Source organism: Natator depressus, chromosome 23, assembly GCF_965152275.1.
Source record: "Natator depressus isolate rNatDep1 chromosome 23, rNatDep2.hap1, whole genome shotgun sequence".
Taxonomy (NCBI): domain Eukaryota; kingdom Metazoa; phylum Chordata; order Testudines; family Cheloniidae; genus Natator; species Natator depressus.
The window spans coordinates 21308856-21377005 of record NC_134256.1 but is presented as its reverse complement, the minus strand read 5'-3'; the positions used below and the strand labels follow the sequence as shown (position 1 = coordinate 21377005).

At 66.6% G+C, this 68150-nt stretch overlaps 4 protein-coding genes across 4 annotated transcripts in view; 1 reads left to right on the top strand and 3 right to left on the bottom strand.

Moving 5' to 3' along the window:
* Positions 1 to 7400, bottom strand: part of SYT3 (synaptotagmin 3) — a 22858-nt gene extending 15458 nt beyond the window's left edge. Inside the window, 8 exon segments of the mRNA XM_074937850.1 lie at positions 169 to 289; positions 2709 to 2731; positions 2734 to 3217; positions 3219 to 3261; positions 3529 to 3856; positions 3859 to 3909; positions 6387 to 6553; positions 7268 to 7400. Coding sequence (XP_074793951.1) covers positions 169 to 289; positions 2709 to 2731; positions 2734 to 3217; positions 3219 to 3261; positions 3529 to 3856; positions 3859 to 3909; positions 6387 to 6540 — 1204 coding nt within the window. The 5' untranslated portion in view covers positions 6541 to 6553; positions 7268 to 7400.
* Positions 7401 to 19524: 12124 nt separating this feature from the next.
* Positions 19525 to 55139, bottom strand: SHANK1 (SH3 and multiple ankyrin repeat domains 1). Its single transcript, XM_074937445.1, has 24 exons — positions 54943 to 55139; positions 44816 to 45045; positions 43209 to 43412; positions 42761 to 42832; positions 42291 to 42399; positions 42027 to 42178; positions 40292 to 40459; positions 37053 to 37169; positions 36892 to 36969; positions 36599 to 36665; positions 35423 to 35717; positions 34634 to 34800; positions 33686 to 33799; positions 33096 to 33171; positions 27598 to 27680; positions 27238 to 27362; positions 26429 to 26564; positions 26107 to 26190; positions 25423 to 25446; positions 24995 to 25051; positions 24425 to 24546; positions 23919 to 24021; positions 21285 to 23595; positions 19525 to 20122 (listed from the first exon to the last, which is right to left on the bottom strand). Exons 2-24 carry the CDS (start codon positions 45023 to 45025, stop codon positions 19564 to 19566), a joined length of 5433 nt encoding a protein of 1810 aa, XP_074793546.1. The 5' UTR covers positions 45026 to 45045; positions 54943 to 55139; the 3' UTR covers positions 19525 to 19563.
* Positions 55140 to 56805: 1666 nt separating this feature from the next.
* Positions 56806 to 60748, top strand: CLEC11A (C-type lectin domain containing 11A). The gene is made up of 4 exons (XM_074937294.1): positions 56806 to 57004; positions 57938 to 58145; positions 59172 to 59363; positions 60089 to 60748. The coding sequence occupies exons 1-4, from the start codon at positions 56900 to 56902 to the stop codon at positions 60487 to 60489; spliced, it is 906 nt and encodes a 301-aa protein (XP_074793395.1). The 5' UTR covers positions 56806 to 56899; the 3' UTR covers positions 60490 to 60748.
* A 3215-nt stretch (positions 60749 to 63963) lies between these two features.
* Positions 63964 to 68150, bottom strand: part of LOC141976452 (E3 SUMO-protein ligase ZBED1-like) — a 4610-nt gene continuing 423 nt past the window's right edge. Inside the window, exons 2-6 of the mRNA XM_074937443.1 lie at positions 67615 to 67670; positions 67094 to 67356; positions 66855 to 66919; positions 66343 to 66500; positions 63964 to 65897 (exon numbers count right to left, since the gene is read on the bottom strand). Coding sequence (XP_074793544.1) covers positions 63964 to 65897; positions 66343 to 66500; positions 66855 to 66919; positions 67094 to 67356; positions 67615 to 67663 — 2469 coding nt within the window. The 5' untranslated portion in view covers positions 67664 to 67670. The remainder of the gene's footprint in view (positions 65898 to 66342; positions 66501 to 66854; positions 66920 to 67093; positions 67357 to 67614; positions 67671 to 68150) is intronic.

Here is a 68150-nt window from a genome sequence, read left to right as displayed (position 1 = left end):
TGCCTCCCCCAACCCAGCAGCGTCCCCATCTCCCACCCCCTGTAGCACCCACAGCCCCCCATCCCAGCCCCGCCGGTGCCCTCACTCCCGACCTGCAGCCCATCCCAGCCCCTCACCGCCCCGGCATAGCCCTGCCCCCCCCCAGCACAGACCCCCTCGGTCCCTGACCTGAGAAGCCGGTCAGGTCCATGGCTTTGAGGTTGGAGGCCCGGATGATGGTCACAGTCAGGCGGCCGGCAGTGGGCAGGTACCAGAGGGAGAAATTCACCTCCCCAAGGTCGGCCTTCTCCTGCGGGCGGGGGGGGGGGGGTGAGTGACCCCAGGCGCCGGCAGCCTGAATATTTCATGCCCCTTTACCAGGCTGCAGCGATTTCCTGCCCATGAATATTAATGCCCGCCTGGCCCCGGCGCCGGCCCAGCCCGCATGTTACAGCCCCTGGCGCCCGGCCACCACCGGCCCCCGGGAACTGGCCGAGGAGAGCGAGAGGCAGACAAGCGACCGGCCAGATTTCCTGAGTCACTGCTGACCCCAGTGCAGTGCCCCTCACTCCCGACCCACAGCCCCCTGCTCGCCCGGCCCTGGGCCCCCCACAACGCTGCCGGTGCCCCTCACTCCCGACCCACAGCCCCCTGCCAGCCCGGCCCTGGGCCCCCCCCAGCCTTGCCGGTGCCCCTCACTCCCGACCCGCAGCCCCCTGCCGGGAGTGGGGCAGGGACGCAGTAGCGGGCGGTCTCCCCTCACCTTCTGCACTGGCTCTGACCCCCCAGTGCGGCGCTAGGGGGCGCTGTGCTGCAGGGAGTGGGGGGCGCAGTAAGGGGTGCTGCCCCAGTGGGGAGGGGGAGGTTGTGGGGCCGGGGCTGCAGGGAGCAGGACCAGAGACTGTCTGGGGCTGGTTCCCAGCTCCCCCTCTTTGATGCTGGGGCCGGAGCGAGAGCAGTGGGTGGATTTCCTGGTGGGAAGGGCGTGGGGGAGGGGCAGGGCACGCACGCACACAGACCCCCCTCCCCCCCCCCCCCCCGCGCCTGCTCCTACCCTCCCCCGCCCTTTCCCTCACCTGAAAATCAGCTGACTTCCCGCAGCTCAAACCCCAGACGGAGAGCCAGAGCCAGGGACGGGACAGTGATAACGGCAGGGCTGGGGGGGCCAGGGCCGGGCTGGCAGGGGGCTGCGGGTCAGGACTGAGGGGCACCGGCAGGGCTGGGGGGGCCCAGGGCCGGGCTGGCAGGGGGCTGCGGGTCGGGAGCGAGGGGCACTGGCAGGGCTGGGGAGAGACAGGGCTGGGCTAGCAGGGGGCTGCGGGTCGGGAGTGAGGGGCACCGGCAGGGCTGGGGGGGCCAGGGCCGGGCTGGCAGGGGGCTGCGGGTCGGGAGGGAGGGGCACCGGCAGGGCTGGGGGGGGCCCAGGGCTGGGCTGGCAGGGGGCTGCGGGTCGGGAGGGAGGGGCACCGGCAGGGCTGGGGGGGGCCAGGGCCGGGCTGGCAGGGGGCTGCGGGTCGGGAGGGAGGGGCACCGGCAGGGCTGGGGGGGGGCCCAGGGCCGGGCTGGCAGGGGGCTGCGGGTCGGGAGTGAGGGGCACCGGCAGGGCTGGGGGGGGCCAGGGCCGGGCTGGCAGGGGGCTGCGGGTCGGGAGTGAGGGGCACCGGCAGGGCTGGGGGGGGCCAGGGTTGGGCTGGCAGGGGGCTGCGGGTCGGGAGTGAGGGGCACCGGCAGGGCTGGGGGGGGCCAGGGTTGGGCTGGCAGGGGGCTGCGGGTCGGGAGTGAGGGGCACCGGCAGGGCTGGGGGGGGCCAGGGCTGGCTGGCAGGGGGCTGCGGGTCGGGAGGGAGGGGGCACCGGCAGGGCTGGGGGGGGCCAGGGCTGGGCTGGCAGGGGGCTGCGGATCGGGAGTGAGGAGCAGCATCCGGGCCCGGCGGGGGAGGGAGCACACATACCTGGCTGCTCTAATTACCCGTCAGTTTCATAAACAAGAAATTCAGCTAAAATATTCAAAAACAACCCCGGCTGGAAATCCAGGCAGAATTGGGTCGAATGCACCAGGAGCTGGGGGGAGGGGAAGGAGTGGGTGCTGGGGGGGGAAGGGCAGGGTCCAGAGGGAAGCCAGATGGGGGGCCGTTAGATACCACAGCCCTTGCCCTACACTTGAGGCAGCATCCTACCCCTGGGTTGGGATCACCCCACATTATCCCCCTCCCCAGATTGCATCTCCCACTCCCTGGACTGAGACCCATCCCGTCTCCCTGGGGTCTCACCACACTGGCCCCTCAGACAAGCTACCTTCTCCACTCTGGCATCTCCAGCAGGATGGCTGGGTGCGGACACTGGGGGCTGGGCTGGGGAGTGGGCTTGGGTTGAGGGATGGATCGAGTTGGTGGGTCTGGACTGGGGAGATGGATCGAGTTGAGTGGGGTTACGGTGAGTTGTGTTGAGCGTTGAACGTTTGGGTTTGAGTTGAACTGAGTTGACACGGGGTTGGGGTTGAGTTGGGTCAGTCTGGGCTGGACTGAGATGAGTTGGGGTTGAATTTGGATTGGGTTGAGTTAAGGTTGACTTGCATTGAGCCGGGTTGGGTTTGCGTTGGGTTAAATTCGGGTTGGGGTGAAGAGCTGAGCTGAATTGAGACAGACAGGGGCTGAGCTGACGATTGTGTCAGCCTCCCGTCCCGCTCACCCCTCCCACAACCCACACCCCGTCCCCCATGGCCGCACTCACCGAGCTGCCCTCCAGGATATCCTCCAGATGGGCGTCTCCTCATCCCGCTCCGCCATCTCCAGCAAGTTGTCCAGCACCACCTGCCCGATGAGGTCGTGGCGGGAGAAGCGGTCGAAGTCGTAGACGCTGAAATGCAGCTTGCGTCCCGGCAGCTCGGCGAAGGGGACGTTGAAGTTGAAGGTCTCGTTGAAGACGGGGTTGAGCGTCTTGCGGTGCACCTTGGTCTGGAACTTCTTCTTGCGGTCGGGCAGCAGGTACATCTTGACGTAGGGGTCGGAGAAGCCGTTGGCGTCCTTGGCCGGCAGGTCCAGCGCCCGCAGGATCTTCACCACCAGCTGCTCCGAGGCGTAGGCGTAGCGCAGGGCGAAGCTGATGCGTCCGCAGGGAGGACCCTCCACCTTACGGTGCTCCGCCTCGCCCGCCCGCTGCTTGTACAGCTCCGGCTTGATCTGACCGATGCTGGTGGCCTGCTCCGGCTTGTCCTCCCCGCCGTGGCCGACCACCTCCGGGGCTGGACAGCTGCTGGGTCACGGGGCGCGGCAGGGTGTTGTACCTGCGAGGGGGCGGGAGTTGGGAGGGGCGCACTGAGACATGGGGTGCCCCCAACCCACCTGGGGCAGGAGCTATGGGGCTGGGAGCGGGGGGCAGCTCCCCCCTGAATGCACTCCCCCAGGAGCCCCCACACCCCAGGGCTCCCCTTGTGAAACCCCAGCTACTCCCCCTGCCCCCCTGAGACAGATCCCCCCTTTGGTTCCCCCTCCCCATGCCAGGTACGCTCCTGCTGCCCCCTAGGGGAGGCAAGGGCGGCCCCGGGCCTCACCTGGGGGCGGGCGCCAAGGTGGCCACCTGCTGGTGGGAGTGCGCATTGGGCATGCCGCCGCCCTCCTTGGGGCCCACCTGCCCCTCCACCGGCAGGTCGGGCGAGGTCTGGCTCAGCTTGAGGGTGGCCTCGGGGTAGGAGTCCATGTCGAGGTAGGAGCGTTCGGGCATCTCGGGGCCCAGCTCCACGCGCTCCACCAGCAGGTCGCCGAAGGGCGAGTGGTGCAGGTGGCCGTGGAGGCCGTGGTCCTTGCGCGGCGCTGGCGAGGCCCCCTTGTCCCGCCAGGGGACCCAGCAGAGCTTCCAGGAGACGAAGAGCGAGACCCCAGCAGCACGATGCCGCAGAAGGTGACGATGACGGACAGCAGGCTGACGGAGATGTCTGTGCGGGGCAGAGGCTGTGAGCAGCGGGAGGGGACACGGGAGATGCAGGCTGGAGACCCCGTCCTCCCATCGGTACCCCAGCCCCCTGGGCACGAAGACAGGGCCGCGCCCCCACCCCCAGTATCCCACCGCCGCCACCTGGAACGTCGACACGACCACGTCCCCCGCAATACCCCATCACCGCCTGGAACGTCGACACGACCACGTCCCCCCGCAATACCCCATCTCCGCCTGGAACGTCGACACGACCACGTCCCCCCGCAATACCCCATCACCGCCTGGAACGTCGACACGACCACGTCCCCCCGCAATACCCCATCACCGCCTGGAACGTCGACGCGACCACGTCCCCGCAATATCCCCATCACCGCCTGGAACGTCGACACGACCACGTCCCCCGCAATACCCCATCACCGCCTGGAACGTCGACGCGACCACGTCCCCCCGCAATATCCCCATCACCGCCTGGAACGTCGACACGACCACGTCCCCCGCAATACCCCATCTCCGCCTGGAACGTCGACGCGACCACGTCCCCCCGCAATACCCCATCACCGCCTGGAACGTCGACGCGACCACGTCCCCCCGCAATACCCCATCACCGCCTGGAACGTCGACACGACCACGTCCCCCGCAATACCCCATCTCCGCCTGGAACGTCGACACGACCACGTCCCCCCGCAATACCCCATCACCGCCTGGAACGTCGACACGACCACGTCCCCCCGCAATACCCCATCACCGCCTGGAACTCGACACGACCACGTCCCCCCGCAATATCCCCATCACCGCCTGGAACGTCGACACGACCACGTCCCCCCGCAATACCCCATCTCCGCCTGGAACGTCGACACGACCACGTCCCCCCGCAATACCCCCATCACCGCCTGGAACGTCGACACGACCACGTCCCCCCGCAATATCCCCATCACCGCCTGGAACGTCGACACGACCACGTCCCCCCGCAATACCCCATCACCGCCTGGAACGTCGACACGACCACGTCCCCCCGCAATATCCCCATCACCGCCTGGAACGTCGACGCGACCACGTCCCCCCGCAATACCCCATCACCGCCTGGAACGTCGACACGACCACGTCCCCCCGCAATACCCCATCACCGCCTGGAACGTCGACGCGACCACGTCCCCCCGCAATACCCCATCTCCGCCTGGAACGTCGACGCGACCACGTCCCCCCGCAATACCCCCTCTCCGCCTGGAACGTCGACACGACCACGTCCCCCCGCATTACCCCCATCACCGCCTGGAACGTCGACGCGACCACGTCCCCCCGCAATACCCCATCACCGCCTGGAACGTCGACACGACCACGTCCCCCCGCAATACCCCATCTCCGCCTGGAACGTCGACGCGACCACGTCCCCCCGCAATATCCCCATCACCGCCTGGAACGTCGACACGACCACGTCCCCCGCAATATCCCCATCACCGCCTGGAACGTCGACACGACCACGTCCCCCCGCAATACCCCATCTCCGCCTGGAACGTCGACGCGACCACGTCCCCCCGCAATACCCCATCACCGCCTGGAACGTCGACGCGACCACGTCCCCCCGCAATACCCCATCACCGCCTGGAACGTCGACACGACCACGTCCCCCGCAATACCCCATCTCCGCCTGGAACGTCGACACGACCACGTCCCCCGCAATACCCCATCACCGCCTGGAACGTCGACACGACCACGTCCCCCCGCAATACCCCATCACCGCCTGGAACGTCGACACGACCACGTCCCCCCGCAATATCCCCATCACCGCCTGGAACGTCGACACGACCACGTCCCCCCGCAATACCCCATCTCCGCCTGGAACGTCGACACGACCACGTCCCCCCGCAATACCCCCATCACCGCCTGGAACGTCGACACGACCACGTCCCCCCGCAATACCCCCATCACCGCCTGGAACGTCGACACGACCACGTCCCCCGCAATACCCCATCACCGCCTGGAACGTCGACACGACCACGTCCCCCCGCAATATCCCCATCACCGCCTGGAACGTCGACGCGACCACGTCCCCGCAATATCCCCATCACCGCCTGGAACGTCGACGCGACCACGTCCCCCCGCAATACCCCATCACCGCCTGGAACGTCGACACGACCACGTCCCCCCGCAATACCCCATCACCGCCTGGAACGTCGACACGACCACGTCCCCCCGCAATATCCCCATCTCCGCCTGGAACGTCGACACGACCACGTCCCCCCGCAATACCCCATCTCCGCCTGGAACGTCGACACGACCACGTCCCCCCGCAATACCCCATCACCGCCTGGAACGTCGACGCGACCACGTCCCCCCACAATACCCCATCACCGCCTGGAACATCAACGTGAACAGGACCCTCGCATCTTCCCAGCCCCCACCAAATGCACACGTAACCCTGCCCCCCCTGCAGCCTGCCAGCCCCCCGGGACGCGCCCACGGGCAGAGCCGGCCCCTTACCCGAGTCAGTGGGCGGGGGGTGCCCCCGGTTCCGCAGCAGGTCGGTGAACTCCAGGCATTTCTCGTGTTGCTCCAGCGCCCGCAGGGAGAAGCAGAGCTCCTTGAGCAGGGTGAGCGCACCACGGCACACGTCCTCCTCGTAGTCACCTGACATGGCGCCGCACCATCTGCCCACCGCGGGGAGAGAGCCCGTGAGCTGCCCCGGGGCGGCCCAGCCAGCGTCGCCCCCGACAGCCAGCCCAGCCGAGACACAGGGCGAGCCCCGGGGGCACACCCACACCCACAGGGGAACATTTGCACGCCTGTGCCCACACAAACCCAAGTGCATTTGCACACCAGTGCCCACACAACCCCACGTGCATTTGCACGTCCGTGCCCACACAAGCCCACGTGCATTTGCACGCCCATGTGCACACCAACATGTCTGCATTTCCACACCCATGCCCATGAAGACATGCGCACACCCAAACACATGCGCATTCGCACACCCACACTCAGACAAGCGTGTGCATTTGTACGCCCATGCCCGCACAGACACATTTGCACACCCATGCCCACACATTCACATGTGCATTTCCACACCCACCCACACAAACACCTGTTCACAAGTTTCCACCCGCAGGGCCAGCCCGTCACACACACGCCTGCACTTGCATTCCCTCCTACGGTCCGAAGCAGCCACGCCCACGTGCAAAGCCTTGTGCACGGACACACGGCTTGGGCTCCGCCGCTCACTGCCGCACACCGGCCGTGGACCCATCTTCAGGCAGAGCGGGAGGGCACGCGCCCCCGTGCCCACAGACCGGCACATGCCCCCTCGTGCACACCCAGCAGTGCCCCCTTCCCCATGCCCCCCCAGGCCAGCTCCCCTCCTCACTGACCTGCTCAGCAGCCTCCGTCTCCTGCCGGCTCGGGGTGCAGGTGTGGTGGCTGGTCCTGCCGGAACCAGATGCAGGGCGCCGGCCCGGTGCGGGGCTGGGGGGGGGGTCAGTTCCAGTTCTGGGGAGTCTGTGCTGGTCGGGGACAGGCGCCCAGGTCTGCCATGCTGGACGCTGCCAAGGCCATGTGGCGGGGGGGACAGGCCCTCGAGGGTGCCCCCTCCAGGCGGCTCCAGGATCAGCGGTAGAGACCAGCCACCACCATGCTCCACGGGGGGCGGGGGGGGCTCACAGGGCCTGGGGTTCAGGAGTCCAGCTGGGAAATCGGGGGCCGGGCGTTTCCATGTGGGGGTGGGGGATGTGGCTCAGAGATTCTTCTCCTGGGGAGGGGTGTTGGTTGGAGCCTTGGTATGGGGGAGGGTGGCCCCAGATTCACACAAACCTGTTGGGGGGGGGGAGATCATTAGATGGACGCATCTGCACCCCATCCCCCAAGCCCCGTCCCTGCCCACCCCCCTCGCCAGACCCCAACCTTCCCACCTCTTCTTCCAGCCCCATAACTCCATCCCCCCCTCCTTCCCACCCATATCCCCTCTGCCCCAGCCACAGCCCCACCCCCCTCCCACCTACTCAACCCCCCCCTTCATCTCTGCTCGGCCCTGGAGACCCTCCCCTCCCCAGAGCCCAAAGTCACCCAGGGTTGGAGAGAGAGGAGCTGGGAGCCAGGACTCCTGGGTTCTCTCCCCGGCTCTGGGAGGGGAGTGGGGTTTGGTGGGTTAGAGCGGGGGGGGGGCTGGGAGCCAGGACGCCTGGGTTCTCTCCTGACTTGTGCTGTTGGGGGATGGACACTGTCTCTGTCTCCCCCAGGGGGCTGGGGGGGGAAAGGGGGCGTACTCCTGCTCCTGGCCGCAGCAGCCTGGCCCAGACCAGCGCGGTGCCAGCGTAGGGGTCCCTGCTGCCACCGCATTCGGCTCCCCTCAGCCTCTCGCCTGCCCTGAACACCCAAGCTCCAGGCCAGATTCCTCCCCCCACCCGTCGTCGCCCGCTCCCCCCACCTCCCCAGCCAGCCTGCGTGCCCTCCTGGGGCACAGCAGGGCCTTGGCCCAGAGCATGGGGGGCAGAGCAGGGCAGAGCTGGGGAGGCTTCGGTTAAGGGCCAGTCGGGGGGGGTTGGGATCAATGGGGGGGGCCCCTGGCCAGCCCGAGTCCCCGTCTTTCCCCTGAGGCCGGGCCAGGCAGCTGCTCCTTGTCACATCGCGCTGGGGCTGCTCCTGCCTGCCAGCGCACACGGCTTGGCCACGCTCCCACACGCGTGTGCCGAGACCGGCCAGGAAATGTGTAACACCCCCCCACACACACATACACACCCTTCGGGGCACGCACTTGTGCGAACTGGGCCGAGAAGGGGGGGGAGGAGCCCGCGCGTGAACCAAGACCCGGCTCGCGAACACCCCGGGCCCACCCCACGCCCCGGGCTGGGATTTCTCCGCTCCAGCTCCCCCCGTCAGTCCCGTGGTTTCAGCCACTGCTCCCCCGCACGGTGAGTCACCAGTGCCGCACGGGGGGGCACGGCCAGGGAAACCCCCGTAGACAGACGCGGGCGGTCAGAGCAAAGCACAGAGGCACCCCCCCCAACACACAGCCTCCCCCCGCAGGGGTCGGGGTAGAATTAAGGCTGCTGCTGATTGGCCCAGGGGGGAGCGCGGGGGGCACAGAGGGACAGGGGTGTGTGGGGAGCGGGGCGTGAAGGCAGCTCTGTGCTCGGACTCCTGCCCGCAGCCAGGGATAGAACCCAGGAGTCCCAGCTCCCACCCAGCCCCGGCTCCAGTAACCGGAGCTGCCTGCAGGGCACATCCAGCCATGCCCGGTCGAGACGTCGCTTGGTGCTGCCAGAAGCCCCCCCCATATACACACTGCAGGGAGAGCCTCCAGGGGCTCAGCAGTTTGGGGGGGGGGCTGCTTCCCAGGCGCCGGGGGGACAGCGTAGGGGCCAGAACCAATTCCCAGCGTTCGGGCCTGAGAGGTTCGTAGATAAGGAAGGTCAGGGCAGCTGGTGAAAGGCAGCCAAGCCTGGTCGTGGATGGAGTGGCAGAACTCCTGGGTTCTCTCCCCAGCTCCAGGAGGGGAGTGGGGTCTGGTGGGTTGGGGGGGGTATTGGGAGCCAGGACACCTCCCAGTCTCTCCCCCAACCCACTAGACCCCACTCCCCTCCGGAAGCCAGGACACCTGGGTTCTCTCCCTGGCACTGGGAGGGGAGTGGAGGCTAATGGTTAGAGCCGAGGGGGGGTGTACCACTGTCTCTGAACCCCCAGACCCTGCCCTATGCCCCCATCCCACCCCGTACTGAACCGTTCCCTTGGCCTGGCAAGTCCCCAGCCCCAGCTCCGTGAACAGGCCTCGATCCCCCCACAGCAGAGACCTGGCAAGCTGCTGTGGAGTCCAGCACCCTCCTGCCGTGCCCCCCACGACCACGCCCGCCCCCACACACCGGTGTGTCACCCACTATCTCTGCCACACGCCCCAGTCAGCCCCAAGCGGGGTTTCTCTTGCAGGGAACCCCAGAGTGTGAGCAGCTGGGGGCATCGCACACTCACCCCCCCTCACACACTGGCACAGTGTCACGCCTGCCCGGTCTCACTCTCTCTGTCGCACACCCAGTGTGAACCACGCTGGTGTCACACACACACACACACACACAGAGTCTTTGTCTCGCGTGCAGCCAGCCGGAGCAGCGCTGGTGTCGCACACTCCCGCACACTCACCGGGGTGCTCGCACACTCACGTCCGGGGCTGGCTCCAGTTTTGCTCCTAATCACATTAGCGTTGTGTTGGCACAACAGCCGCCAGGAGGCTGCTCCCTTGTCTGAGAAACACCCCCCACCCCGACAGCCGCCTGCCTCCTGATTACTCCCTGCTGAGGGGGGAGGGAAGGGGAACCCCCCTGCACGCAGCTGCGTGGGAGCGGCTCCCGCTGCCCCCACTTTTGTACATCTGCCCCTCCCAGGGGCCAGGAGACCTGAGCCCCCCCTCAGCATTCCCTTCCCCCCAGCTCCCTCCCCCCGTTCCTGGAGACAAGCGGGAGCACACCGGGGACTAGGAGACCCTGCGTCCCCCTCCCACACATTCCCCACGTCCTCCCTGACACCCCCCCCCAGCCTGCAGACCCACCAGCCCCCAGCACCTGCTGCCCCTGGGCTAGAACCTCCAGCCCCCCCCATCACACCACTCCTCACTCCTATCCGCTAGACACCCTGCACCCCCCCAGCCCCCACCTCAATGCACCCCCAAATCCTCCCCTCCCTGCACCCCAGCCCTCCTCAGTGCACCCCCAAATCCTCCCCTCCCTGCACCCCCAGCCCTCCTCAGTGCACCCCCAAATCCTCCCCTCCCTGCACCCCCAGCCCTCCTCAGTGCACCCCCAAATCCTCCCCTCCCTGCACCCCCAGCCCTTCTCAGTGCACCCCCAAATCCTCCCCTCCCTGCACCCCCATCTCTCTCTGCCAACCCAGCTCCCCCCTCAGCCCCCATCCCTGCGCCCCACGCTCCCCCCTCCTCCCTTGCACCCCAAGTCCCCGCGCGTCCCCGGGCTGGATTCCCCACCCCCACCTCCTGGGCTGTGCGGTCCGCTCCGGTCCCTACCTGCCGGGGCCGCCAGCCCCGCCGACCGACCCGAGCCGGCTGCGCGGGGACGATGCGCCTCCGCCCGCCTCCCCCGCGCCTGGGAGCGCAGCAGAACCGAGCAGGTGCCGGGTCCCCCCGCAAGGCCCCGCGCCGGCCGCCAGGGGGAGCCCGCGCCCGGCCGGAGACGCCAAGAAGGGGGCGGGGAGCTGCGGGACCCGCTCACCCCAGCTGGGGGGGGGCAGAGGGGAATAGCTGGGGGGGGAGAGGGTCCCCGTGTACCCCGCCCCCCTGCACCCCCCGCACCCCATCCCTGAGGGGCCACGCCCCAGCACCGGGCGAGGGGTCCCCGTGTACCCAGCCCCCCGCACCCCATCCCTGAGGGGCCACGTCCCAGCGCCGGGCGAGGGGTCCCCATGTATCCAGCCCCCCTGCACCCCATCCCTGAGGGGCCACGCCCCAGCACCGGGCGAGGGGTCCCCGTGTACCCAGCCCCCCGCACCCCATCCCTGAGGGGCCACGCCCCAATGCCGGATGAGGGGTCCCCGTGTTCCCAGCCCCCTGCACCCCATCCCTGAGGGGCCACGTCGCAGCACTGGGCGAGGGGTCCCCATGTATCCAGCCCCCCTGCACCGCATCCCTGAGGGGCCACGTCCCAGCACCGGGCGAGGGGTCCCCATGTACCCAGCCCCCCGCACCCCATCCCTGAGGGGCCACGTCCCAGCGCCGGGCGAGGGGTCCCCATGTATCCAGCCCCCCTGCACCCCATCCCTGAGGGGCCATGCCCCAATGCCAGACGAGAGGTCCCCGTGTTCCAAGCCCCCCTGCACCCCCCGCACCCCATCCCTGAGGGGCCACTTCCCAGCGCCGGGCGAGGGGTCCCCGTGTACCCAGCCCCCCGCACCCCATCCCTGAGGGGCCACGTCCCAGCGCCGGGTGAGGGGTCCCCGTGTTCCAAGCCCCCCTGCACCCCATCCCTGAGGGGCCACGTCCCAGCGCCGGGTGAGGGGTCCCCGTGTTCCAAGCCCCCCTGCACCCCATCCCTGAGGGGCCACGCCCCAATGCCGGATGAGGGGTCCCCGTGTTCCCAGCCCCCTGCACCCCATCCCTGAGGGGCCACGTCGCAGCACTGGGCGAGGGGTCCCCATGTATCCAGCCCCCCCTGCACCGCATCCCTGAGGGGCCACGTCCCAGCACCGGGCGAGGGGTCCCCGTGTTCCCAGCCCCCCTGCACCCCATCCCTGAGGAGCCATGCCCCAGCACCGGGCGAGGGGTCCCCATGTACCCAGCCCCCCGCACCCCACCCCAGAGGTGGCTGCATGCGGGGCAAAGGGTCTGTCTGAGGTTCCACAGCGAGGGCGGGGGGGATCCTGGCAAGGCTTGTGCATCCCTTGCCTCTGGCACACACACCCTGTGGGGGACCCACCCATCGCTCTCTCTGAGCCACCGGGGGGGGTCACAGGACCACGGTGCAAAATCCCTGGCACTCCTCAATGCACCCCACGGGGCCTGGGCAGCTTGAGACACAGGGGTTCATGGCAGCAGGCTGGGGGGTGGGGCCATAGGCCTTGCTCGTGTGACTGAGGGGCTGTGGCTGGGCCCTGAAGCCCGGGAGGGGGGGGCCATTAGGGCTAAAGGCAACCTTGTGCACACACAGTCACACCCATCCTCGCACACTTGTGTGTTGCAGGGCTGAGGATTCAGGACAGCGCGCATGGAGTGTGGGCACCCACGCCCACACTGCTACGCACCCTTGGGTGCAGCTCCAAAAGGCAGGGGGGAGGGAGGGCACTTGGGGGCCACCCTCCAGGCCAAAGCAGGACCTGGGGCAGTCCAGGAAGCTGGATGTGGGGGGAGCCAGACCGGCTGGGTGGTAGGGGATCTGACCTTGGCAGGGGCACAGGGTGGGGGCTTTACAAACAGGCAGGGGGCGGGCGCTAAAGGAATGAGCTGAGAGGAGGGTCCCCTGCAGGGGGGGACGGGATGGGGACTTGGCCACAGGAGCCAGGAGGTGAGCGTGCAAGTGATGGTGAACAACACACGTGTGTGTGAGGCGGCCGTGTGGCTCTGGCAGAGTGGGGGCCCATCTCTGTCTCGGTGCCCGACGCTGATGCCAAGCGAGAGCCAGGCCCGAAGGGCCAGCCGCAATGAGAAAGAGCAATTACCCAGACCTGGGGCTCGGGGGGTGATCGGGGCGGGGCGGCGGGGACTGGCTGAGCGCAAGCTCAGCTCCAACCCAATAGCCAGGACCAGACGGATCAAACCACCCCAAGTCAGACAGAGGAGCCAGGAGTCCTGGCTCCCTGCCCTGCCCCCCTCTAACCCAGTAGACCCTAGTCACCCCTCCCAGAGCCAGGGAGAGAACCCAGGAGTCCTGGCTCATAGCCACACCCCTCTGCTCTAAACCACTAGCCCCCACTCTGCTCCAGCAACCAGGGAGAGAACCCAGGCATCCCGGCTCCCAGCCCCCCCTCCCCACTAGTCCCAGCTTTCCTGCACCCCCTTCCACCCCACTCCCAATTCAGCCCCAGATCCTCCAGGAAGATTGGCAGCAGGGGGTGAGGACCGGCCATCTCCATGGAAACAGTCTCCGTGGCAATGGGCCTATTCAGCATCTTTCACCGTGCTGCGCCAGGCAGCAGGGCCAGCGGATGGTGGGGATGGAGGGGGGGGAGGGCGGGAGCAGGGTCAAGGGTGAGGGGGGCAGGACAGTGGGGGTGGTTGGGCAGGTGTACGGGAGGTCAGGAGAGTTTGAGGGCCCAGGGGTAGGTGGTGGGGGGCAGCAGGAAGCTCTCACCTGGCTGGGGGGAGTTCAATTCTCAATGTGCCCCTCCCCCCCCAGGTTCCTGCCACTCCCACCCCCTCCAGGTCCCTGTCTGGATCACACCCCCACCCCCACTTCCTTGCCCACACCCCACCCCAGATGTGGACGCAGCGTCCTGGCTCCAGTCCCTGAAGATACATTAACGGGGTCCCAGACGCCCCATGTCCCCGGCATCCAGCCAGACGGGCCATTTAATTAAAAGCAGACAGCAGCGCAGAGCCCAGGGCTGCCAGGGAGTGTGTGTGGGGGGGGGGGGGGGGCAGCGCAGGCCCCATGAACCAACCCTGGCCCCTGCACCCCGGGAATCCCGGCCATAAGCAGCCCCCTCTGCACCCCCACAGCATTACTTGAATGGGAGCCCCCAGTCACTAAGGGGCACCAGCTCCCATCCGGCCTCAGGGTGGGGACTGGCTGGCTCAGGGGAGCAGGGAATGGGGCCTGCCCGGGGCCTGTCCCCTCTAGGGGCACCAGCTCCCATCTGGCCCCAGGGTGGGGACTGGCCGGCTCAGGGGGGCAGGGAATGGGGACGGCCTGGGGCCTGTCCCCTCTAGGGGCACCAGCTCCCATCTGGCCCCAGGGTGGGGACTGGCTGGCTCAGGGGAGTAGGGAATGGGGCCTGCCCCCTCTAGGGGCACCAGCTCCCATCTGGCCCCAGGGTGGGGACTGGCTGGCTCAGGGGGGCAGGGAATGGGGCCTGCCCAGGGCCTGTCCCCTCTAGGGGCACCTGCTCCCATCCAGCCCCACGGCAGAGACTGGCTGGCTCAGGAGGGCAGGCAATGGGACATGGGTCCTACCCCCTCCATGGGGCGCTGGCTTTGATCTGGCCCCAGATCCCCCCCACAGCTGGCAGGGCCCCAGCCATTCTGCCGTTCAGTCTCCTGGTTCAGCTTTTAACTTAATTAGCCAAGTCGCCAATTAATCTCCTGAGCTGCAGAGAGAATTAACGCGGGGGAGGGGGCTGGAGCACCTGCCAGTTTGGGAAGGGGTGGGGGGAGCTGGAATACAGAGGCCCTGCCAGCTGGGGGGGTGGGGTGCCAGGGGAGTGGGGGGGACAGTGGTGTTGTGGGGCTGCTGCAGAGAACTCCAGGGGTGCAGGGGGTTAGTGGGGTGCATGGGGGGTACCCAGGGGCACATGGAGATTTGGGAGTCTGTGTATGCCTAGGGACACCCAATCCCATCCCTGCCCCTCTGAGCGTTTAACCCCCTCCCCCACCCACTTTCCACCAGGCGGGCTCATTAATGAGGAGGCGCCAACGCTAATTACCCAGCTGTGAATATGGGTGTGAAGGGGGTGAAGGGGGAGGATTCCAGGAGTTTGAAATGTAGCAATCGCCTGGCTCCATGGAGCCCAGGGTTTGGAGCCAGGACGCCTGGGTTCTCTTCCCGGCTCTGGGAGGGGAGCGGGGTCTGGTGGGTTAGAGCAGGGGGGCCGGGAGCCAGGACTCCTGGGTTCTCTCCCCGGCTCTGGGAGGGGAGCGGGGTCTGGTGGGTTAGAGGAGAGGGGCTGGGAGCCAGGACTCCTGGGTTCTCTCCCCGGCTCTGGGAGGGGAGCGGGGTCTGGTGGGTTAGAGCAGAGGGGCTGGGAGCCAGGACTCCTGGGTTCTCTCCCTGGCTCTGGGAGGGGAGTGGGGTCTGGTGGTTAGAGCGGGATGTCCCGGCTCTCTCTCTTTCCGTGGCTCAGTGCTGAATGATGGGAGGGTCCCAGCTTGGGGTCGGTTTTCTCTCCGGTTTGGGGGGCGGGTCACTGGGGGTGAGGAGCCTGCCCCCACTCTGCCCTACTCCTTATCTTCACAGGACAGGGCTCCTATTAACCAGAACCCCTTGCTGCCCGCTGCCCAGAGGTACCCCCCCATTAGCAGGCACCCTATCAAACAGGGGCCCAGCCTGTGAAGCTCCTCTCCGCCATCACCAGGCCCACGAGGGTCCCTGTCCCCCATCCGTCCATTACCGGGTACCCCCTGGGCACCCCTCCTAAAATTTCAGCCCTGCCTAGGGGTACCTTGCACTCAGAGCTCCTCCTGCCCTGCCTGGGGGGGTGGGGGGGGGCTAAGATTCGGGTGGGTTCTTGTCCTGGGAATTGGGGGTGCTCCGTGAGTGGGCAGGGGGACACCCCCCCAACCCTGGGAGGAGGGACAGAGCCGCCCCCTCCCGGGGCAGTGTGAATTGGGGGACGGGGCTATAGGGAAGTGAAGGGGTGGAGGTGGGCGGGGCTGCGTGTTCTGGACCCACTCCACGACCACGCGTGAGACTCCGCCCACCATCTCGCTCGGGACAGGCTGGGCCAATCACATGGTGCTGACCCCCCTCCCTACGCCCCCCCATGTCCTGATTGGATGGATTAACTTCCCACCAAAACGTTCCTGCTGGTGAGTGGATTATGGGGGGAAGGGGCACCAGGGAGGCCCGGACGCCAGGGTTCCATGAGTGGATTCCCCCCTCCCCCTGATTCCATGGTGGGGGACGACAGGGCCCCAGTTGAGCAACACCCCCCCATCCCCACTGGCCTGTCACAGGCACCAGTATTAGGTTGTTACCCTCTCCTGGAGGGGGAAGATTGGGGCAGCCAGGAAGGAGGAGGATTTCGGGGGGGGGCTTAGCGCAGTCCACGTACCCCCCCCCAACAAGAGGGGGGGAAGGGAGACACAGCACCTTCCTGGTGATGGCGGGGGGACAGATACACTCCTTTCCTCGCCCCCCCCCTCCGGACACACTCTTCCGTGGTGCATAAACCCCACGGGCCCGTGTGTGTGCAAAGCCGCCTTGCACGCGCGCTCACAAACTCACGCTTGCCGTGAACCGTATCCCCATAGAGTTTATATTTGCAAATAAAACCAGTAAAATACATCAGTTCCTCTATACACAGGTCGGAGTCTGAGATGGGGGGGCCACCGGCTGGTGTGGGGGGGGAGGTAACGATATCGCCGGGGGGGGGGGCAGATCAGTGGGGGGGGAGGACAGCGGAAAGGGGGCAGCCAGGTGGGGGGACTGAGGATCAATTGGGGGACAAGGAGGGGGCAGCGAACGCATCGGCGGCAGGGGGGGCAGACAGGGTGATGGGGGGGACAGATGACAGCAGGAGAGTTGGGGGGAGAGGGAGTTTAAGCAGCCCCTCCCATCTGCAAATTGGCACGTTTTATTACATTCAGTCTCAAGAGTCTCTGCTGGGGGGGGGGGGGCTGGAAGCCAGGACTCCTGGGTTCTCTCCCCAGCTCTGGGAGGGGAGTGGGGTCTGGTGGTTAGAGTGCGGGGGGGGGAGCCAGAACTCCTGGGTTCTCTCCCCAGAGGGGAGTGGGTCTAGTGGGTTAGAGCTGGAGGGGGGCAGGGTCTGGGAGCCAGGACTCCTGGGTTCTCTCCCTGCTTCTGGGATGGGGGCGGGGGGGGGCTGGGAGCCAGCACTCCTGGGTTCCCACTGTAGCTCCTTCCCTAGGCAAGGGTCTGAAGTGGGGACAGCGGGGAAGCGTGGCCTGTAGTGGGGGTGCATGTAATTATACCTGGCACCCAGGTACAACAGGGCTGGGCGCTGGGGCGAAAAGAGCATGAGGGTACTTCACAAGGGGGGATCCGCGAGGGAGCAGTCACTGGGAGGTGTCTTCCCCCCCACACCCCACCCAGCCGCCCCTTCCTGCGGAATCAGCCCCCAAACCTAGAGACAGACAGGCTGGAGAATTCAACACCCCAGTCCTCTTCCCCTCCTGCTCCAGGACCACAAGGCGGTACAGCAAGCCCCCCTCCCCTCCCCGAGAACCCAGGAGTCCTGGCTCCCAGCCCCCCCCTGCTCTCACCACTAGGCCCCTCCCCTCCCAGAACCTGGAGAGAACCCAGCAGTCCTGGCTCCCAGCCCCCTCCCCGCTCTCACTACTAGTCCCCCCTCCATATCCCAGGAGCAGGGCTAGAACCCAGGCGTCCGACTGCGCTGTCAGGGAGGCGTTGAGTCCCAGCAGTATGGGGGGAAGTAGGGGCAGCTGGGGGGGCGGGGGGGTCTGGAAGACATTCTAGTGTTTGTCGTTTCGCTCCCTCGTGGGGTTGAGGGGGGGCCGGCGCGGAGAGTCCGACGAGATGAGACGAGACGAAAGCCCTTAGAGACGGCCAGGTGGCCATTGGAGGGGGGGGGAGAGGGACGAGAGGGACAAGGGGCCACGGGGGGGCATGTGGGGGGGGACCCCCCAGCAGGGAAGGACCCAGCTTTGCAATCCCTGAAGTGGTGAGAAGTGTGGGGGGGAGGACCCCCCTGGACGGAGCTTCACGCTGGGGATCACAGCAAAAAAAAAACAGGGCCCCCCCCCGGACACACACCCCCCCAAGCAGTCACAACAGAGGGCCGCCCACGGTCCAGAGCAAAGTCGATCACTGTGGTGCCAACCCAGCTGCAGGGCAGGTGTCCCGGGTCCCCAGCGACTCCCCAATTCTTTGGCAGCTGAGCATCGGCCGGGACGGGGAGCCCAGGGGCCCTAGTGTCCCCCCCAATTCAGGGGGAGCAGAACTTCAGAGACCAATGAGTGGCAGGGAGGGTTAGAAACAGGTGAGGGTCCCCCTGGCCAACAGCCCCCCCCACCCCAGTTGGGATCACCCTCAGGAACCCCCCCATCTTGTGCCTGTCCCCACCACCACCCTAAATCCTGCTGCTCCCCAATTCACCCCTCCTCCTTGGAGCATGAGGGAGGGGTGGCTTGCCCCTAATCCACGGACAGCCCAGCAAGGCACATGCAGCCCCTGACACGTGTGTGAGAAAGTGTGACCCAGCCCGTGTGGCAGGGCAGAGGGAGGGCTGGTGTGCAAGATGGTGGGGGAGGGTACGGTGAAGGTGGACATACAAGCGATGGCAACTGCCCTCATGCAGGCCATGGTGCGAGCCAGTGCTCCAAGTGTACACACGCGAGTGACGGTGCAAGCTGGCACCCAGCCGAGTATGCGTGTGCGGGCAATGGTGCGAGCTGGTGCGCAGTGCAGGCTGCGAGCTAGTGAGCAGCTGAATGTGCCCGTGACTGATGGCACAAGCAGGGTTCAAGCAGCTGAGTACATGGACAATGGTGCAAGCGGTCATGAGGCTGAACGTGCAGACGAGCATTGGTGCAACCCCACGCGCACCTACGTGTCCACATGAGCAACGGTGGGATATGGCAGCAATTGTGCATGCACAAGCGACAATGTACACTGATTCTCAGTGTGCAAATGTGCAAGCTAGCGCACGGCTGAGCGTACATGTGCAACGGATGGTACCTAGAGCGTGACACACTAGTGATGATGCTGGTGGGTGCACAGGTGAGCATCCACGTGAGTAATGGTGCAAGCTGGTGCACGGGTGAACGTGCACACATGAGCAGTGGTGTGAGATGGCAGCAAGCGCGCGTGCATAAGCGACAACGTACGCTCGTTCACAGTGTGTAAATGGACAAGCCGGCGCGTAGCCGAGTGGACACGTTGCCGCGGATGGTACACAGAGTGCACGCACTAGTGATGATGCAAGGGGGTGCGTAGGCGAGCGGGGAAGCGTGAGCAACAGTGCAAGCTGGTGCACGAGCGAACGCGCACAAGCGCGCAATGGTGCAAGCCGGCGCGGTGCCATTACACCAGGTTCCCTCCCTCGCCCCCCAGCACCCTCTGCCCCCCAATGGGATTCAAGGCCCCTTTCTTTCCAAGGTGGGGTCATTGCTGGGGGCCCCTCTCTTTCCAAGGTGGGGTCATTGCTGGGGGCCCCTCTCTCTCGGGGTGGGGGGCATTGCCGCACGGCTTCTCCTTGCTCCCGGCGTCAGATACATTCAGGCCTCTGTGTCCTCAGGGCAGCTGGGGTGGGCTCCCCTCTCTCCTGGGGGGGGGGGGGGGCTGGGGCTCCCCTCTCCTGGGGGCGGGGGATTCTCTCATCACCTCTCCAGGAAGAGCTTGAGGGCGCGGTCAATGTTCATGCGGTGCCCGACGCGGGTGACGCCCAGGTCGATGTAATCCTCCTTGGTGAGCGAGGGCAGGTGGGAGCCGTCGATCTCGTTGTCCAGGAAGCGGTCGCGGTGCTCGCCCAGCTTCAGGTACTCCAGCCAGTCGGCCACGTCGAATTTGGTCCAGAAGGGCAGGGGCTTGGCGCCGAAGGGCTTGTCCGTGGCCGGGGGCAGGAAGTGGGTGGGCGAGAGGGAGCGGCTGCCGGAGGGGAAGTCGGGGAAGGGGCAGGGGCCGGAGGGGGGGGAGCCCCGCAGGTCGTAGATGCCCCCGTAGAGGGGCACGGAGGGCAGGATGGGCAGGGAGGAGGGGCGGGGGGCCGGGCTGATTTTGTGCTCGCTGGGCAGGGTGGCGGGGCTGGGGGCACGGCGCAGCGCTGGGCGGATGTCGAACTCCACGCTCTTCGGGGGCTTGGCGCCCGGCCCCGCTTTGGGCCAGTTGTGGAACAGGTTGCTGGGCAGCTTGGAGGGGCCCGACGTGTCCTCGGGGAGCCTGGGGGGGGGGGGGAAGAGATGGTCACGGGGTGCTCCTCTCCCCCAAACCACGACCCCTCCCCCCTGCATCCCTGCAGCCAGCACCCAGCAGAGGCCAGGGCTGGACCCCCCCCACGCACGCCAGAGAGCGCACAAGCAGCCATGGGGCAAGCGGCACACGATGACGGGGGCTCGCCTGCAGAGCAGAAATTCACCACCTCTTGCACCTGCACCGGGGATCTGCCCTGGCACGGGGATCTGCCACGCCTGCCCCCCATGCCCCGCATCTGCTGGGACTCAGCCCAGGGCCCCTTCCAGCGCAGCTCTGGGAGGACAGTAGGGCTGGGAGCCAGGACCCCTGGGTTCTCTCCCCAGCTCTGGAAGGGGAGCGGGGTCTAGTAGTTGGGGCTGGGTGTCAGGACTCCTGATTTGCCAGTCTTTGCCACGTCTTCTCTCCAAGGTTACTCCTGTGGTGGGGGGGGGAGGGAGGTTGCGCCCCCAATACCCTGCCCCATGGGTGGTGCGGGTCCCCATCTCCCACAGGTGAATTCTCCCAGTGCAGACGAGCCCTCAGATACACGACATAATGGAGCAAATTAAAGACAGCAGCGGGGCACTGGTGGGTCGGGGCAGAAGGGGGCCTCTGTGGGTGCACAGCGGGCAGGGGGAACAGACTCCTTCTGGGGGGGACTCAGTGGATTCCCACAAGGGGGGGAAACCAGCCTTGGAGTTGGGATGGGCTCTGGGACAGAGGGACCCCCCTCTCAAACTGGCTGCGAGCCAGGAATCACTAGGAAACCGGGCATGGGTGCGTGGCAGGATGCGGGAGGGCGCGGGAGGGCACTGGAGGGGGGGGGGGGGTCGGATGTGTGTGCAGGGCCTGACATACTGCCCCAGTGCCCCCCCCATCCCTGACCAGCCTCCAAGAACCCAGCCCTCTGGGTGGGCGACTGCCTGCACAGGAGGGAAGGTGACGGGATGGACGCATGCAGCACCTTGCGCAAAAGGGTCCCGGCCTCCCCCCACACACACACGTGCTGGGCGTGGCGCGGATGAGCGAGAAACCAAAACAAACCCAAAGCACACATGAGTGACGGGCGTGGCGGTGAGAGGCATGCACGGGGCGCCCCTGGCGGGTGCTTCTGGCTTCCTCCATCCATCCGTCCTCCTCCGGACGCTACCTTTGGCGCTGCAGGGAGCTGGGCCGGTCGGCGCCGAAGGGGCCCGCGCCGTCGGGGGGCCGGGCCCACGACACCCCGCTCATCTGCTGCAGCTTGGAGCTCAGCTCGCTGATGATGCTGGCTTTCATGGCCGAGACGGGCGAGGGCTTGGCCACCCCGGCCTCCTCCCAGGGCAGGGTGGGCGAGCGGCGCTGCGGGGCGGGCGGCTCCTGGGCCGGGGCGGGCGTGAGGGCGAAGACGCTCTCGGCGCAGGCCGCCACGGAGATGGTGGAGCTGGTGGGGGTGGCGGGGTCGCGGCGGGCGGGGAAGGGCCGGGAACGCAGCTTGCCAGACTTCTCCGCCGGGCCCCCGAAGGCTTGGCCGTCCAGGTAGGTGACGTAACTGTCCAGCAGCTCCGCGCCCTCGCTGGACAGCCCTGACATGCTGGAGAGGGTGGAGACGGAGCTGATGGTCTCCAGGTGGTGGTCGCTGCTGCTCCGGCTGTCGATCTCCTCGATGCCTGAGTCGGTCACCGCCTCGGGGGGCTCGGGCGCCGGGATCTGGATGGAGGACACCACCGAGGAGAAGTTGACATGGGGGGCCTCCCGGGGCTCGGGCGCCCCGCCCTGGGTCAGGGTGGCCACCTCGCTGTCGTAGGAGGTCAGGCTGGAGGTGGTGGAGTCCAGGGCGGCGGTGGGCGGGGGCGGGGCAGGCGCCGGCTCCGGGGCGGGCGCGGTGGGGGGCTCCCGGCCCGCCTTGGGGGAGTCGGGCTTCTCGAAGCTGTTGGAGAACTCCAGCGGCGGGGGCAGTGGCTCGGTGAAGAGGAACTCGTCGTCCACGTCGATGGAGGGAGCCGGCGGCGGGAGGACCAGCAGGGGCAGCCCGTTCTCCTCCACCCCCCGGGCCGGCGCCGGCTCGCTCTCCTCCCGGGGCCGGCAGTTCTCCACAAAGCGCACGTGCAGCTTCTCGCCCCCGGCCCCCTCCTCCCCCCGCTTCTCCCCCGCCCACGGGGCGCCCTTGGGCTCGGAGGGGGCCCGGCGCCGGGGGCTCTCTGGGCGCGGCTCGCCTGCCGGCGCCCCCCACAGGCGCAGAATGGAGCCGCCTCCTCCGGAGGGTTCCGGCGCCACCTCCCCGAATCGGGGCGAGGACGGGCGGGACCTTCGCTCCTCCGCCTCCGCCCGGCCTTGCTGCAGCTGCTGCGAGTGCGACTCCTGCAGCGCCCGCTCCCGGGCCACCAGCGCCAGACCCAGGGGCGAGCCCGGGTCGAGGACCTTGCCCGTCAGCGGGTGGATGAGGGGCGGGGCGTTCCTGCCACCCGGCCGGGGCTGGAGCTGGGGCAGGAAGCTGGAGCAGACGGTGGTGAAGGCGCTGGTGGTCCCGGCACCCCCGTAGGCCTTGGCGGGGCGCGGCTGGTAATAGGTGCCCGGAGGCAGGGGCTGGGCGTAGCTCAGCTGCAGGTAAGGCTCGGCCGAGAACATGCCCTCGTCGATGCTCTTCGAGTGCCGGAGCCGGGGCGCCGGAGCCGGCTCGGGCACCTCGTCCTCCGGCGCCTCGGTGGAGAGGAAGAGGGCGGAGCGGCGGCGGGCCTCGCTGTGCCACTCCCGGTCCCGCCGCGCCGCCCCGACCAGGGCCGCGCCGAACTGGCTAGTGAAGTCCATGCTGTTCTGGAGGGGCAGGGCGGGCACCGGGGCCGGCTCCGGCTGCCCCTCGGTCTCCACGCTGCTGCCCTGGCTGCTGCGCCCACTGCTGCTGGTGGAGGGGGCCTTGATGACGATGGTGGGGATGGCGATGGAGTTCTTCTCGGGGGCGGGCGTCGCCGGGGTGGGCGGCGTCGGGGGCGGCTGAGTCTGGGGGGCAGCCGCTTGCTGCCTCTGCTCGTCCTCCACCTTGGTCTGCTTCACCAACGGGCCTTTCCGGCGCAGCGGCTTGGCCGGCACGTACATGGCGGCGCTGGCCGCCCGGGCCGGCAGGTTGTAGTAGCGCAGCTCCGGGTGCGGGTGGTGCCCACGCCAGCCCCGGGCGGCCCCGGCCTCTGCCCCGCGCTCCAGCTCCTGGCGGTACATGGCCAGCTTCTCACGCCGGGCCGGGCCCTCGAAGGCGGGCGGCTCCTGGTGCAGCGAGGCCGGGTACAGCTTGGCCTCGGCGGCCGGGTTGAAGGTGGAGCGCACGGCAGGGGTGAGGCGGCCCGTGGCGGAGGGGGGGGCGCTGTAAGGGGGCTCGGGAGGGGAGGTGGTGGGGGGCGGGGGGATATCCTCCGAGCCGGGGACGGACAAGCTGCGGCTGAATTTCATGGCTGGGGGAGCCAGGTAGGGCTTCTCGTCCTCCGCCGAGCCTGCGGATGGACAGATGGACAGCGGTCGGCCAGGGATCCGGAGTCCCAGCTCTCAGCCCCCCTGCTCCAGCCCATAGACCCTGCTCCCCTCCCAGAGCTGGAGAGAGAACCCAGGAGTCCTGGCTCCCAACCCCCCTGCTCTAACCCACTGGACCCCACTCCCCTCCCAAAGCTGGAGAGAGAACCCAGGAGTCCTGGCCCCGAGCCCCCCGCTCTAACTCATTAGACCCCCCTCCCCATGTAACAAACGGAACCCAGGAGTCCGGCAGTGAAAGACGCCCGCTGTCCCAGCCCCGCTCCCCTCCCAGCCCGGCCCACCTCACCGATGGATTTCTGGCGCAGCATGATGCCCTGGGGGGCACCGGGTGGCAGGTACGATGGGCGCTCGTAGCCAGGCTGCCCCATCCGATGCGGCTCAAAGTTAGACTGCAGAGACATTGGAGGGGGGGGGTGTTAGCGGCAGGCAGCGAGCAAGTGAGGGCACCACCCAGGGCAGGAAAGGGTTAACGTGGCACCACGGGGCAGGGTGATGGGGTGGGGGGTTAAAGAGGCCCGGATGGGGATTTGTGAGGGGGGTGATGGGCAGGAGTAGAGAGGGGGGTAGAAAACGATCCACTCCCCTCCGAGAGCCAGGTAGAGAACCCAGGAGTCCTGTCTCCCAGTCCACCCCTGCTCTAACCACTAGTCCCCACTCCCCTCCCAGAGCCAGCGAGAGAACCCAGCAGTCCTGGCTCCCGGCCCCCTAGCTCTAACCCACTAGATCCCCCCTCCCCTGGTGTGCCCCCTCAGCGAGGCCCAGCTGTAGGGCCTGGGGGCCGTGCCCTCCTACCTCGGAGGTGAAGTAGCCCTTGGGCCCACGGGCCTTCCCCAGGGAGGGGAGCCCGCCGGAGCTGGGCCCCTCCCCCACGCTGATCGTCTGCTGAGCTGCAGCCAGGATCTCGTCCAGCTTGTCTGCGAGGGGCAGAGAGACAGAGGGTGAGGGGGGCGGGGGGCAGGGAGGCGCCTCGCCCTGCCCCCACCCCAGGCCCAGATCCAGGACCTGGGGGGTCTCTACACACACACTGCAGGCCAGGCAGCTTGGACTGGAGACAAGAGACCCTATGGATTGTCTGGCCCACTTCTGGCACTGCTGAGGTGGCATAGAACCCAGGAGTCCTGGCTCCCAGCGCCCCCCCCCCCCGCCCCCGCTCTAACCACTAGACCCCACGCCCCTCCCAGAGCTGGGGAGAGAACCCAGGAGTCCTGATTCCCAGTCCCCCCCCCCGCTCTAACCACTAGACCCCACTCCCCTCCCAGAGCTGGGGAGAGAATCCAGGAGTCCTGGCACCCAGCCCCCACCCCACGCTCTGATCCACCGGACCCCACTCCCCCACCCACCGGGCCCCACTCCCCCCCTTACTCAGAGCCATCTGATAGACTGTCCTCTTCTTCTCCGTGGCCAGCGCTGGCTCATAATCTGCAGGGACAGGAGGAGGAGGACGGAGAGTGTGATGTGAGGGGTGGGGTGGGGAGGGGTCACCCCAGGGCGGGGCAGCCCTGCGTAGTGGGTAGGAGCGAGACTGGGGTGGGGGGAGCAGCGGAGCAGGGAGCGTGAGTTGGGGGGGCAGGTGGGACAGGGAGGGGGGGCTGGTGCGTGGAGATTGGGGGGGTGAAGCAGGAGGAGGGGGTGCAGGGCAGCTGGGGGGGAGCAGGCACAGGCACGCATGACGGGATGGGGCCAGTGGGCGTGGGGCACTAGGAGCCCGGGGGGGCGCACAGGCTGCTGTGGGGAAGCAGTGGGAGGCAGCTCATGGCGGGGGGCTGCGCCTGGCCCCAGCTCACACTCACCACTTCTCTTCTTCCAGGGGGAGACTGGGGGAGACACCGAGAGGGGACAGCGTTAGAGATGGGGTGGGGAGGCCTGGGGGCCCTGCCCCCCGAGGTGCTGGTGCCCAGAGCCTGGGAAAGAACTGGGCCCCCCACCCCTGTCGCTCCCACTGGGCCTCCCCACCCCCACCCCTCAGCCGCCACAAGCTGGGGGCTCCCCCTGCCGCCCCCAATTCGCACCAGGGACTCAGACAGGGGCACCCCTGGGCAGAGACTGGGGGGGGAACTGCCCGGGCGGGGGGGGACATACCTTTCTCCACTGCCAGGTGCCAAGGGGGTCCCAGGTCCCAGAGGGTGGGAGAGAGAGAGTATGAGAGTCCTGCCCCAGAAACCATCCCCCACCACAAACCCCCCCCACCCCTGTCCCACCACAGACCTCTCCCCCAGCCCCTCTGGGGACCCTCCCCGGTCGCACCAGACCCCTCCCCTGCCCCCACCACAGACACCCATCCCCACCCCAGCAAAGACCCCTTCCCCACCCCACCAGACCCCGCCCCCACCACAGACCCCTCCTCCTTCACTCTGGGGACCCTCCCCTGCCCCCACCACAGACCCCTCCAGGGACTATCACCCCCCTCCCCCAGCTCCAGCACAGACCCTTCCCCACATACCTCCCAATTCCCCCCCCCCCACACTCCCCCTTACCCATCTCCTCCAGCTCAGAGGTCATGGATTTGGAGCGCAGTGAGATGGCTGGGGGGGGCAGTCGTTTCGTCTGCTGGGGAGCCGCTGTAGGGGGGCAAAGGGGCTCCCAGGTGAGGGGACAGACAGACAGACAGAGAGATCCCCACCCCCAAGCACGGGAGCCCCCTCCCCTTCCAGAGCTGGGAGAGAACCCAGGTGTCCTGGCTCCCAGTGCCCCCGCTCTGATCACCAGACCCCCGCGCCCCTCCCAGGGCCGGGGGCGGAACCCAGGAGTCCTGCCCCCCGTGTGGAGGAGCTGGCGGGGGGAGGGGGGAGGCTGCACCTTTCTTTCTCATGGCCTCTTCCATCTCCGGGTTCCTGGTTACCATGACGACCTTCACCATCAGGTTGTTGCCCCCCTGGCGAATCATGTTCACAACCTGCCGGTGCCCGACCTTCACCACGTTCTGCCCGTTGACCTGGGGGGCAAGGGACAGGGTCAGGGGAGCCTGGGCCCCCCCAGAGCCCCTCACTCCCGCCCCGCCAGCCCAGCCCTGGGCCACCCCCCACTCCCGACCCGCAGCCCCTGGCCAGCCCGGCCCCGGGGCCTCCCCAGCACCCCTCACTCCTGCCCCACAGCCCCCTGCCAGCCCGGCCCTGGACCCCTCCCCAGCCCCGCTGGCGCCCCTCACTCCCGCCCCGCAGCCCCCACCAGCCTGGCCCTAGGCTCCCCCCAGCCCCGCTGGTGCCCCCCCCACTCCCGACCTGCAGCCCCCCACCAGCCCGGCCCTGGGCCCCCCCCAGCGCCCCTCACTCCCGACCCGCAGCCCCCCGCCAGCCTGGCCCCGGACCCCCCCCCCAGCCCCGCCGGCACTCCTCACTCCCGCCCCGCAGCCCCCTGCCAGCCTGGCCCTGGGGCCCCCCCCAGCCCTGCCGGTGCCCCCCCCACTCCCGACCCGCAGCCCCCCGCCAGCCCAGCCCTGGGCCCTCCCCCCAGCCCTGCCGGCACCCCTCACTCCTGACCCACAGCCCCCTGCCAGCCCGGCCCTGGGCTCCCCCTAGCCCTGCCAGTACCCCTCACTCCTGACAGGAGGGGGTGGGGAGTGACTCCCCTGTTGCTCCGAGGTGAGTAACCCCCCCACACACTCTTACCTCGATCAGGAAGTCCCCCATGCGGAGGCCGGCACGCCAGGCCACGCCCCCCTCATCCACAGACTCCAGGTACTGCAGGGCGGGGAAGGCCGGGGTGGGCGTGAACTCCTCGATGGGGGTCTGCGCTGTGGGGAGAGAGCGGGGTCAGCGGTGGGAAGGGGAGGGATGTTTGGGGAACCCCTCTCCCCCGCCTTCCCCCAGGGCGGCTCCTCCCACTGCACCTCCCCAGGGCAGACCCCCCCCCCACAGGCCCCCTCCGAGGCACCCTTCCGGGCTGCTCCAGCCATGGGGGACCCCTCTACAGCCTCTGCTCCCCCTCAGGCCCTTCTCCCCCACCCCCCAGCACAGTGGCCCCCTCACCCTTGGCTCCACGCAGGACGAAACCGAAACCCTCGTTATCCTTCTTCTGGAGCAAAACCGTCTTCTCCTTAATGATGTAGTCACTGCAAGAGATGGGGGGGTACATCGGGGGGCTTGTGAGCACTCGCTGCCCCCGGTCCACACCGCAGCTCTGGACCCCACTGCACACCAGGGATACTGGCTGCAGCCTGGAGCCATGATGCATGCAGTGCACCCGCACTGCGATCGCCCCCCTCCCCTCATGCAGTGCACCTGCCCTGTGATCACCTCCTCCCACGTGCAGTGAACGGACACTGCAACCACCCCCCCCATGAGCAGTGTACTCGCCCTGCGATCACCCCTTCTCCGCGTGCAGTGAACTCACGCTGCAATCACCCCCTCTCCATGTGCAGTGCACTCGTACTACAAAGGCAGGGAGCACGGTTCCCCTGCATTTCACTGCAGGGACAGACGCCACACACCACATGCCGGGAGCTCACACTGTGCTCACAGACACCACATGCTGCATGCAGTGCATTCACAAGACCTCCCAGCTGCGTGTAGCGCCCTCTCACTGCAGTCCCAGATCGGCACAGGGTGCTCACACTGCAATCAGATACCCCCTCGCTGGGTGCAGTGCACTCTAACTACAATCACAGATAACCACTGCATGCCGTGATTTCACACAGCAATCACAATCCCACCATGCTCCAGTGACAGACCCCCAACTCACAGTACAATCACAGCCCCACACATGCTGTGTGCAGGGTACTCTCACTGTGATCACAGCCCCTCTCCTTCACTGCATGCAGTGCCCTCACCCTGAGACTGTAGGGAACATGGTGTCCATGCTGCCCACTGCAGGGCCAGAAGCAGTTGTGTGCAGGGCACTCACACTGCACACGGACACCACGTGCTGCATGCAGTGTGTTCACTGTCATCACAGAACCACACTGCAATCAGACACCCACCCACCCCTGCTCACACTGGAATTACATATCCCCCTCTGTTTGCAGAAAATGCTTCCTGCGATCAGACCTCCCCACCTCACACTGCAATCACAGATGCTAGACACGTTTTGCAGTGCACATTCACTGCAATCCCAGACCCGTCCGCTGTGCGCTCTCACTGCAACCACATATCTGTGGAAGGTGCAGTGAATTCGGCTATCACAAGACCCTCCCCTCCTCACTGCTTGCAGTGTGTTCTCACTGCTTCCAGATCCCACGGCTAGCATGGCTCCCCCAGGCACTGCCAGCCCTCACTGGCATCACTCCCCTTTAACTGCCAGTAGCCTCACCCCTAGCTGTGTCCCTAGGGGACCCCCAATCTGCATTTCCCTCCTGTCCGAACAGGCCCCCAGGCAGCCACCTCCAACACTGGTTGCACATCCTGCTCACCGACCCTTGCACACTTGTGACAGACACCCACCCCTGAGACTTGTGTCTTCTGGTATGTTCACACACACCCGCGTTGGGCACACACACAGGCACTCTCATCCCTCCCTAGAAGCTCTCACACACACACACACACACAGCATCTTTCCACCCAAATCTGAGCACATAACTCAATGAAGCAGCAGCTGCAGAAAGAGAGCTGCTGAAGCAGGGGAGAGAGAGCTGGGCACTCAGGATGCACACATACCAGGAGGGGGTGTGCCCACAAACACACACAAGTTACACACACCAGCATTCACACCCAGGCCCGGGGACACACACACACACACACACACACACACAACAAAGTGCACACGCAGAGGGACACGCGCACACTCGGGGCTGCGCACACTCAGGCCTGTGGAAATTCACACAAAGACAGAACTACACACACAGAACTGGCCACACAAACACACAGGCTACACACAGACACACACGCGGGTACAGACAGACAGCTGGCTACACACACACCGAGCTGGCTACGTGCGCACCCACACACACAGCCCGGGCTGCGCAGAGCCCGGGCCCGCGGGCGAGTGGCTGGGTGCTGGGGGGGGTTGATGGTGCTGGGGCCGCGGGGGGGGAGGCGCGCAGCACTGCGCGGAGCCTGCGCCGAGCCTGCGCGGCGCGTCCCCCCCCGGGCGCGCAGCGGGCGGGCAGCGCGGGGGATGAATGACTGGAGTGAATGGGGCTGGCTGCGAATGGCGGGCGGCGCGGCGCTGCGCGGGGGGAGGGGGCGCTGCGCGGGGGGGCCCCTACCTGTAGATGTACCAGACGCTCCGGCGCCGAGGCCCCAGCGCGGGCCAGCTGGAGGAGAGCGGGGGCTGGGTCCCCGCATCGCGCCCCGCCATCGCCGGGAGCAAAGGGGGGGGGCCCCAGCGGCGCAGGGGGGGGGCCCGGCGGCGCGGGAGGGGGGGCCGCACAATACTCACATCATGGCCCCCACCGGCTGCGAACTGGGGCCGGAGCCGGGCGGGCAGCGCCGGGACTGGGGGGGGAGGGGGGGCTGGGTTGAGGGGGGGGGCAGGACGCGCAAGGCAGAGACGCTGCTGCGCCGCCGCTGCGCTCCGGCTAGCCGGCTCCGTTAACCCCTTCGGCGCCGGCCAGCGGCGGCGGGGACCGACCCGGCCGCGGGGGAGGCTGCGGGGAGACGGAGGCGCAGAGCCGCGGCTGGGGTCCCCGGATATCCAGCCCCCCTCGCCCCCCCCCGAGAGTCAGCCGCGTCCCTGCGCCGGGCGAGGGGTCCCCGGATATCCAGCCCCCCTCGCCCCCCCCCCGAGAGTCAGCCGCGTCCCGGCGCCGGGCGAGGGGTCCCCGGATATCCAGCCCCCCCCCGCACCCCCCGAGAGTCAGCCGCGTCCCGGCGCCGGGCGAGGGGTCCCCGGATATCCAGCCCCCCCCCGCACCCCCCGAGAGTCAGCCGCGTCCCGGCGCCGGGCGAGAGGTCCCCGGATATCCAGCCCCCCCCCCCCCGCACCCCCCGAGAGTCAGCCGCGTCCCGGCGCCGGGCGAGGGGTCCCCGGATATCCAGCCCCCCTCGCCCCCCCCCGAGAGTCAGCCGCGTCCCTGCGCCGGGCGAGGGGTCCCCGGATATCCAGCCCCCCTCGCCCCCCCCCGAGAGTCAGCCGCGTCCCTGCGCCGGGCGAGGGGTCCCCGGATATCCAGCCCCCCCCCGCACCCCCCGAGAGTCAGCCGCGTCCCGGCGCCGGGCGAGGGGTCCCCGGATATCCAGCCCCCCCCCGCACCCCCCGAGAGTCAGCCGCGTCCCGGCGCCGGGCGAGAGGTCCCCGGATATCCAGCCCCCCCCCCCCGCACCCCCCGAGAGTCAGCCGCGTCCCGGCGCCGGGCGAGGGGTCCCCCGATATCCAGCCCCCCCCCGCACCCCCCGAGAGTCAGCCGCGTCCCAGCGCTGGGGAAGGGATCCCCGGATATCCAGCCCCCACCCCCCGAGAGTCAGCTGCGTCCCGGATTCACCCCCCCGCACCCCGCGAGAGTCAGCCGCGTCCCGGCGCCGGGCGAGGGGTCCCGGATACCCAGCCCCCCTCCCCACCCCAGAGAGGTCGCATCTCTGCTCAGCACTGGGGGTGGGGGGCACGCACTGGATTCAGGCGTTCACACACACACCGGCTGTCCCCATCTGACTCCCCCCATCCCATCTCACAAGCTCACGGCGCCCCCCGCCCCCCACTTTCTAGCCCCTGTTCTTTACTCCGGGCTGCCCCCCACTTCCCCAGAACAGAAAGTGCAGGGACCGTCCCCGAGCCCCTCCCCCAACACCCAGCCCTCCCCCCACCGCCACACGTCCCCATCCTGGGTCACAGGGGGGCGGGGGAACTACCAGAGCTCCCTGCCCCCCATCCCCCACTCCTGCCCCACATCCCGCTGTGCCCCCACATGCCCCTTCTGCATCTACCCCCATATGCACACCCTATGCCCCTCCCCATATACACACCCTGTGCCCCTCACCCAGACGCCCCCCCACGCCGACCTACAACCCTGCACCGCCCCCCAGCTAGCCCCCACTCACCTAAATACCCCTCTCACTCCCCCCCCCTTCACTCACCCAGACACCTCTGGCCCCATCTCGCCACCCTGCTGGGTCAAAGCATCACCTGCGTGGTCATGGGTTTGCTCCCGGCTGCCCCCCGCGCCCTGGCCTCTCGCTGTCCCCTGGCGCCGGAGGAGGGGACCCTGGGGGCAAGGTTCCCCGCAGGGTCAGGGTCGGGGGAAGAGGGGGTGTCTCAGCCTGGAGCCCGGCTGGAAAATCCTTTTCACCAAATGGTGAACACGAACCGGGTCACACGCCCCGTGGTGCAAGGAGGGGTGGCACACGCTGGTGCAAAGGGGGCGTCTGGGGCGGGGTCTCCCCAGGGGGCATCTGACCCCAAGTGACACCCCCCCTGCTTTCCAAGAGGCCCAACCCCCCCCAGCCCAGTCCTAGATTCGGCAGCAGCCCGAGCGCCAGCTCAGCTCAAGGACGTTTGCCGGGATGTGGCGCAGAGACAGTGCCCGCGCCCGAAACACCCGAGCCGGGATGTGCTGAGTCCTTGGGGGGCGGGGGGGGGGGCAGAGGAGTGCAGAGCAAATCCAGGTGAATGCACAGCTCGGTGGGGGGGCAGGGCTGGCGAGCATGGGGCTGCGGGTCAGGAGTGAGGGGCACCGGTAGGGCTGGGGGGCCTGGTGGAGGCAGCGTTTCTCGCTCCCCTCTAAACACCAGGTTCGGGGGGGTGGGGGGACAGCTCCCTGCTGGGTCCCATCTGCGCCGGCAGATGGCGAGTGGCCCTGCCAGGGAAGCAGTGGGGGGGGAGGTCCCCGATGCCCTTGGGGGACAGGGAACAGCGAGGCAGACAGCCCCCCATCCCTGCCGCCAGAGACACCCCCTAGTCATTCCCCTGACATCTGGGCCAGGCCCCCTCCCCACTCTTCACAGCCTGTGGGGAGATCTGGGGATAGAACCCAGGAGTCCGATGCCCCTGCTCCCCGCACAGACACCTGGCACCTGCCCTGCCCCCCGAATGCCTGGGTTCAATGGCGGGGGAGGGGGGGCATCTGCGCTATGGGGTGGGGCTGCCTTCTCAGAGATGGGGGGGCGGAAACTTGCCCCAAAATATGGAGCCCATGTTCTCCTGGTTCCCAGCCTGGGGGCCCTGCCAGGGGCGGGGTGGGGGGGGTGTCTCTGAGATGCGGCATGGAGCGGACACCAGGCTGGGCTCCCAGCCAGCCAGAAAGGGACAGTGCCCCCCACACCCCCCGGCCAGACACTCCAGTACCGACCCCTGACCTGCTGACCCCTGACTAACCCCCCGAGCCCCAAACCTCCGTTCCCCCGCACCCACCTCTGACTTCCCAGCCCCCTACCCTGACCCCCAGCACCGAACTACAGCTCCAACCCCCTGCCCGCCCCAGACTGAGCCCCGCTCACCAGCCAGACCCCCCCAGAGCCCAGGTCCCTCCTCCTCGCAGTCCCATGGACCCAACCTGGCCTGCACTCGGGAAGAGGGCCAGGGGGCGGCGCAGGGGGGCCTGTGACCCCGGGGGCATGGCGTGGGGGGGCTGTGACCCCAGGGAGGGGGGACATCTTACCTGGGGGCATCGAAGCTGTCGTAGGATCCCACCGTGTAGTGTCGGAAGAGGCGTTTGGCCTTGTCGCTCCGGCTCTCTGCGAGGGAATGGGGAGGGGGTGAGCATGGGGGGGGAAGACACCCCCCCGGCCTCCCCCATTTCCTGAACCCCCGCCTCCCCATCCCCTTGCATCGGCTGCCCTCTGCCCACCCCATGCACCTTCCCTCTGCCCCCCTTCCCTCCGGCCTCCCCCCCCTCCTGGTATCCTCTGCCCCACCCCCGGATCCCCCCAGAGATCCCCCCAGCTGAGGGCACGTTGTTCCCCCCTGGAAATATTTCCCCCTTCAACCACCAGGTGTCAGCAGAGGCTTGGTGCTGGCCGGGGCCAGGGCCGGGGGAGGTGGTGGGGGGGGCAGGACTGGGGAGACTGGCTGGGCAGGGGGGTGCACAGACACCATGGCCCTCCCCAAGGGGCCTGGCGGGGGAGCAGCTGGGGGGCAGAGGGGGGAACCAGGGAGCAGCGGGGAGGGGGGAGAAAGGTCGGAGTGGTTGGGAGCAGGAGAAGGGGAGAGTGAGGGGGGGCAGCGGCAGGGGTGGGGGGTTGCTGGTACCTTGCTTTCCATCCTGTGTCTTGGTCTGCACCTCCTCCACGCAGCCAGAGGGGAACCAGCCGACCCGGCCCTTCACCTGCCCCTCCCAGAACCCGCCTTCGCCCACGCTCAGCACTGCAGGGAAAGCGCGGGTCAGAGCAGGGGCCCCCCAAAACCCCAGCCATTCCCCCCAATCCCCATCTGCCCCTGTACCCCCATCCATCCCCCTGTGCTCTCACATGCTCAGCACTGCAGGGAAAGCGTGGGTCAGAGCAGGGGCCCCCCAAAACCCCAGCCATTCCCCCCAGTCCCCATCTGCCCCCTGTACCCCCATCCATCCCCCTGTGCCCCCACACGCTCAGCACTGTGGGGAGAGCACAGGTCAGAGCAGGGCCCCCCAAAACCCCGTCCACCGCCCTGTGCCCTCATGCACCCCCCTGTACCCCCGTCCATCCCCCCCAAACCTCCATCTGCCCCCCTGGATCCCATCTGACTCCACATACTCAGCACTGCGGGAGAGTGTGGTCAGAGCAGGGCCCCCCCAAACCACTGTCTGCCCCTGCACCCACATTTGCCCCAACAACCCCCAGCATCCCCACACACCTCCCATGGCTGGGACAGACTGTCCCCACAGCAGCCCCCGTTGCTCTCCTCAGCCCCCCCAAACCCTCGCAGGTCGTGCCCCAAGAGGCACCCCCTCCCCCCCAGCGCAGAGAGGGAGCCTAGAACCCACCACACGCCCCCAGACCAGCAAACACGCCCGCACCCTGACACACACCCCAGTGCCATCTCTTGGCACAGAGCTGGGGAGAGAACCCAGGAGTCCTGATCCCCGGCCGGTTCCCCCCCACCCCACCCACTGGAGCCACTCCCTGCCCTGGGGACAGAACCCAGGTCCCAGTCCTGCACTCAGAGCGCGTGTCCCCTCCCCCCTCGGCAGGATAGAACCCAGGCATCCGGGCAGCATACCCTTGATCTTCTCGCCCTTGCTGAGGGACAGCTCGCCCTCTGCCTGCGCCTGGTAGGGTTTCATGGCCATGAAGGTGCGGCCCGGCACCGCGGAGTACAGCTTCCGCTTCATTCCCCGGCTGTTCAGGGTCCCGCCCGCTGCCGAGTCCCTGGGGAAACCGCTGGAGCTGCAGAGAGACAGACAGCGTGAACCCAGGAGTCTGGGCTCCTGTGATGGAGTGGGACTGTTCTTAATGTTTCCACTGAATAGTGTGGGGGTGCCTCAGTTTCCCCTATACAGCTCTTGAGTGTCTGGGTGGTGGGGTAAGGGTGTACGATCACTGCAGAGCCCTAGAGGGCAGGTGTGTGCAGGAGTCTGGACACAGAGAATGGCCGACACCCGGATTCCTTTGTTCTCCAACCCTTTAGCTCTCACCTTGCAGGGGGGAAGGGCCCAGGCCATCAGTGGCCAGGAAACAGGGTGTCGGCCATTCTCTGTGTCCAGACCCCTGCACACACCTGCCCTCTAGGGCTCTACAGTGATCATACACCCTTACCCCACCCCCTAGAGACTTAAGAACTGTATAGGGGAAACTGAGGCACCCCCACACTATTCAGAGGAAACATTAAGAACAGTCCCACTTCGTCACAGCTCCCAGCCCCCCGCCCCAGCTTTAACCACTAGACCCCACTCCCCTCCGAGAGCTGGGGAGAGAGCCCAGGACTCCGGGCTCCCAGCCCCCCCCTGTTCTAACCACTAGCCCCCACTCCCCTCCCAGAGCCGGGGAGAGGACCCAGGCGTCCGGGTACCTGGGGCGTCCACGCTGCTGCCTCTTGCCGTCCTCAGGGTGGCGCCCGCGGGAAGGGGAGCGGGTGCGGGCGCCACGGGGGCTGCTGGCGCTGCGTATGGTCCCCGTGGCGATCTTCGGGGCCTGCACGGCCACTGTGGCCGGCGGCGGGGGCGCAGCAGGGGAGCCGTACAGCATCCAGTCGGGCACGTTCATGCTGGTGTCGCTGTTGGCCCGGAGGAGGAGGTGGGGGACCCCCAGGCTGCGCCCCCCGTCTCGGCGCCGGGCTGCATACTGCGGGGATTCCTGGAATGGGACTGCAGGGCAGACAGTCAGAGTGGGGCGCCGGTGCGGGGCACACGAGGAGGGGGGAAATTGCAGGGGGGGGAGACCCAGGCTTGCAGGGGGGGTGTCAGTCAGTCCTGGGGGGACATATTCTGGAGGGGGTTGGGGATAGAGCCGCCACCTCCCCGTCGCCAATTCTGCCCCTGCAGGGGAGGGAGGGGGGGTTTAGCTGCACCCTCTCTGATTGGCTGCCCTTCCCTACTGGCCCACCTCCTGGGGATGGGCAGCCAATCACGGGTGCTGAAGGAGGCAGACAGAGCTCTCCCTCACTGCCCCGCCCTCCCGCAAGCCAACCCCATTCTCACAGGTGGGATGGGGCGCTCTCCCCCAATACCAGCCTGGGAGGGGGGAACCCCACTACAGCCCCCTCAGGCCCGGGAGAGGGAGGTGAAGAGCCCCAGGGGCTGCAGGAGGGAAAGTGGGGCAGGGGGATAGAATTGATGGGGGCAGAATTGAAGGGACCTGGGGTGCGAAACTGGGTGCAGGAGCAGAATTGAAGGTGCCGGGGGTGGAACTGGTGGGGGGCTTGGTGCAGGCAGAGTGAGTTGCTGAGCAGGGGAGGGGCAGATGTGGGGTGAGCTCTCCTGTAGCAGGGGGTCCCGATCCCCCTCCCCAATAAATTTGGCAGCTCACCTATGGGGGTGGGGTCAAACATCCAAACAGCCTCCTTCCCCCCCCGTTCTTGTATCTTGTCTTTCTAATTGTTCCCTGATGGCCGGGGTGCGACACCTAATATTTGAACATTGAGGGGCTCTCCACAGAGCGGGTACTGGGGCCTGTGGATGGGGGTGGGGCTCTCCCTGGGGCGGGGGAGGTGGGCGGTGGCTGAACGCCGGGACCCCCCCTGACTCACCCACGTCAGCATCCCGGTGGTTCTTGATCAGTTCCCCCAGCTCGAAGTTCCCAGCAATCACAGCCACCTGGAGGAGGCGCGGAGGGGTGGGGGGAAGGGATCAGAGCATGCTTCCCACCCTTGCATACCCCCCAGATCCCGCACTGCACCCCTCAAGCCAGGCACCCTGCCCCACAACCTCCACCCTGCACGCCCCCATCCTGCACCCCGCTGCGCACCCTCCGTTCTGTACCCCACCACCCCCCTGCGCACCCGCCCATCCTGCCCCCCCCACCCTTCCCCCCCACACACACCTGGAAAGGCGTCTGGCCGCCGTTGTTCTTAATCTCTTTGTTGGCCCCGCGGTAGAGCAGGATCCGGGCACAGCTTTCCTGCGGGAGGACGTGGCGTGAGATGGGGAGTGTTCTGAGGGGGAAGAGGACAGTGGGGGGGGGGCATGGTCTCACACACGCACCTTGTTGTAGAGGGCACAGACGTGCAGGGCAGTGTTCCCGGAGGCGTTCTGGGCCCCCGGCTCAGCCCCATAGAAGAGCAGATGTTCCAGATGCTGGGAATGCCCATGCTGGCAGGCCTGAGAGGGCAAGACAGAGACACACATCAGCAGTGGCGTGGGGGGGCGCTGAATGGGACAGTCATCGCCCCCCCCCCTTTCCCCACACAGGCTGGGCAGCTCTGGGAAAAGGGGTGGGAACTTGTGGGCAGGGGTTCCTGAAACGATGTGGGGTCTGGAGTGTGTGTGTGGGGGAAGAGGTTCCTATCAGAGGGGGGTCCCCATCATGGGGGTGACCCTATGAGTGTCGGGGGGGGGAAATCCAGCCCCATTGCAGGGGGTCTGGCTGGGTGGGTTCTCATGAGGGAATCTGGCTGAGAGGGTCTCTTTTTTGGGGGTGGGGGGGTGGGAGGTGTCCTCATCGGGTACGTCCTGGGACCCACAGGGGAGAGGCAATAACTTGATTTAGTCCCACGTGGTGCACAGCGTCTGCTCCAAGAGGTGAATGCAGCTGAACCGCTCGGGAATAGTGACCGTAACGTAGTTAAATTTCACATCATAGAAGATCAGGGTTGGAAGGGACCTCAGGAGGTATCTAGTCCAACCCCCTGCTCAAAGCAGGACCAACCCCAGCTAAATCCTCCCAGCCAGGGCTTTGTCAAGCTGGGCCTTAAAAACCTCTAAGGAAGGAGATTCCACCACCTCCCTAGGGAGCCCATTCCAGGGCTTCACCACCCTCCTTGTGAAATAGTGTTTCCTAATATCCAGCCTAGACCTCCCCCACAGCAACTTGAGACCATTGCTCCTCGTTCCGTCATCTGCCACCACTGAGAACAGCCGAGCTCCATCCTCTTTGGAGCCCCCCTTCGGGTAGTTGAAAGCAGCTATCAAATCCCCCCTCATTCTTCTCTTCTGCAGACTAAATAACCCCAGTTCCCTCAGCCTCTCCTCATAAGTCATGTTCCCCAGCCCCCTAATAATTTTCGTTGCCCTCCGCTGGACACATATCCTTGTGGGGGGGGGGGGGGGGGAAGAATACCAAAAAAACCCACAGCAGTATTAAAATTAAAATTAAAAAGCACAGTCACAAGAGTGAAATGCCTGCAAGCTGCATGGAAACTTTTTAAAGCCACCATAATACAGGCTCAAACTACATGTAAAAAGTAAAAAGACAGTAAGAGGACCAGAAAAATGCCACCATGGCTGAACATCAAAGTAAGAGAGGCGATTAGAGACAAAGAGACATCTTTTAAAAATTGGAAGTCAAATCTTCCTGAGGAAAAGAGAAAGGAACATAAACCCTGTAGTAGAAGCATAATCAGGCCAAGACAGGATCTGAAGAGCAACTAGCCAAAATATATACATATATATATTTTGCTGTAAGTACATCGGAAGCAGGAAGCCTGGACAATCGAGGTGCTGATGGAGCTCGCAAGGAAGACAAGGCCGTTGCGGAGAAGCTGAATGAATTCTTTGTGTTGGTCTTCACTGCAGAGGGTGTGAGGGAGATTCCCACATGTGAGCCATGCTTTTTAGGTGACAGATCTGAGGAACTGTCCCAGATTGAGGTGTCCATAGAGGAGGATTGGAACAATTCCCGTAACAAGTCACCAGGACCAGACGGGAATCACCCAAGGGTTTGCAAGGAAGTCAAATAAGAAACTGCAGAACTATGGACTGTGGTGTGTAACCGATCGCTTAAAGCAGCCTCTGCACCAGGTGACTGGTGGGTAGCTAATGTAACAGCAATTTTTTAAAAGGCTCCAGAGGCGATCAGGGCAATTACAGGCCATTAAGCCTAATTTCAGTAGCAAATTGGTAAAAACCATAGTAAAGAACAGAATGATCAGACACACAGATGAACATACTTTGCTGGGGAAGGGTCAACACAGCTTTTGTCAAGGGAAATCACGCCTCACCAATCTATTAGAATTCTTTGAGGGGGTCAACCCACGTGGACAAGGGGGATCCAGTGGATATGGTGCACTTAGACTTTCAGAAAGCCCTTGACAAGGTCCCTCACCAAAGGCTCTTAAGCAAAGTGAGCTGTCACGGGGTAAGAGGGAAGGTCCCCTCACAGATCAGTAACTGGTTAAAGGATAGGAAAGGAAAAAGAAAGAGTCTGTTTTCACAGTGGAGAGAGGTAAATAGCAGGGGGCCCCAAGGAACTGTGCCGGGACCAGTGCTGTTGAACATACCCATAAATGAACAGGACAGATGGGTGGCAAGGTTTGCAGACCATACAAAATTACTCAAGAGAGTTAAGTCCCAGGCAGACTGCGAAGTGTTACAAAGGGATCTCACAAAACTGGGTGACTGGGCAAGAAAATGGCACATGAAATTCAGTGTTGATAAATGTAAAGTAATGCACGTCGGCAAACAGAATCCCAACTCCACATCCAAAACAAGGGGGTTTAAATTAGCCGGTACCACTCAAGGAGGAGATCTTGGAGTCATTGTGGAGAGTTCTCTGAAAACGTCTGCTCAAAGTGCAGCGGCAATCAGAGAAGCGAACAGATTGTTAGGAACCATTAGGAAAGGGATAGATAATAAGACAGAAAAGATCATAATGCCTCTATATAAATCCGTGGTCCGCCCACATCTTGAATACTGCATGCAGTTCTGGTCGCCCCATCTCATAAAAAAGATATATTGGAATGGGAAAAAGTAGAGGAGGACAACAAAAATTACTAAGGGCATGGAACAGCTTCCATGTGAGGAGAGATTAAAAAGACAGGGACTGCTCATCTTGGAAAAGAGACAGTGAAGGATACGATAGAGATCTATAAAATGCTGAATGGTGAGGAGAAGGGGACTAGGGAAGTGTTATTTACCCCATTTGCATAACACACAAACTAGGGGTCACCCGATGAAATTAACAGGCGGCAGGTTTAAAACAAACAAAGAAGCGAGTATTTTTTCACACAACGCACAGTCAACCTGTGGAACTCCTCGCCAGGGGATGGGAGGAAGGCCAAAAGTAGAACTGGGGTTCAAAAAAGAGCTAGATATATTCACGGAGGGTAGGTCCATCAATGGCTACTAGCCAAGATGGTCAGGGAGGCAACCCCATGCTCTGGGGGTCCCTAAACCTCTGACTGCCAGGAGCTGGGACTGGATGACCAGGGATGGATTGCTCGAGGGGTTCCCTGTCTCGGGTTCTCTTTGTAAGGAAGGGGGTGTCCCTGTCTGCGGGCTCTGACCTGGTGGATCTCCTGCCAGCCGTTCTCATCCATGGTGCCGATTTGGGCCTGGTTGTAGAGCAGCAGCTCACAGCAGCGTGGGTCGCCCCCCACCATGGCCGTGTGGTACAGGGGAGTGAGGCCCCGACGGTCCTTGTAATTGGGGGAGCCCCCAAGGTCCAGCAGCGCCTGGGGAGGCGAGGAGCAAAGATGTGAGCGGGGCAGTGAGATGGGGTGGCAATGTCCACCCAGGCACACTGCAGACACTGCACGGCCACTGCGTCAGCGCACACATGGTGCAGTGTACTGAATACGCACTGCACAGCACACACTGTGTTCACTGCATGCCCACTGCATCAGCACACACTGCACAGCACACACTGCACACGCACTGCACCAGCACACACTGCGTCCACTGCATCTGCACACACTGCTGAAGCTACATGCCCAGTTGCCAGCACATACTGCACTGCGCACCCACAACATGCATTGCGTACATGACACTGCATATGCACGACACACACAATTCACTGCATGCCCACTGGCAGCACTCACAGCTCATCCACCCTGCACTGCGCACAACCAGCACGCGCGATTCGTTGCCGCAGAATGCCCGCTGAGTGCCCGCTGTGCCGGCCCACACTGCACTGCGTGTGCCCTGTGTGCCCGCCATGTCACACTTTATTCCAAGACAAAAAGGACTCGGTGTATGCAGAGCCCTGGCTGGCTGGGTCCAGAGCAACAAACACAGTGACACTCAAACCTCTGACAGCCAGGGAATGCCATGGTACGTTTCGTGCCCACGCAACCTCCACTACGGCTGCGTGGGTGTAAGTTGTGCCGGGAGAATCTCTCGACCTTATGAAATGCTGGGGTGTTTCCAGGGGTCTGCAGACCCCTGTCACCACGCCCCACGCCCCGCCCCACCCCCCGCCAAGAGTCCCAGCATGTTTCCAGGGCACCCAAGTAAGCATGCAGATTTGAGAGCACTAAGAAGAGTCATCCTTGAAACAGAAACAGCTTGCCCGCCTTAGCGATAGCAGAACGGGTGCGCCGCTATAATAGACAAAAACACACGAACAGACCAACACTCGCTGCACCATCACATGCTGCACACATCTGCTTCGTCCACACTGCATACGCACTGCAACGATGCACACGGCAACAACCTGCTCACTGCACGTTGCATGTGCGCACACTGAACCCATGTACTGCACGCTCACCACACACTACACCAACCTGCCCACTGCACGCTATGTGTGCACACTGCACCGGTGTACTGCATGTGCACCGCAACGATGCACGCTGCATCAACCTGCCCACTGCATGCTGCGTATGCACACACTGCGTCCATGTACTGCACGCACACTGCAATGCATGCTGCAACAACCTGCCCACCGCACGCTGCATGTGCGCACACTGCACCCGTGTACTGCACACACACTGCAACAATGCATGCTGCAACATCCTGCCCACTGCACGCTGCATGTGCGCACACTGCACCCATGTACTGCATATGCCCTGCAACAATGCACATCGCTACAACCAGCCCACCACACACCACGTGTGCGCACACTGCACCCGTGTACTGCGCCCACACTGCAGCAATGCACGCTGCAACAACACAGTTCCATCCACATGGCACCTGCTCTCTGCACAGATCCTTTAGGTACACTCATCCCCTTCTTGGCCCCCCAGCACCGGGTGCACGCCGCCCCCAGTGCAGCGCAGTGAGGGGAGGTGGCGGGTTCTGTACCGTCAGGGCCGCATAGCGCCGGGTGCACACTGCCCGGTGCAGAGCGGTGGCTCCGTCCCGTGCCCGGAAATCAATGTGAGCACCCCCGAGGCAGAGCAGTCGGATCACGTCGACGGTCCCCTCCAGCTGGGCTGCCAGCGACAGCGGGGTCTCTGCAGGGGAGGAGCACAGGACGAGCGTCACCGGGGAGGGCTGGACCAAGACAGCCCCCCGGCCCTCCCTGCACTCGGTCGCATACACACAGGCCCCCGGCCCTACACTCACCCCCCGTGTCCGAGTCGTGGTAGTTGGGGTCCAGGCCCTTGTCCAGAAGCCGCGCCACCTTCTCCGCCGCCCCGTGCTGCACGTACTCCAGGAACTTCTTCAGGCCGGTCTGTGGGGTGGGGGTGGGGGAGCAGGGACAGGTGAGAGACTGGGGGGGCACGGGGGGGCGTTGGGGGGGAGATGGCTCTGTGGCTGTGGCTCATGCACCGTACCCGGTTCTCAGGACGGCGGCCGGGTGACGACAAAGGGCCGTGCTGGGTCTGCACGGTCAGTACCAGGCAGCCAGCCCTGGTACCAAGCTGGGGCGGACGGGGGAGAGTGGGGGGCAGGGAGGGGGAATGCTGGGGGGGACACTGAGGCAGAAGGAGAGGTGAGAGTGGGGAGGGGGGACAATGGGAGGACAAGGGCAAGACGGGGGGGTGGGGGTGTGGCCAGGTGGGTGGGGTCAGGGGCGGGGCCAGGGCACTCACCTTGGTGTGCAGTTTCGCCAGCTGCTTCTCGTCCAGATTGGTCTGTTTGTAAACCCGGGTCTTGTAGCGGAACTGGCCGGTTGGGGAGGGGAAAGGGGCAGGGTCACCACAGCTGGAAATGCTGACCCTGCAACCCCAGAGCTCCTCCCCCTCTCACATAGCCCCTCCCCTGCGCCTAGGGCCTTGCCCACAAAGCCCCTCCCCCTTGTGTCCAGAGCCCCTCCCCTTCCCATAAAGCACCTCCCCCTTGTGTCCAGAGCCCCGCCTCTTCCCACAAAACCCCGCCCCTTTATCCTAGAACCCCGCCTCCTCCCTTAACGCCCCTTCCCCTTGTGCCCGCAGCTCCTCCCCTGCCTACAACCCTCTCCCCTTACACCTGTAGCCCCTCCCCTGCCCACCAAGCCCCTTCCCCTTGCGCCCAGAGGCCTCCCCCTGCGGTGAGGGGCACCTCGAGGTAGGGCACGCCCTTCTCGAAGCTCTGGGGATAGTCGCGCAGCAGCCGCTCCTCGTCCAGGAACTTGGCATCCCGCCCGTTGGTGGCCGGCTGGAAGAGCCCATAGTTCAGCACGTCCTTCAGGCTCTCGTTCAGGGTGCAGAGGATCTGCTGCTTGGCCACCCAGATGGCCGCGTCGGGGTTGAACCGTAGGCATTTCTGGGGGCGGGGGGAGAGAGTGGGCAGGGAGGCCTGAGTCCAAGGGGGGGGGGCAGCGTGGAGCACGGCGATGCGACCACCTCTGGGGTGGGGGCTGCTTAGATGGGGAAACCTCCCCCGGCTCCGGGAAGCGACCCCTCTCGGGTGGGGCCCAGGGGCTGGGTATACGGGGACCCTTCGCTTGGTGCTGGGGCGCGGCCCCTCTGAGCTGGTTATATGGGGACCCCTCACCTGGTGCTGAGATGCGGCTGGCTCTGGGGTGTGGCACGGGGGCTGGGTAGACAGGGACCCCTCGCCTGGCGCTGAGACGGGGCCCCTCTGGGGTGGGTCTGTTTACGGGGGGACCCCGCACCTGGCGCTGACTGTGAGGGGAGCGCCCCCCCCACCCTATTCCCTACAGCTGAGGCCCCCTAGTGGGAGCCTGTCCCAGCCCCCCCACGGCTGCCTCCCCCCTCAGGCTCAGACAGGGGCCTAAGCAACCAGCAGTGCCAGCAGAACCGGACCCGTCGCCAGGGAGATGACAATTGGTGATCCATAGCAACCGTTTCCATGGTGCGCCCATGAGCAGAGAGGGGACGGATTCGGGGGGTGGGAGCCCCCCCCCAGTGCAAGAATGGGGCCCACCCCTGCCCTGTGTGGGAGGTGGGGGGATCAGAGACGGGCCCCAAGTGGGGGGGACACATGACAGATGGGGGGGGCCAGGTGCCCGTGGGGGGAAGGGGGCAGGTGCCCACAGGGCGCACAGCTCCCTGCACTGCGGCTGCCCCCCTCCCCCATCAGCCCCAGATCAAAAGGCCTGGCGGGGGTTGGGGGTTTTGGCTGACACTGGCTCCGTGCCCTGAATTCTCAGCTAATGGGGGGGGGGGTGACTTTGCTCCAGATCTTGCTGAGCCCAGGATTCATCCAGTTCCGCTAATGACCCCCACAGGGAACGGGAGGGGGGGAGAAGAGGGGGAGGGGAGCAGGGGATGGGAGGGGGAGGGGAGAAAGGAGCCGGAAGATGGGGGTGGGGTGGGGATACAAGGACAGAAGAAAGGTGGAGATGGGGGAGGGGGAGGCTGGGAGGGAGGGGTGGGGGGAGGGGAAGGGGGAGCAGAGAAGCTGGGGGAGGGGAGGGAGGTAGGCAGGAGGGGTGAGGAGGGGGATGCTGCGGGAGGGGAGGGGGCTAGTCGGGGGGAAGAGGAGCTGGGGTAATTCCTCCACCCCCACCCCCACCCCAGGGACATTTTCCATGGAGGACCCTCCTCTCTGGCTCCTTCCTCCCCCCCTCCCCCCATGCATGGTGCCCCCCCCTCATCACCGTGCAGTGCAGGTCAGAGATGTCCCCCCCATACCCTCGTCATCTGGGGCAGGTTGGGGAGCCCCCCCACTCCCCGGCCAGCCTCCGCCCCCACCCCCCTCACCGTCTGGTGCAGGTCGGGGATGCCGATCCGAAAGACCATCATACTGAACCGGGCGTCGTCAGGGACCGACATGGGGGGCCCCTGGGTCCTGCGGTCCAGGGGGCCGGGGCTAGCACCAGGGGGGCCGTCGCGGGAGCTTTCGGAGTCCGACTCCCCCTCGTGATACTCCGAGACCCTCTCCTCCTCGCTGGACCCGGGGCTCCGGGGCATTGTCCCGCATCACAGGCCAGCTGGTGTGGGGCGGCGGCGGGGCAGAGAGAGAAATGGGGGGGTCAGCATGGGGGGCAGAGGGCGGCAGGCTGCCCACCCCCTGCCCGTGGACCCATGCACTGAGCCATAACCCCCCCACTCTCCCCTGCCCCCCTCCACGACCCCCCCCAGCCCCAGCCCCGCCAGTCCTGGCAGGTGACTTTGTGGGTCCTTGTCCCACTTCTGCTCAGCACCTGGGGCCCAGCAATCTGGAGCAGCCCCTCCCAGAGTCCCAGCCCCCCGCCCCCGACGCCCTGGGACATCTGCCCCACTTTCCTCGCTCCCGCCACCGGCTAAAATTAGCCCAGGAAGGACGGAGGAATCAGAGCGGCCACAGCCCTGGGCCCGAACTCTGCTACCCCCCTTGGAAAGACAGCCGCCTCTGGGGTGGGGGCTGGGTATACGGGGACCCCTCGCCCGGCTCTGGGACGTGGCTCCTTTAGGGTGGGGGCTGGGTATACGGGGACACCTCGCCCGGCTCTGGGCCATGGCCCCTCTGGGGTGGGGGCTGGGTACACGGGGACCCCTCGCCCGGCGCTGAGATAACATCCTGGGGCATAACGGTGTGAGCAGCCCCACCCCAAGGGAACTTCCCTGGGAAGGATCCTGGGGACAGATGTCAGGGTGTGTAAACGGGAGGGAAGATTAGATACCTACACAGACAGACAGACATAGGATGGGAGGGAAGATGGGACGGCTCCATGTAAACAGAGGAATAGAGAGAGATGGGTGCAGGAGGGGAAGGAGGGATGGAGGAAGGGAGGGAGGGGTGGAGGGGCAGACACAGGGTGCAGGACGGAGGGACGGAGGGAGGGATGGATGGATGGAGGGGGGTGGAGGGGTGCAGATGGGGTGGAGGGGCAGACACAGGGTGCAGGAAGGAGGGACGGAGGGAGGGACAGATGGATGGATGGAGGGAGGGGTGGAGGGGTGGAGGGGTGCACACGGAGCAGAGGGGTAGACACAGGGTGCAGGAGGGAGGGAGGGAGGGGTGGAGGGGTGCACACAGGGTGCAGGAAGGAGGGAGGGAGGAAGGGATGGATGGAGGGAGGGAGGGGTGGAGGGGTGCACATGGGGCGGAGGGGCAGACAGAGGGTGGAGGGAGGGAGGGATGCACATGGGGCGGAGGGGCAGACACAGGGTGCAGGAAGGAGGGACGGAGGGAGGGATGGAGGGAGGGAGGGGTGGAGGGGTGCACACGGGGCGGAGGGGAAGACACAAGGTGCAGGAAGGAGGGACGGAGGGAGGGACAGATGGATGGATGGAGGGAGGGGTGGAGGGGTGGAGGGGTGCACACGGAGCAGAGGGGTAGACACAGGTTGCAGGAGGGAGGGAGGGAGGGGTGGAGGGGTGCACACAGGGTGCAGGAAGGAGGGAGGGAGGAAGGGATGGATGGAGGGAGGGAGGGGTGGAGGGGTGCACATGGGGCGGAGGGGCAGACAGAGGGTGGAGGGAGGGAGGGGTGCACATGGGGCGGAGGGGCAGACACAGGGTGCAGGAAGGAGGGACGGAGGGAGGGATGGAGGGAGGGAGGGGTGGAGGGGTGCACACGGGGCGGAGGGGAAGACACAAGGTGCAGGAAGGAGGGACAGAGGGATGGATGGATGGAGGGAGGGGGGTGGAGGGGTGCACACGGGGCAGAGGGGCAGACACAGGGTGCAGGAAGGAGGGACGGAGGGAGGGATGGAGGGAGGGAGGGGTGGAGGGGTGCACACGGGGCGGAGGGGCAGACACAGGGTGCAGGAAGGAGGGATGGGGGGTGGAGGGGTGCACATGGGGCAGAGGGGCAGACACAGGGTGCAGGAAGGAGGGACGGAGGGATGGATGGATGGAGGGAGGGGGGTGGAGGGGTGCACACGGGGCGGAGGGGCAGTCACAGGGTGCAGGAAGGAGGGACGGAGGGAGGGAGGGATGGATGGAGGGGTGGAGGGGTGGAGGGGTGGAGGGGTGCGCACGGGGCGGAGGGGCAGACACAGGGTGCAGGAAGGAGGGACGGAGGAGGGAGGGAGGGATGGATGGAGGGGGGGTGGAGGGGTGCACACGGGGCAGAGGGGCAGACACAGAGTGCAGGAAGGAGGGACAGAGGAGGGAGGGAGGGATGGATGGAGGGGGGGTGGAGGGGTGCACACGGGGCAGAGGGGCAGACACAGAGTGCAGGAAGGAGGGACAGAGGGAGGGATGGAGGGAGGGAGGGGTGGAGGGGTGCACACGGGGCAGAGGGGCAGACACAGAGTGCAGGAAGGAGGGACAGAGGAGGGAGGGAGGGATGGATGGAGGGGGGGTGGAGGGGTGCACACGGGGCAGAGGGGCAGACACAGGGTGCAGGAAGGAGGGATGGGGGGTGGAGGGGTGCACACGGGGCAGAGGGGCAGACACAGGGTGCAGGAAGGAGGGACGGAGGGATGGATGGATGGAGGGAGGGGGGTGGAGGGGTGCACACGGGGCGGAGGGGCAGACACAGGGTGCAGGAAGGAGGGATGGGGGGTGGAGGGGTGCACACGGGGCAGAGGGGCAGACACAGGGTGCAGGAAGGAGGGACGGAGGGATGGATGGATGGAGGGAGGGGGGTGGAGGGGTGCACATGGGGCGGAGGGGCAGTCACAGGGTGCAGGAAGGAGGGATGGGGGGGTGGAGGGGTGCACACGGGGCAGAGGGGCAGACACAGGGTGCAGGAAGGAGGGACGGAGGGATGGATGGATGGAGGGAGGGGGGTGGAGGGGTGCACATGGGGCGGAGGGGCAGTCACAGGGTGCAGGAAGGAGGGACGGAGGGAGGGAGGGATGGATGGAGGGGTGGAGGGGTGCGCACGGGGCGGAGGGGCAGACACAGGGTGCAGGAAGGAGGGACGGAGGAGGGAGGGAGGGATGGATGGAGGGGGGGTGGAGGGGTGCACACGGAGCGGAGGGGCAGACACAGGGTGCAGGGACGGAGGGAGGGATGGATGGACGGACAGAGGGCCATGCATAGGGACAAATGAGGGCTGTGGTTGGAAGCACGGACGGACAGACAGGCAGCCCTGGCCCCTCGCACCCCCAGCTCACTCAGTCCAGCCCCCCAGGGTCCCTGAGTGCCATTGGGATGCTCATGTCCCACCCCCCCAGCTGGGCCGGAGGGGGGGGATTATAACTGACCCAGGCACCCCTCCACCCCCACCAGCACCCGCCTCCCCACCCCCTGCTTTGGCCTCTGCCCCCCACTCAAGACACCTAAGACTTCTCTAGTGACAGTTCAGCCCCCGCCTTCACCCCACATGACAGCTCAGAGCCCCCTCCTGCCCCCCCCAGCCACTAACGTCCCCACCCCTGTGAAGGCCTTTGTGTGAGCCCGGAGCAGGGGAGCGTCTGCAAACATCCTGTCCCCCCCCCACCCCACATGTGTCTCGGGGACGGGTCCCCCTGACCCACATACCTCAGGTGCCCCCTTGCAGGCCTGGCTGCCCCCCACCTCGCCCGCCCCACTCCAGCCCCCGCCCCCACCCAGCCCCCCAGCAGGCCTGGGGCCTGGCTTCTCTCCATCCCCTGGCCACGTTTCCATGGAGACAGCCAGCCATCGGAGCAGCTCCCCTCGCTCTGCCTCTAGCCTGTCTCAGTCCAGAGGGAAACCCGCTGCCCCAGCCTGGGAGAGAACCCAGGAGTCCTGGCTCCCAGCCCCCACCCCACAACCCACTAGGCCCCCCTCCCAGAGCCTGGGAGAGAACCCAGGAGTCCTGCCTCCCAGCCCCCACCTCACAACCCACTAGGCCCCCCTCCCCGAGCCCGGGAGAGAACCCAGGAATCCTGGCTCCTAGCCCCCACCCCACAATCCACTAGGCCCCCCTCCCCGAGCCCGGGAGAGAACCCAGGAGTCCTGGCTCCCAGCCCCCACCCCACAATCCACTAGGCCCCCCTCCCAGAGCCTGGGCGAGAACCCAGGAGTCCTGGCTCCCAGCCCCCACCTCACAACCCACTAGGCCCCCCTCCCCGAGCCCGGGAGAGAATCCAGGAGTCCTGGCTCCCACCCCCCACCCCACAACCCACTAGGCCCCCCTCCCCGAGCCTGGGCGAGAACCCAGGAGTCCTGCCTCCCAGCCCCCACCCCACAACCCACTAGGCCCCCCTCCCCGAGCCCGGGAGAGAACCCAGGAGCCCTGGCTCCACCCCATGACCCACTAGGCCCCCCTCCCCTGTCCCACCCTGCAGGGCTCTGAGCACTGGGGAGCCCCCTCGCCAGGATGGGTGCGGTGGGGTGGAACCCAGAGCGGGGACCCCGCTCCCCTGACAACAGCCCCCTAGCTCCCAGTCAGTTGCTGCCAGCAAACAAGCCCCACAGGAGGTCCCGGGGGGCTGGGCCAATCTGGAGGGGGGGGATACCTGGGGGTGCCCCAGAGATAGGGGGGTGGCGGGGTATGGGGCGAGCAATTCCCCCAAAACTCCCACTGACGCCGCTGCACGCCCTGACCTCTGACCTTGTCCCTATTCATCCACTGCCCCCCTTTGACCTGTGACTTTAATTGCCCCCCCTGACCTCGGACCCCACAGGGCCCCAACTCGCTCCAGCTGCTGGGCTCCAGGCCTCCCCCCGCCCCCCCACAGAGCAGGACGGAGCTGGGGGGCCTGGTCCATTTTCCCCTGGGTTTAACCCTCCCCCCAAGCCAGAGAGAGGATCAGCCCCCTACACACACACACCGTGGGGCTCTGCCCAGCTAGACACAGACACACTCACATCGCTACACACACACACGCACACACCCGCTGGCACGCTCACATAAACACCCACACAAGCTGTGCACACGCACGGGCACTGCTGCATTCAGTGCGTGCACACACACACACAGACACACACACAGACACGGCTGCATGCAGCGTGCGCGGACACCCACATGGGCACTGTTGCATTCAGTGTGCGCACACACACACAGACACACACACAGACACGGCTGCATGCAGCGTGCGCGGACACACACATGGGCACTGTTGCATTCAGTGCGCGCGCGCACACACAGACACACACACAGACACGGCTGCATGCAGCGTGCACGGACACACACATGGGCACTGTTGCATTCAGTGCGCGCACACACACACAGACACACACACAGACACGGCTGCATGCAGCGTGCGCGGACACACACATGGGCACTGTTGCATTCAGTGCGCGCGCACACACACACACACACACACACGCACAGAGACATGTGCTCTCAGAAGCATGAATCAAAGGCGCGGCTGCTAAGAATAGCCCAGCCCGGCTGGAGCACAGAGAACTAAGGCCTTGACGCAGGCGCCTGCCAAGGGCACAGAGCACCTGGCGGGGGGCTGGGGGGGGCAGGGTGGGACACCGCCTGCCCCCGCCCTGTGCCCACAACTGAAGAAACACTGCACACAGTGCCCGGGGTGGGGGGGTTCGCACTGAATGGCGGGGGGGGGGAAGGGGGGATGGACAAAGAGAGAGAGAGTGTAGGGGATAGATAGATAGATAGATAGATAGATAGATAGATAGATAGATAGATAGATAGATAGATAGATGGGGTGGATGGGGATAGATAGATAGATCAATACAGTATTCCCCTGCTTATACTTCCAAGGATTCCTCTCACCCTTTTCACCCCAGCATCACACTGGGAGCTCCTGTTCAGTGACCCCTAAATCAGTTTCCACCCTGGCTCTCCGGGACAGAGTCGTCCGCCCCCCCCCACCAGCCCGCAGGGACGGCCCCGGCCACGCTCTCTGCTCCCAGCAGCGTGACCTCTCCTGCAGCTCTTTGCACACGTTTGGTTTGAACGGGCCCAGCTCCCCAAGCAGTCCTGCCCGCCCCACTGGACTGCCCCGTGCTCCCTGGTATTCACCCGGCGGGTGCCGGCCACCCCTGTGATCCGCGGGGATTTTCTGTCGACTCCCAGATCATGGTGGGAAATGTTGACTAGGGCTGTGCCTCATACCGACCCCTAAGACACCCCCACTCGGTGCGGCTTCCCCGTTGACCCTGGCGTTTTGGAGACCCGTCAGTTAGCCAGGTCACGGGGTGCGTATGCGGCTAGAGAGAGCTAGGTGGCGGGGTGTGTAGGGGAAGGGGGGGAGAGTGGGGGTGGGAGGAGGAATGGGTTGATGCAGGGATGTGTGTGGGGAAGGATGTGGATTGAGATGGATAGACAGAGAGAGTGGGGTGGGGCCCTGGAGGGAAGGGTGGATAGATGGACGCCAGGGGATGGATGGACGGACGGATGGACAGTGGGGTTTGTGGGGAGAGGGATAGAAAAGTGACTCTGGAGATGTATGGAGGGATGGGTTACACAGGTCACAAAGCCAGGCGGGGGGGGGGTGTGGGGGGGGATCTCTCTACAGGACACATAGAGCCTGGGGGGGGAGGAGGGAATCTCTCTACAGGACACACAGAGCCAGGCTGAGCTGGGGGCTGTTTCTCTACAGGACACACAGAGCCCAGGCTGGGGGCCGGGATGTTGTGACAGAGTGAGAATTTTCTGTACTATTGTTACCATCAGGATGGGTGCCTCAGTTTCCCTCTGTACTTTGCATTGCAACCCAGTGGGCCCACAGGGGTTCAAAATAATGGCCCCTTGGGGAACAGCAGGAGACAGGAGGGGTGGGGGGCACACCTGCCTGGGGTGGTATGAATGAGGCCACTAGAGGACTGGCTGAAACGGGCCCCAAAAGGCAAGGGCTGGCTTCTGCGAGACAGAGGGCAGCTCTCATGTGTGGGACTGACCGGGGAGGGGGGCGGGGGCGCGGGGAGCCAGAAAGGGCCACGACTGAAGATCTGGCTTGGCCAGGTTGGACCGTGTCCTTCTCTGGATGTCTTTGTGCTCAGCTAAGGACTTCCCGATGCTGCGCTCCAGCTACTTCTGCCTGGAAAACTGTACGGCAAACCCTGGCTGGGGGGGCGCCAATCCCTGCCGGGGCCGGGGAGGGGGGGCATGTCTCTACCAGGAGGCTGCCTGGATTGGACTCGGGTGTGAAGTAGGGGGGGCTGGAGCCCAGAGGCCATCTTGGGGGCGGAAAAGGAAGAGCGGGGTTCCCGGGGGCAGTCTGGTGCATTGACGGGTTCCTCCTGGGGGCCATTTAGGGTGACCAGATGTCCCGATTTGATAGGGACAGTCCCGATTTTGGGGGCTTTTTCTTATATAGGCACGTATTACCCCCCACCCCCGTCCTGATTTTTTACACTTGCTGTGTGGTCACCCTAGGGCCATTCAAAAGCTGGGGTGCAGTACAGAATCCATGGGTCTGTGACAGATGTACATACAGACACACAGGGCCAGGCTTTGGGGTGTCTATATATGGGACACCCACAGCCAGGTTGAGGGGTGGGCATCTGTGCACGGGACACACACAGAGCCAGGCTGGTGGGGAGGGTCTATATATGGAGGACACACACGGGCAGGTTTGGGGGCGGGGTCTATATATGGGACACACACAGGGCCAGACTGGGGCGGGGTCTATATATGGGGCACACACAGGCTGGGAGGATATATATAGGACACACAGAGCCAGGATGGTGGGGGGGCCATACAGGGGACACACAGGCTGGCCGGTGAGGGGCAGCTGGTTGCGGGGGGCCATACAGGGGGGACACAGGCTGGCGGGTGAGGGGCAGGCCGTACCGGCTGCCTCAGTTTCTCCGTTGGCCTCAAGTGGAAAGCCCCACGGGCCTCCTGGGTCTGAAATGAGGCCAAAGGAGGCGTCCCCGTCCCCCCCGCGCGTGTCACTCAGCCACCCTCACACACCCAGGGCCCCTCGTGCACAGATTTACACCAAAACCACGCCCACCATCGCGGGGCTGTCATTCCAAGAGACACACCCAGGCACGAACGCAGGCGACAAGGCCCGGTGAAACACACCCGTGCGACGGCACCAATGTGGAGACAAGCCCCCCGCTCCCCTTGCACCAGCACTGAATTCACACCTGTGTGCAGATGCATCCACCGACATTACACACCTGTACATGTGCACAGAGCGACACCTGTGGATACACGCACAGGCACCCTCCACAGCCAGGTAGACACGTGGGCGTACAAAGAAGAATGCATTTTCACAAATGCAGAGACACAGATCCCCAGGCAAGCACGTGCTGAGATAACGCAGACACACAGTGCCGGTGCTCGCAGCCACCGAGAGATGCATGCTGAGATAATGCACGACACCCCCAGAGGGAGCACACACACCCAGGCATGCACACACACCCAGATATGCACACGTGTGTGTACACACAGATAAAGGTGTGTGCAACACACACACAGGCATGCACACCCAGAGATAATGCGCACACACACACACCCAGAGATATGCGCAGGCTCCCAGAGATCATGCATGTACACACACACACACCCAGGCATGCACACACACAGGTCATGCGTGCACACACACCCAGATGTGCACACACACACACACACACACACACACACAGAGGCATGCACACCCAGAGATAATGCATGCACACACATCCCCAGAGATATGCGCAGGCTCCCAGAGATCATGCATGTACACACACACACAATGCATGCACACACACCCAGAGATAATGCACACACGCACGCACACACACAGAGCAATGAACAAAGATGCACGCACACAGAGATCTACACCCTCGCTGTCTCTCTCTCTCACACACACACACACAAATAGATGCGTGCACACCCACCCCCAGAGATAACGCACACGCACACACACACACTCACATGCCTGGCAGCACATGTGCACCCGCTGCTGTTCCCAGGCAGCTCCCCGCTTGGTTCTCCAGCCCCCCGTTCAGCCCCCCTCTCCGCCCGCCCTGCCTGCCTCATCTCCTCTCCTTCCCCCCCTCCCACCCCCTGAACCATTTCTGGAGTTGGGGTGGGGGGAGAGGCTGCAAAGCCACAGAGCAAACTGGGGCGCCCGGGGCTAGTATCGCTCGAAGCCACAAGCCCGGGGCCAGGAGAAACGGGGTTGGGGGAGACCCCAGAGGAGTCGGGGCCGAGCGACTCGCCCCTCCCCCACCCCGGCTGTGCCCCCAGACAAAGGCAGCTGCTCTCCAGGGTCCCCTCGCTCCTCGAGCCTCCCGAAAGTCACTGCCAAGGCCATGCAACCTCCCCTCCCCCCCCATGGGAACCCCCCCTTCCATTCAGCCCCCAGGGATACCAGCCAGGCCTCCCCCCACCCACGGGGACCCCGTCCATCCCCCAGCCCCTCCTTCATGGGGACCCCATCCATCCAGCCCCCTACCATTCCCCTATGGGGACCCCGGCCAGCCAGCCTCCTGCCCCTCCTCCGCCAGGGATCCCAGCCAGCCCCAGTTCAGTTCCCCCCCACTCACATCTCCAGCCCAGTATACACCCCAGCGATCCAACCCCTCCCCCCACGAAGACCCCATTCATCTAGTGCCCCCTTCCACAGGGACCCCAGGCCATCCAACTACCTGCCCCTCCCTGTAAGGGAGCCCCCAACTCAGTAACCCCACCCCCTTGCCACACAGGGAACCCCTGTCCAGCCAGCTCTCCTGCCCCTCCCCCACACAGGAACCCCGGTCCCCTTGCCCCTCCCCCTGCAGGGAACCCCTGGCCAGCCAGCCCCCCATCCCTCCCCACACAGGGAACCCCGACCAGCTCCCCCTTCCCCTCCCCACAAGGGCACCCTGGCCCCCGTGCCCCTCCCCACACAAGGATCCCTGATCAGCCAGCCCCCCTGCCCTTCCCACATAGGGAACCCCCGACCAGCCCCCTGCCCCTCCCCACACAGGAAACCCCTGGCCACCCGCCTTACCCACCCCACATACGGACCCCAGCCAGCCTCCCCACCCCACACAAGGACCCCGACCAGCCAGCCCCACACAGGGATCCCCGACTAGCCAGCCCCCCTGCCCCTCCCCACACAGGAGCCACGGCCCCCCATGGGCTGCCTGCCCCTTACCTGCCGATGGCTGGGGGGGTGGGCTGGGGGGCGCTCAGCACGACTGTCCTGTGGGGGGGACCATGGTGGCGGCCCCCCCCGGCTCTGGCCCCCCCCGGGCGATGGGCGGGTGTCTCAGCCCCACGCGCGGCGCGGTCGCGGTCCCGTCCCCGTCCCCATCTCCGTTCGCTTGCGCCTGGTCCCGGCTCCCGGGCTGCGCGCTCGCCCGCCCCCCCCCGCCTTGGATGATGCTGATCAGCCCGCCCCCCCAGTACCACCCACCAGGTGCCACCCCCCCGGTACCGCCCCCCAGCCGCCGCTCTTCAGGAATGCCCCGCCCCCCCATTCATACCCCCCCGGTACAGCCCCCCCCCGGTACCATCCAGCATCCAGCCGGCACCGCCCCCCCCCGGCATTGCCCCCCCACCCCAGCTGCCTCTGTTCAGGAATGTCCCGCCCCCCCCCCAGTATCATCCAGCCGGCACCGACCCCCCCCGCGGCGTTGCCCCCCCGCCCCAGCCGCCGCTGTTCAGGAATGCCCGCCCCCCCATTCATACCCCCCCGGTACCGCCCACCCACCTCCCGGTACCATCCACCCGGCACCGCCCCCCCCAGCATTGTCCCCCGCCCCAGCCGCCGCTGTTCAGGAATGTCCTGCCCCCCCGTATCATCCAGTCGGCACCGCCCCCCCCCGGCATTGCCCCCCCGCCCCAGCCGCCTCTGTTCAGGAATGCCTCGCCCCCCCATTCATATCCCCCCGGTACCGCCCCCCCCTCCGGTACCATCCAGCATCCAGCCAGTACCGCCCACCCACTCCCCCGGTATCATCCACCCGGCACCGCCTCCCCCCGGCATTGCCCCCCCCCCCGTATCATCCAGCCGGGACCTCCCTCCCGGTACCGCCCGCCCCCCCGCTGCCGCTGTTCAGGAATGCCCGGGTGCGCACCGCTCCCCCCCCCCCGCGCCATTCATAGCCAGCTCCGCCCCCCCCCATCCACTCCGTTACTACCCACAATCCAGCCGGTTCCAGCCCCCCCCATGCCCCCCCCCCCGCGCCTGCCGCTGTTCAGGAAGGCATTGGGTCCGCCCTGTTCCATTCATAGCTCGCCCCCCCCATCATCCGGTCCCAGTCACTCCCCCTCCCACAGTATTGCTGCTATTCAGGAATGCATGGGGGGGCACCCCACTCCACCCCCCAGCACTATTCACAGCCAACCCCCCCTCCCTGTACCATCCAACCCCCCCCACCTTGGTACTAGCCCCCCCCCTGCAGCCTGCTGTCCCCAGCTCAGGAACACAGGGGGCGCTGCGCCCCCCCCCCCACAGTCACGTCCAGCACTCCCCGCCGCCCCCTCCACCCCACGCCCACCTACCACTGTTGTCCAGGGACCCATGGGGCAGCCCCACTCCCCCGCTCCATTCGTGGCCGGAACATTTCCCCCCACCCCCACGCTGTCCACCCCCGTGAGACCGGGCGCCCACGGGGACATGCCCGGGCCACGGGAACACAGAAACGGGGCACGCCCCGTGACCTGCGTGGGCCACGGGAACCCATGCGGACCCAGGGCGCACGCTGTGACATCCGACGACCGCACTGCCCAGCTCCGGTACACGCCATGAGATGCCCGTGGCCTACGGAAGTCCACGCGTGGGCACAGCCAGAGGCTTTGACATTCATCGGCCACACCCCCGCACCCACTGATGTGGGGCCCAGGCTCCCATGGGGATGGGGATGGGCAAAGACACACGGACCCACTGTACGGCAGGGAGGGGGGCTGGGGTCAACACACACACACACACACACACGCACGCACGTAGCCCGCGGCGCTGGGCCTGGCAACCTCAGCCCCACACATCTGGTTTGGATCAGCTGCCTCTTGGCCGGGGTCCCAGCCCCTCCAGCCCTCCCGCCAGCCCCAGCGGCGCCGCCCGGACAGGCGGGACCAGTGCGTCTGGGACGGGGGGGAACGGAGCTGGCATGGCCGTGGGGTGCGGGGCGCTGCTGATGCTGGGGGCGCTGCTGGCGACCGGCCGGGGCCGGCAGCTCAGTTCGGAGGAGGAGAGGCAGGCCCTGATGCTGAAGGTGAGGGGGGTGCCGGGCCGGGGGATGGTCAGCGGGTCCCCCCAATTAACCCAGGCCCACGGGGTCCCTCCCCTGGAACCCCCCATCCCAAAGTCCCAGCCCCTCCTTGGGGGCTCGCCCCTGCACCCCCACAGCTCGGAGTCCCACCCTCTCCCATCACTCTGCCTCGGGTCCCCATTCTCACAACCTCTGGTTCAGAGTCCCCCTCTTCCCCAGCCCAACCCCCCTCCCTGAGGTTTCCCTACCCCCATTGGGGTCCCCCCTCTCCCCGGGTTCCCACCCCTTTCCCGGGGCTGGAACTCACAACTGAGCGCAGCTGCCTTATGTAAGGGCCTCATCCGGCCCAACCTCAAACATGCCGGTCTCAGAGCCCGGGGATGCAGATGACACCCGTCACTGCATGGGGATGGGGGGAGGGGGCTCGGACACCAAGGTCACAGAGCTGGGAACAGAACCCAGGAGTCCTGGGACCCAGCCCCAAGACACTAACACTACTCCCCTGCCAGAGCTGGGGAGAGAACCCAGGAGTCCTGGCTCCCAACCCCTCCGCTCTAACCACTAGACCCCACTCCCCTGCCAGAGCTGGGGAGAGAACCCAGGAGTCCTGACTCACAGCCCCCCTCCTTCTTCCACTCTAATCCACTAGACTGGCAGTCCCACATATCGATTCCCAGACAGCACCACAAAAGTTGAATGCCTCCCCCCCCCACGCACACACACACATTCTGTGCAGCAGCCGTGGGGCAAGCCAAGGGGGAGGGATGGAGGGCAGGGTCTGGATGATGGGAAGCTGGACGGGGTGTAGGGAGGAGGCTGGCAGGGGATGGGAAGTGGGGCAGGAGGAAGGATGGGGAGCTGGGCTGGCGGGGTGGCATGAGGGGCTGGGGGCAAACCCCAGGGCAGGAGGGTCACTCTTCCCCTCTCTCCCCACAGCACCTGCAGGAGGTGCTGCAGCTGCCAGAGGAGGAGGGAGAGGGGCCCCCCGAGATGACACTGACGGAGCTGGCCCCTGAGGGAGGCGAGGGAGAGGAGGAAGGGAAAGAGGGGGAGGGGGCATCCATCAAGGGAGACGTTCAGCCCACCCAACCAGCTCCGACCACAGCAGCCCCTCGGCCCGAGGAGGATGAATTCACTTACGTGTGTGAGTATGGGGGGCTCAGCACCCTGCCCCCCACAGCCCCCGCCTTAGCCCACCCAACCCCCACAGCTACAGCCTGGCCTGGCCCCGGTGCCCCGCCTCCCAAAGCCCCAGCTGGGGGCTTCCCAGGTCCATGTATGGGTTGGAGTTCGGGGGGACAGAGGCAAGGGACGGGGGCGGGGATGTGGGGGGGGCTCCGGGGGCGGGGCAGCGGGTCTGACAGTCCATGAGGGACGGGGGCGGGGAAGTTGGGGAGCTCCGGGGGCAGGGCAGCGGATCTGACGGTCCGTGGGGGACGGGGGCGGGGATGTGGGGGGGCTCCGGGGGCGGGGCGGCGGGTCTGACGGTCCGTGGGGGACGGGGGAGGGGATGTGGGGGGGCTCCGGGGGCAGGGCGGCGGATCTGAGTGTCCGTGGGGGACGGGGGCGGGGATGGGGGGACTTCAGGGGAGGGGCGGCAGGTCTGACGGGCCGTGGGGGACGGGGGCGGGGATGGGGGGCTCAAGGGGAGGCGCTGCAGGTCTGACGGTCCGTGGGGGACGGGAGCGGGGATGGGGGGGGCTCCGGGGGCAGGACGGCGGATCTGACGGTCCGTGGGGGACGGGGGCGGGGATGTGGGGGGGCTCCGGGGGCGGGGCGGCGGGTCTGACGGTCCGTGGGGGACGGGGGCGGGGATGTGGGGGGGCTCCGGGGGCGGGACGGCGGATCTGACGGTCCGTGGGGGACGGGGGCGGGGATGGGGGGGCTCCGGGGGCGGGGCGGCGGGTCTGACGGTCCGTGGGGGACGGGGGCGGGGATGGGGGGGCTCCGGGGGCGGGGTGGCGGGTCTGACGGTCCGTGGGGGACGGGGGCGGGGATGGGGGGGCTCCGGGGGAGGGGTGGCGGGTCTGACGGTCCGTGGGGGACGGGGGCGGGGATGGGGGGGCTCCGGGGGCGGGGTGGCGGGTCTGACGGTCCGTGGGGGACGGGGGCGGGGATGGGGGGGCTCCGGGGGAGGGGTGGCAGGTCTGATGGTCTCCCCCCCCGGCAGTCTCGCGGCTGGACAGCCTGGACGCGGCCGTGCACCGGCTCAACGTGCAGTTCTACACCATGGACCTGCGCCTGTCCCAGGTCTCCCAGGGCCTGGCCGAGCTGCGGGGGCAGCTGGCCGAGGCCCAGGAGGGGCTGAGCGCCCTCCGCCAGACCAGCACCCGCAACCAGCAGGACATCGGCAAGATCGACGGTGAGCGCGGGGCGGGGCAGAGGGCAAAGGTCAGAGGGCTACCCCCATCCATGGGGTCGGAGGGCAAAGGTCAGAGGGGCTCCCCTCCACCCTGGGTCAAAGGGGAAAGGTCAGCGGTGGGTCAAAGGGGGAAGACCAGCCAGATAGCCACATGCCAGGGGCCAAGGGGCAAAGGTCAGAGGGGTGCCCCCCCACCCTGGGTCAAAGGGGAAAGGCCAACAGGACAGCCACATTCCAGGGGTCAGAGGGCAAAGGGCAGAGAGGTGGCCCCGTCCCAGGTCAGAGGGCCAAGGTCAGAGGGTGTAGCCTCTCTCTGGGTCAAGGGGGAAAGGGCAATGGGGCTAACCCCACTCTGGGTCAGAGGTCAGCAGAGAGGAGGACCCAGCTGTGGACCGAAGAGGAGTCAAAGGGGACAGCAGCCCACCCCGGGTCAGAGAGCAAAGGGCAGCGGGGTGAGCCCGCCCCTGTGTTAGTTGGGACAGGCCCTGGATCACAGGGCAAAGGGCAGTGGGTCAAGGTGCAAGGGTCGCCCTCTCGCCCCTCCCCCCTCCCGTGGGGCGAGAGGGGCGAGGTTGGGGGGCAGGGCAGAGGAGATACTCACGTGCCGGTTGCAGTCGGGGGGGGGGAAGCAGGAGAAAGGTCAGGGGTCAGAGGTTACAGGTCACCGTTTGCAGAGCAGGGGGGCAATCAGAGGTCACAGGCTGTTCCCCCCCCCCCCCTTGCAGGCTGCCTGCGGGGCCGGAGAGTCCACGCCAAATGCTTCCTGATCGTGCAGCAGTTCGAGGGCTACGACGGGGCGCAGGAGCTGTGCCGGCTGCGGGGCGGGAACCTGGCCATGCCGGCCGACGCCACCGAGCTGGCCGCCCTGCGCCGCTACCTGCACGAGGCCTTCCAGCCCTTCAACTGGCCGGCCTGGGTGGGCATCCACGACCGGCGGGCCGAGGGCCTCTGGCTGTACGAGAGCGGCCAGCGCGTCTCCTTCTTCGACTGGTACCGGGACCACCTGGTGAGCCAGCCCAACGGGGGCGCCCGGGAGAACTGCGTCTCCCTCTCCTCCGACGACGGCAAGTGGTGGGACAACGACTGCGCCCGGCGCATGTACTACGTCTGCGAGTACCGGCTCTAGGGGGGATCGGCTCCCGCCCCCGGGACCCTGCGCCCTGAGACCCAGCACCCCCGGCCCGCAGACCCTGCGCCTGCCCCCTAGGGACCCAGCATCCCCCAGCCCGGAGACCCTGCGCCCAGAGACCCAGCACCCCCGGCCCGCAGACCCTGCGCCTGCCCCCTGGGGACCCAGCATCCCCCAGCCCGGAGACCCTGCGCCCAGAGACCCAGCACCCCCGGCCCGCAGACCCTGCGCCTGCCCCCTAGGGACCCAGCATCCCCCAGCCCGGAGACCCAGCATCCCCCAGCCCGGAGACCCTGCGCCCAGAGACCCAGCATCCCCCGGCCCACAGACCCTGCGCCTGCCCCTTAGGGACCCAGCATCCCCCAGCTCGGAGACCCAGCACCCGCCCCCGGGACCCTGCACCCTGAGACCCAGCACCCCCGGCCCGCAGACCCTGCACCCTGAGACCCAGCATCCCCCAGCCCGGAGACCCTGCGCCCAGAGACTCAGCATCCCCCGGCCCGCAGACCCTGCGCCCAGAGACCCAGCACCTGCCCCTAGGGACCCTGCGCCCAGAGACCCAGCATCCCCCAGCCAGAAGACCCACCACCTGCCCCCTAGGGACCCAGCATCCCCCAGCCTGGAGACCCAGCACCCGCCCCTGGGACCCTGCGTCCAGAGACCCAGCATCTGTTCCCCTAGGGACCCAGCACCCGCCCTCTCCAGAGACCCTGCACCCCCCAACTCAGAGACCCACCACCTGCCCCCCACCAGGGGCCCTGCAACATCCCCTCCCCCCCCCCGGCCCGTGACCCTGCACCATCCAGCCTGGAGACCCAGCACTCACCCCCACCCCAGAGACCCTGCACCCCCCAGCCCAGAAACCCAGCACCTGTCCCCCGCCATGGACCCTGTATCCCCCAGCCCGGAGACCCAGCACCTGTCCCTCCCAAGGATCCTACACACCCCAGCCCAGAGACACAACACCTGCCCCCCAGGACCTGCACCTCCCAGCCCAGAGACCCAGTACCCACCTCCCCCCAGAGATCCTGGACCCCAGAGAATCAGTTCCCAAAGCCTCATCAGCCACCCATCTACTCCTGACAGGACAATGATTACTCCCAGCCGTGAGTACCGACTCTGGGGGACCATGCCCCCCATTCCAGAGACCCAAACGCCGACACCTGACAATGTATCACCACACGTATTTGCTCAAGGGGAAACTACTCCCCTGCCAAGAACCACCTCTGGGGAGCCCCCCATAACCAGCTTTCATGGAGGAGGCAGCTGGCTGCCTGCTGCAGCAAGGAAAGGGTTAATCCCTCTCTCCCATTGCCCCCCCCCCAAGGTTTGAACAGAACCCCAGGGATGACTGATTACCCAGATGCTAGGGGGTCAAAGATCGTCACCTGGGGGGGGAACGTGCTCTGGTCCCCATGTCTGGCTAGCCCCAGACACACATACTGGGACAGTCTCCCCCCCCCACCCCGCTCTCAGCCTCACATGGCCCCTTGGGTTGGTCCCCCTTTGGCCTCACTTTCCCCCCCAACACCATGCATGTGATATCCCCCCCCCCCCCCCGCCACGGCCTGTTCTCCCAGGCATGAGTCCCCAGGGCACAGCACCAATGCTGTCCCCCCCCAAGGGCAGCCTCCCCTCCCACCCTCGCAGTTACACTCACAAGCGTCTCTGGTAAAATAGAAACTCTTTTATTCAGTTTTAGTTTGGTTTTTTTGGTTTCTTTTCCTGCCATGGCAGCCCCGGTCTGCGGCTGGCAGGGGTGGGGGAAGGCGCCATGGGCTCCCCCTCCAGGCTGGGCCTGGGCCGCAGAAACCCGCTTAGACTCATGGGAACATTTCTGCTTGGACTTCAAAACTCTGGGTGTACAATCTCAGCATTCAGCTACACATGCGGGGTGGGGCTGGGTCAAGGGCGCCAGGGGGGGGGTGAAAGGGACTGGGTGGGAGGGAGAACTTGGGGGGGGGCAGAGGGTCACAGGTGCAGTGCAGGGCTGGGGCAAGCAGGGGGCAGAGGGTCACAGGCGCAGGAATGGGGGTATCAGGGGCAGTGCAGGGCTGGGGGTCACAGGGGATGGGGTGGGGGAGCTGGGGGGGCTCCATTCTTTGGTTTGAAATTATTAGCTGCATCCTGGTGTCTGCTGCTATGGGGGGGGGGAGCTGGTGCATGGGGAGTCCTCCATTGAGCCTGGGGGGCTGGTGTGTTGGGGGCATGACATACAGTGATCACAGTGCAGTCCTAGGGGCGTGTGGGGGGGTCAAACACATCACCCCCCCAGTATAGACGGCTCCAAAAGAAAGTGGGGGACGCCCTGGCTCTGTCCTTGTGCTGTGACCCTCCCTCCAAGTACCCATGGACTATTCCACCCTCACCCTCCCAGCTTACATGGACTATTCCTCTCTTGCCCCCCACCTCCCCTCCCTCAGCACACATGGAATATTCCTCCCTCAACCACCCTCCCAGCTTACATGGACTATTCCGCTCTCATACCCCCCCACACACATGGATTCAGGCACCCCCCTCCTGCACATGGACTATTCCTCCCTCTCCCCCCCTCCCAGCACAAATAGACTATTCCTCTCTCATCCACACACCCCCCACCACACATGGACTATTCCTCCCTCGCCCACCACTCACTGCACATGGGCCCCTCTCTCACTCCCCCCCAAGCTAATGAACTTGGACGATTCCTCCCTCGCACCCCCTCCCCACTCTTCCAGCACACACCCCAGCACTGGTGGACCATCCCCATCCGAGGCATAGGGGGCTGGCTGTTTGCCACCACAGTGCTTGGCCCATGGGGCAGCCCCCCCCAAGAGTCTTGGAAGCGCTGGATATGACGTTTTTGGTGCCAGGGGGTGACTATGGAGGGGGGTCCTTGCAGTGTGGAGGCACCAAGGGCTCCCACAAGCCCCCACCCCCACCCCCTGGGGCAGGAGACACAGACCCTTAGTCCCTTCCTCCCCAGGCAGGAGGTACAGCCCAGGTTCCCCCCCGAACAGGAGGTACAGGCAGGGGTTCCCCCCCCCCCGCAGGGGAGGAGGTACAGCCCAGGGTGATCACCCCCAGGGCAGAAGGTACAGTCCAACCCCCCCCCCCTGCAGGGCGGAAGGTACAGCCCAGGGTCCTCTCCCCTCCCAGACAGGAGGTACAGCCCAGCGTTCCATTCCTGCCCCCGCTCCCCCCCCAGGGCAGAAGGTACAGCACAGGGTCCCCTCCTCCCCCCCTTGCAGGAGGTACAGCCCAAGGTTCTGTTTATTATAACACCCCCCACCCAGGGCAGAAGGTACAGCCCAGGGTCCCCCCCCCCAGAGCAGGAGGTACAGGCCAGGGTTCCATCCCCTCCCCCCCCAGGGCAGGAGGTACAGGCCAGGGTTCCATCCCCTCCCCCCCCAGGGCAGGAGGTACAGGCCAGGATCCCGTCCCCTCCCCCCCCACAGGGCAGGAGGTCCAGCCGGGCTCCCGGGCCCCAGCTCAGAGCACGGCCCGGTTGCCGTGCAGGAAGACCATCATGTCGACGTGCTCCGGCGCCAGGGCCGCCCGCTTCTTGTAGACGGCCTGGCCGGCCTCCCCGAAGAGCCAGGCGGCAGGGGCGGCCGTGGCGGGCACGCACAGCAGCTGGCGGGCTGCCCGGGCCAGCAGCGGGTACTGGGCGTGGTGCGTCTTCCACCACTGCAGGGGCTCCTGGCCCAGGGAGGAGGCCCCGGCCGTCTGGAAGCTGGCGCTCTCCTGCTCCGCCCGCTGCTGCACCGAGCCCGCCCCCGCCCCACCCCGCCCGCCGCACAGGTCCCCCAGCAGGTACTCGATGGCCGAGTCCTGCCGGGGCTGCTTGGGGGGCGGGGGCGGCGGGGAGGGGCTGGCGCCGGGCGCCTCGGCCAGGCGGGCAGCCTCCAGCGTCAGCAGCCGCAGGGTCTCCGCACGGTCAGGCTGGCTCAGGAAGTCCAGGCTGCGGAAGCGGGGGTCCAGGGCGCAGGCCAGGTTGAGGGCGCGCTCCACCCCGGGCTCGGCGTAGCGCCGGCTCAGCTCCCGGTGGGCCGCCCCCTTGGCCGCCCGCGCCAGCTCCGAGTCCCACTCGCCCGTTGCCAGGTGCTTGTACAGCAGGGAGGTGAGGACGGGCTTGACCAGCGAGAGCCCCGCGAAGGGCTCCTTGGTGAAGGTGGAGGCGGCCACCGCCAGGGGCTTGAGGACGTCGGCCGCGTCCTGGAGCGCGGCCCAGTCCTGGGGGCGCAGGGCCGGCTCCCCCTCGGGCCCCAGCCCGGCCAGCGCCTCGGCCTGCTCCAGCAGCCCCTGCAGCAGCCCGTGGGCGCTCTGCCACTGGGCCCCGTCCCGCAGGAGCCGCTTGAGCTGAGCCCGGAGCAGGGGCTCCTCGGCGCGGCCTGGCCCGGCCAGCGCCCACACCGCCAGGCGCCGGCACCGCTCCAGGGCGCTCCGGATAGGCGGCAGGGCCAGCACGGCCTCCGTGGCACCCTCCAGGGCCTGCCCCACGCAGGGCAGGGCCTGCCAGCCCAGCGCTGCAGCCGCCTGGCGGGCAGCGGGTCCATGGGGCCCCATGGTGTAGGCCCCGCTCTCCCTCACCCCCCACTCCTCCGCCGCCCAGCCCAGCGCCCCTGCCAGGCTCTCGGGGGACGGCTCCTCCGGCACGGGGCAGCTGCACAGCACCCGCGTGCAGGCCTCGAAGGTGTCATCCACGTAGTGCAGGGTGAGGGTGAGGTAGGAGAGGCCAGGGCTGTGGTGCCAGAGGTCCAGGCTGAGGGCGCAGTGGGGCAGCCCCCGCGCCAGCTCCGTCACCTTGGCCTGGCCCTGCAGGTGGCGCTCCCGCAGCAGGGTGTGGGCCAGGAAGGCGGCGGCTGGCGGCTTGTAGCCGGGCTCCAGGGCGTTCAGCATCTGCCCGAAGCCCTCCCCCTCCACCACCTCCAGCGGCATCAGGTCCCAGACCAGGAAGTCGGCCAGCGCCCGGGTGGTCCTGCCCAGGGCGGCGGCGGGGGGTGGCGGCGCCCCCTTAGGGGGGTCCGGCGCCCCCACCAGCTGGTTGTACTCCCGCCGGTGCTTGTAGACCAGGTGCTGGCGCAGGTTGGTGGTGTTGCCGCTGTAGGAGAGCCGCACCCCACACAGCTTGCAGATGATCTTGGTCTTATCCAGGATGCGCCCGTAGGCGTCGCCCTGGAAGCCAAAGAAGGTCCAGTAGCGGCTCTGGGCCCGGCCCAGCCCCACCAGGTTCTGGGTGCCCTCCAGCCGCGGGAAAGCCGGGGCCGGGGGGCCGGGCTTGCGCAAGTGCCCCCGGGAAGAGGCCAGGGTGCCGCAGAGGTAGGGGGGGCCGGCGGGCGCCGGCTCGGGGGGCTTGGCCTGCAGGTCCTGGAACATCTTCAGCAGCAGCTCCTTCTCCCCGAACTCGTACTTGAAATGTGCCCCTGGGGGGAGGGGGAGAGTTAGATTGGGGGCGGGGCAGGCGGCGTGTGACCCTGCCCCCACTGAGATGCGCTCCTGCCCTCTCTGTCCTCAAGGGGGGGGGGGCTGTGTGATTGCACCCCCACACCAAGACCCCCGGCCCCTCTGTCCTCAGGGGGTGGGATTATGGGGGGGGCTCTGTAACTCCGCCCCCATAGAGATGCAGCCTGCCCCCTCCAGCCTCAGGGGTTGGACAGGAGGGCTGTGTGACCCCACCCCTGCAGAGACACGGCCCCACCCTCTCTGTCCTCAGGGGGTGGGGTGCTGGGCAGGCTGCGTCACCCCAGAGAGCTATAAGGGAGGGAGCCACTCTGTCCCCAAGGGATTGGGATGGGGGGTGGAGAAGGCAGCCAGCAGGTGCCCCCCACCCAGAGAACACGCCCCAGCAGAGCCGCGAGCCGCACTTACCCAGCTGGAGCCCCAGGGTGCGGGCGTACTCCTCGCCGATCCAGACGAGCAGCTCGGCGCCAGCGCCAATGGGCTGGCAGGCCCGGTAGTAGATGTGCCCGCGGTACTGAAACACCGTCAGGTTGTGCTCCTCCTCCGTGGAGGCGCAGGCCACGTACCTGTGGGGGGCGGGGAGGAGTCAAGGTCCCCCCACCCGGTAGGGGGGATGGGGGGCTCACAGGGCTGACCCCCCACCCTGGCAGGAAGAGACCCCCCCAGCCCAGAGCAGGGACCCTGGGGCAGTGGAGGGCAGGTAATGGGGGGAACCCCCAGCCCAGAGCAGGGACCCCTGGCAGAGGGGGAGTACTGGGGGGAACCCCCAACCCAGAGCAGGGACCCCTGGGCAGTGTGTGTGTGGGAGGTAATGGGGGGAACCCCCAGAGCAGTGGAGGAAAGAGGGGCACCCAGCAGGGCAGGAGGTGGGGTGTCATTCGGGAGCCAGTGGGGTGGGGAGGGCCCCCCCCAGGCCTCACCTCATCCAACTGGACTTGGAGTCATCGGAGGCATCAATGTAGAAATAGGAGCCGTTTTCCCGTACCTGGGGGGGGGGCAGGGGGTGGGGGTTAGCACTCAGAGAGACTGACCCCCCCACAGCATCCCAAGGGAGACCCCTCCTCCCCTCAGAAAGATCCCCCCCAGCTCCCCTGAGGGATTCCCCCCCACAGCGCCCACCCTTGAAGGACGGGGTGGGGAGCCGCAGGGGGGCACTTACCGCCCAGGAGAAGAGGGTGCACGCCCCGAGCTCCAGCAGCACCTCCCCCTGGTAGGGGCCGAAGATGCAGCCGCGGGGCAGGGCGGGCAGGGCGCTCCACACGCCCAGCCCGCCCTGGGGCCGCTCCTTGACCAGCAGCCCCTGCGGCAGGGAGAGCAGGGCCCGCGAGGGTGCCCGGGCCGGCACGGGTGAGTCGGCGATGAAGGTGGGCGCCCCGTGCTGGGGGCAGGCGTCCCGGAAGTACAGCCGGCAATCCTCACAGACTGGGGGGGGGGGGAAGAGAGTGAGAGGGGACCCCAAAACCCTGCACCCTGACCCCCAGAGACTATGGGGAAAGGGGACCCCAAAACCCTGCACCCAAACATCCCCTGCACCCTGAAGACTGGGGGGGAGAAAGGGGACCCCCAGGCAGCCTGGAACTGAGAGCCAGATCAGGGGTGCGGAGGTCACCCCAGAGCTAGGCATGGGGGGGGAGTGTGGAATGGACATGGGGGGTCTCAGGGGGTGGGGGTCAAACTCACACAGCAGCTCATCCTCCAGCTGGGCGCATGCATCCTCCGACACCTGCATCGCGGGCCTGGGGAAGGGGGCAGAGACTGGCAGCGTGAGGTCAGGGCAGAGGCCGGCAGGCCCCCAAACTGCCCACCCCCCATCTTTGCCCCCACAGTAACTGTCCTTCCCCCCATATTCCCTACCCCAGGGGTTATATCCCTCCCCCCACCAGCCCCTCCCCCCACTAGATTAGTCCTTCCCACTCAATGCCAGCCCTGTCCCCCTCTGGTTTGGCCCCTCCCTCTCACTAACAGCCCCCCACCATACTGGGTTATTCCCCCCACTCCCCTTACCAGCCCCCGCCCCCACTGCAGCCACTGGTTTAGCCCCGCCACCTTGATACCAGCCTGGCCCCCCACAGTGGGTGATTCCCCCCATACCAGCCCCCCACTGGTTTAGCCCCACCCCCTTGGTACCAGCCCCTCCCCCAATACTGGGTTATCCTCTCCTCCCCAAAACCAGCACCCCAACACTGGCGTAGCCCCGCCCCCTTGATACCAGCCCC

Excerpts from the sequence above, each read along its gene's own strand:
- CLEC11A (XM_074937294.1), top strand. The coding sequence starts at position 56,900 with ATGGCCGTGGGGTGCGGGGCGCTGCTGATGCTGGGGGCGCTGCTGGCG. Across the intron at positions 58,146-59,171 it reads GGATGAATTCACTTACGTGT|TCTCGCGGCTGGACAGCCTG; the intron begins GTGAGTATGGGG and ends CCCCCCCGGCAG. Across the intron at positions 59,364-60,088 it reads GGACATCGGCAAGATCGACG|GCTGCCTGCGGGGCCGGAGA; the intron begins GTGAGCGCGGGG and ends CCCCCCTTGCAG.
- SHANK1 (XM_074937445.1), bottom strand. The coding sequence starts at position 45,025 with ATGCCCCGGAGCCCCGGGTCCAGCGAGGAGGAGAGGGTCTCGGAGTAT. Across the intron at positions 42,179-42,290 it reads CCACGACTCGGACACGGGGG|AGACCCCGCTGTCGCTGGCA; the intron begins GTGAGTGTAGGG and ends CCTCCCCTGCAG. Across the intron at positions 24,547-24,994 it reads AGTCTATCAGATGGCTCTGA|ACAAGCTGGACGAGATCCTG; the intron begins GTAAGGGGGGGA and ends TGCCCCTCGCAG.